Below are 70711 nucleotides of genomic sequence, written 5' to 3'. Positions count from 1 at the left end.
AACCAGCGTATAGAAAGGCATGACTCAAAGTGGGAAAAAACTATTAAAGTTGAGATCCCCAATTTCAACGGAAATCTCATCTCAAATGAATTTGTTGATATATAAAAGAGGAGGGGGAAAGGAAGAGATCGTGCAATGGGGAGTAGGTTTGACTATGGATGATTTTGTATTAATGTTTTTTAATTTTATATTTTATTTTTAATTTAATAAATTTTTAATAGATTTTAGTGTTAAAAATGTTTATTTGAATGGTTAATGAATATCTATGGACGAAACGATAAAGGTTGGCAGTGAATGTGAACTTTAGGGATGAAAATCACAAAAATAAACATCTAAAGACCAAATGACAATTAATTCAAACTTAAATGGTGTAATTTTGAACTACTTCTTGATTATTCTGTCATCACTAACATTTTGAAACATTTTTTTAGCACTTAGTACCAAGTGTTTTGAATTAAAAGGTCATGATATCCATAAGATTTGAGTTCAAAACCTCTTGCCAATATTTTGGGCTCATCCTAAAGGGATTAGTCCTTGTAATAACCTATTTTGTGTAGGACAGAGACTATACATACCCGAGAAAATAGTCTGATACTTAAAGAGGTTTGAATATCGTCATTTGTCCCAAAAAAAAATGTTGTTATAAAGACAAGAGTTTAACTAAACTATTTGAAGGAAAGGATTTCTCTTCAAACTAATTTGGAGATAAACCTTTCAAATTCCTTCTATATATTTGTATTAGATATGAATTTTGAAAATCTATCATGTATATTCTTATTATGACAAAATTTAGCTACAAAATTAGTTATAGTCTTAGGCTACAACCTTACTCAATATCTTTTTATTGAAGTTAATTTTGACAAATCCACCATTGGATTACATCTTTTTCTTATATCCTCCATGCTTGCAAAATTTCTAGAAAATTAAAGATCAATAGTTATGTCATTAATAAATTGTTTAAATTGCAAATTTTTGTATTATAAAATTATGCGTAAAATATAAGCTTTTAGATCATATAGTAAACTAGTCGCTAACCCGTGCGATACACGGGAAAGATATTGAAAAATAGATTTAATATTTCTTTTATTCTATTATATGTCATGTATATGTAAGTGTGTTTAGGTCTATTGATAGAGAGCAATCATTGTGTAGCATACTCCATAAATTAATATTATACTAAAATTAAAAAATAAAAAGAAGAAAAGAGATAACACCCTCTTCTTGAATTATCAAATTATTAAAAAAAAATTAACCCTCTTCTTCACTTTTTACTCAAACTTGTTTTCATGGCTCATATTTAAACAATCGTAGTAGAAAATTTTCTGTTAATAGTAACATTTGTGTATACACAAATTACAGTTTCATGTAAAGTGTACATACACATGCTCTATACCTCTAAGGAAGGAAACATCACAAACCCTTTACATATGTGAGTTAGATTTAAAACAAACTACATATATTCCAAGTCTGATAAGCCAACTCAATGGTGGAAAAATGTTCTTTATAAAATTAGATAGTAACATATTTTACAAAAGGAGGCAATTCTTTGTAACTCTATCTTGCTGCCCATATTCTGCAATATACAACAAAGTGATTTATCTATCTAGGTGCAATGGGCAATAGCATTGGCTGTTCTCAAGCACAATTCAATACAGACAAATGAGATAGAAAAGGGGAAAAAAAAGTGACATAACAAATACAAAAAGTATCACTGTTCCAGCCCTCCAAAACTCCATAAACAAAACCTTTTCCTAGCCCAAAAATACAAAAAGTTCCCTCCTTTCCCACAAATCCAAGAGGGCTGGGACCACCAACAGCTCCCTACACCAGTTAGACAAACCTCTCAAAGAAACCTAAACGCTATTTAGGAATTCTATCAAACTCTTGTGAGAAGCCAATAACAAATCCAGAAATAAATATATAAATTCCAATAAAAAGTTAAAATTTTATAAAACAAACATGAATTCTAATATCAAACTCCAAATAAATTATATAACATGCAACAAAGAAACCCAAAAAAGAAAAGCAAAGAAACTATAGTAGCTAAATATACAAATAAAATAGTAATTAAAAGACATTGACAAGTAGAAATTAATATCTAAAACTAAAGAAGCATACCTTGCTCAAAAACTTTTTTATTTTGATAAGATCAAACCTGGCTCAAAAAACTTTAAATTAAAAGAACACAATTTAAATAGATTAGTAAACCCAATGACCAAATAAAGAAAACAGGTAAGAGGGAAAATCATAAAATTATATTAAAAACATCACTAACCATTTTAAAAACTCCAAGCGACGAAAAATGGCAACCCCCCAACTCAACAATATCTTTGCCAAAGAATGTGTACTATGACACATCTCCAAACCTACAATTAAAAAAAAAAAATAACCTCCATATATAAGAAAGACATTTAATGAAATTAATTATTCCCAATGAGAAAAATACACACACAGCCTTGCATGCTTATATACATACAGGGCAGGACAATAGCTAATCATAGCCTCACTCTCAAGCCATTTTTGAATTCAAACATGTTCCAATTTTCTATAACAAATTTAAAAATATTTTGCTAAAATCCACATCATAAAACACAAATAAGTCATTCTATCCACTACAGTGACAATTCATGAATGCAATATTATACAAAATATGAATGGTTTTGATTCATGGGCAACTAAGCAGGCCTAAGAGATGTGCCTAATGAGGGAAACATGCAAAGAAGAATCCATTATCAGGTCTAATGTTATTTGCCTTAGTCAAATAGTTTGATAGTCAATAAATTCATAATTTCTCTACAACTAAAAGTAATGGCTTATAGGTATTTATCATGAACAACTCTAGAACATGACAAAGACTAATTTTACAACAAAAGGCTTGCATTTCTTCTCAGTGTCAAAACAAAGGTTATTGTTTCAAATTTGTTGTTAATTAATATAACACCATCGTATCATCCAAACTCACTCAAGCCCCTAAAAGGTGGATTTCATACAAGTTAGGAGAAGTGTTCAGTTGGTGAATGGTTTATATGTAGGCTCTATAAAGTTAGAGGAAGCACTAAACATCATATACCTGTATTCATAAAAAGCAAGGATTTCACATAGCGTGAAAATACCAGAATTGTTTTTTTCAAGAGAAATACTTGTTGGGGAATGAGTCGTGGGCAACTCATTCCCTTCGTGGCCTAAACAAAACCTGAAAACTCCTGAATAACAATAAAAAATTAAGCTAAAATCAAATCAAGTAATACAACTTTGACTAAAACAATCAAATCAGGGAGGAGTAAAATAAAAATCAGATAATGATTCATAGATATAAAACCCAAATCGCCTAGATTATAAACCAACGAATCAAATCTTCATTAATTTTGACCCCTTTTTTCAAGTAGAGAAACCCCCTGATAGGATTAAAATCAAAAGCACATTAAATTATCAAGTAGATTTTAAAGTTACTAAAAAAAACAAAAACCCCTTAGTAACAATCGGAAATTAAGCGAAAATTGAAATTAGTTAATATATCTTTGACTAAAAAAATCAAAACAGGACGGAGGAAAACAAAAATCAGATAATAAGTCATAGATTAAAACCCAAATTGCCCAACAAAAACAACGAAATTTCCCATTTTTTAATCAAATGAAAGCAAACCTAGATTATAAATCAATCAGGACTGCCCAAATTTTGATCGCATAAACACAATAAACCTAAAAACCCTAGAATATGAAACTAAGATCAAAAACCGAAAAATAAAAGGCAAATAATAGAAAGATTCAGAGAGAGAGAGTAGAAACATTGTGGATTTGAAATATCTTTTCCCTTCGTGGCCTATGTTTGCTCCACTACGTTCTTGTCTAATAACCCAAATATCAAGTCAAATAAATAAAAACAAAAAACAAAATAAAATAGAACAGAATATGAAACTGAAACTTACCGACAACTGTGTGGAACCAAAAGATGGAGGGAGATCGGTTTAATAGTAGTGAAGAGGCCTCCCTCTGGTTTCTCTCTCTAACACTCTCTGCATCTTATCAGATTTCTATCTCTGTGTTTCATGGTCACAAATGCTCTCTATTCTTTTATATATATCTCTCTCTCTAGTCGTTTTTTATTTAATACAGAGAAGCAGAGCACGGGCTTAGCGTTTAGGGTTTAGAAAAGTTTTTTTTTATTATTATTTTTTAATATAGGGAAGCAGAGCATCAGGTTTAGGGTTTAGAAAAGTTTTATTATTATTATTATTATTTAATATTGTGCTGACGTGGAAAATTGTAGACACTTCAAAAGCTTCGGTTTTATATAGATATATAGATAACATCCAATTGACACAAAATTTGACAAGTGTAGTAAAAGCATAAAGAATATGCAATTGAACGGTTAGATTTTCAAAAATATGTAGTAATATTTATTTTATTGAATAAAGTTGTAACCTATAGCCAACCGAACAACTAAACCACCACTTGGTCCAGCCTCAACCATTGGTCAAGGAAGTATCACCCAAATACAAAAACCCCAAAACTAAAATTAACAATAACCCATTATAGAACCAAGCAATACCTAGATGAAATCAAAACCTAGATTAAATCAAATGAGGACCATGGCAGTACGACATCAAGTGGGAAGGAATCAAAGGTGCCAGTAATGGGTTGCTGCTGGAGGCGGTGAGGTAGTGTCAAGTTTGAGATGCTACTGTCTTTCTTGTAAACTTGTGTTTGGTTTAATTGTAGTTTTGATTTGTGTTATTTTGCGGGGTAATTTATAGAAGAAGGATAAGAAGAAGATGATGATGATGTGGTTTTGGTTTGGGATACGAGAAGAAGAAGAAGAAGAAGATGAAGTAGCAACAACAACGGCGATAAAGAGCAGCAACGATGGTTGAGAGGGAGGTTTGGGAGGAGAGAGAGGTGACAGGATGAGTGTGGTCTAGAGAAGTGAGAGTTATCTTTAGAGAGAGTGAAATAATAATAATGAATAAAATGATTATTTAAATAAAATAGAGTGTATGATAGATAATCTGATTTGAGTGTTTTGAAAAAGTAATTGTGTAAAAAAAAAAAAGTTGAATTCTTATGCTAAAATAAACAACAAATTTTGTAAAGACTAATGCAAATGCTCTAAACCTGGCAAAATTTGCCAAATAGTAGATTTTTAGAAAAAATTTTGATACATAGCATGTAGATGAAACATTTTAGTTAATTGGACTGTTTTTGAAAATCAAGTTTAACAAACTCGAGTTCCAACCCATTCCCTCTTTAAATGAAGTTTGACATGGACCAAAAAATAAAAAATAAAATGGGTGGAACTCGAGTTTCTGAGTCTAAGAAACTCGAGTTCCATTTATACAGAACTCAAGTTTCGTGTGAAAAAACTTGGAACTCGAGTTCCATTTAAAAAAAAAAAAAAACAGTCTAACTAACTAATTAGTTTCCTCCACATACTTTTTTGCTAATATTTTTCCAAAAATATGCTTTTCTCCAAATTTTTCCCTCTAAACCTTCTCCTTAGTCTTTTCATTTTTGTACAATCGTACGCATCATCGGATTCAATTGTATCCGTTTGCACCCGATTCTCTCTCTCAATTTAAATAAAATTTACAGTTTTTTAAAACCGGGGAAGGAACTTTTTAAACTCGCGCTCTCTCTCACACTCTGCAAAGTGCAAACCCTTTTTCCCCCAAAATCCCAACAAACCAAACGTAAAAAACCAATGAAATCCCAAACCCAAACCCAAATCGAAGCGCCGAATAAGAAGCAATGGTCCTTGCAAGACTTCGAGATCGGCAAACCACTCGGCAAAGGAAAGTTCGGTCGAGTCTATCTCGCCAGAGAAGCCAAAGTGAACTTACATTTCACACTTCCTTTTCGATTTCTAAAGCAATGAAATGAGAGAGAGCATTTCTCAATTTGACTCACTTTTTTTTTTTTTTTTTGGAATTTTTGTTCAGAGCAAATACATAGTGGCGTTGAAGGTGATATTCAAGGAGCAAATAGAGAAGTACAAAATTCAACACCAGTTGAAAAGGGAGATGGAGATTCAAACCAGTCTTCGCCACCCAAATATACTTCGACTCTATGGTTGGTTCCATGATTCGGAACGCATTTTCTTGATTCTCGAATATGCTCATGGCGGCGAGCTCTATGGAGAGCTCAGAAAACGCGGCTTTCTCTCCGAGAACAAAGCTGCCACGGTATTTCCTCTCTCTATTTGGTTACTGAGAAAATTCAGGAAAGAATAGAAGAAATTTGAAAAAAAAAATTGGATATTATTATTATTATTTTTTTTTTTTTTGAGGACCCAATAATGGGAACTTTCAAAATTTGCTTATTTTTCAAAAGGACCCATGTGTGCCAAGAGGCGAGAGCCTTGTAGCTCAACTGACATCTCCTCATGTTTCTAATGGATAAATTCAGAATTCAAAACTTCAAATCCCTCATTTCCCATTGTAACTATTGAATTTATCAAAAAAAAAGAAGAAGACCCATATGTTGGGGATGGGGTTATTGGAGTAATTATTTAATATTCTAGGAGTATTGCTTCTTCATGAGTCTTATTAATTAAATTCATAGTGGGACTTACTGTTTATGAGTGTGTAGTGAGTATTGTTAATGGAGTATGAATAATTTTCTGGTTCATTGAGGTTTGCTTCAGTTCAACTATATGTGGTATACTTTTTGGGCATGATTGCTATGTATTTCTTTATATTGCTGTATTTAGTTATACAGGTTTTTCTTTTCTTTTGTTTAATTCTTTATTGCTTGTGAGATTTAGCACACCGTACCCATATTTCAGAGAGATCCTTATCTATGGTGTATCCCTCTTGTGAATTTTAGTACATTATGAGTCTCGCACAAGCATTGGCGTATTGTCATGAGAAGCATGTGATTCATAGGGACATCAAGCCAGAAAATCTGTTGCTTGATCATGAGGTATGCTTAAACAATCCTTATGACTTTTCTTTTTGTCCTTTTAATTTTACTTAGGAACCTGTTATTCATTTTTCTGGCTTAATACTTGACAACTTTAGCCAAAATTCTAAGAAGTCAATTTCGGATTTTTATCTGTATGTTATTGCATGCCAAAATATTCTGGGTTTTTGGTTCAAAAAAATCACCCAAATTTTGTGATGCTACTTTTCTTTTAATAAAATGGCCATGACTATATCTTTTTGAACTTCAATTATACTTGGGAATATCTATGGTATACCGATATGGTACTTATTTACACAGTAAGTAGAGCTATCAAGGGACTATTTGGATGTAACTTTGTTTTGTACAGTGTTAAAGCAGAAATTGCAATTTGCAACTGAGGCCAGGCACAGTTGAACAAAACTATGTTTTTGACTCCTCTCAGCTTAATACTTCTATCGATATGAGTACACCTACAATGTTTTTATTTATTTTTTGGCGGCAGAAATTGCAACTGAGGTTGAACACTTGAGCTTATGAACAGTACAATGTCTCTCCATCCCTCTTTCTTTCCTTTTTTTCTTGTTGGTTTCTTTTTTGTATTTGAACAAAAGTTTCTTTAGAATCCTCAGGTGGTAGTGCTCAACTTCATGATGCATTCTGTTTGTTATTGATTAACATCCACTAAAAAATTTATTTTTACGAATCTCCAAACAGAGACATATTCCACTTTTTCTTCTTCTATTGTTACATATATTTAATAGATATTTGTCAATGATTAGTTGATAAAATTCAATGATATTGTCCCTTAACTTGGACTGATATTAAATATTATTACTGAGGAAGTGCAAAAGAAATTACTGATTTTTTGTTTAACTTAGTTATAACTATATATGTAGGGTCGACTGAAAATTGCGGACTTTGGATGGTCTGTACAATCAAGAAGCAAGAGACTCACAATGTGTGGAACTTTGGATTATTTAGCGCCAGAAATGGTGGAGAACAAGGCTCACGACTACGCAGTTGATAATTGGACTTTGGGTATCCTTTGCTATGAGTTCCTTTATGGTGTGCCTCCATTTGAGGCTGAGAGTCAAAGTGATACATTTAGGAGGTAGGGTAGAGATAATAGTTTTAGAATTTTAGTGTGATTACTTTGGAAGAAAATTATACCATAAGTTGTGTTATTTTTAGTTTGATAAGTTGTATTTGGATGTACTAGGATAATGAAGGTTGACCTGAGCTTCCCTTCCACCCATTGTGTTTCTACAGAAGCCAAAGATCTCATTCTTCGGGTATGTTTGGTCATGGCTGTTTTCATATTTATATCTGGGTGTAAAGTAGTGCTATCATTTGATAGGTATAATTGCATTCTTGAAACTGTAATCTGAAAATATGTGCAGCTTCTGGTGAAGGACTCCTCAAAAAGGCTCTCTCTTCAGAAGATAACAGAGCATCCTTGGATAATCAAGAATGCAGATCCTACAGGTATCTGTAATAAGTAGTTAAACTTCAGAGGTGATTCTGCCATGGTTTTGAGGAATCAACATTGTTGAATTCTGCATCTAATGGTGTCCCCCCTTTCTCTCTCTCAATGCATCCTCCATTATCCCTTCATATTGTACACTGCTCTGAGAAGTGAGAAGCGTTGATTTGCAAACCCAAGCATTGAGGTTCATGCATTATACCGTTTATATATGATAATTCGATGTTCTTTCTATTGCTCATGGTAGGTTTGCAACTATGGATTTATATCTAGAGATTAGATCACAGGATCGGCTACATACGTTGTTGCATTTAATTAATCTATATTGTTATTGGGTCTAATTAATCTATCATTCCAAGTGTAATGACAAATTGCCCATGCCGGTTTATTTTAATATTTGTAATGGTTCAGCTTTTCAATGGTTTGTGGTCTACAGCCTAGTTGCAATGTCCTATGAACTGCAAACTTTTGATTATTGCTCAGGTGGGAGGTGGAATATAATTGCAACCACTGTTTTTTATCAACTATACTAGCACCTATTTAGCATATTATTCAAGAAGCCAATCATTGCATGATATGACTCTGCCTATTGACTATCTTAAGTAGATGTGCTGCCTTTCCTTCCATATACAAGCTTGAACTATACGATTTTGGGCAAGTCTTAGTTCTGAATATATCCAAAATAAAATAATAATAAAATCCAAATTGATGTTTCTACAGTTCTTCAAAGATTCCCAAAAATGTTTGAAGAGGATCTCTAGTCATCCTAGAGATAGGTTCAATAATTTTGGAACAGGAACAAAATGACCTATACTGTTGTGATATCAGTTTTCTTAGGGTTTATGTGGAACACATTCTAGGACTAAACTGAGTAATAAAGCCGTGTTTTGCATCTCTATTGAGAATTCATTTCATAGCTTTCTATGCATAAAATGCATTTAAAAAAAACGATGGGTTGTTTTTAAGGAAATCTCTATTGATGTGTGTGATTAATGAATGATTCTTATATGGGTTTTGTATGCTTTGGGGGAACTATTGGTTTATAAATTAATGGCTAGAAAATTGTTTTCATTCCTTGAAAAAGTCCATTTACTTGTTCCTAAGTTATTGAAAGGGTTACACTTTTGTCCTTAAACTTTAAGAAATTAAGAAAGATCTTATTTCATTCCTAAACCATTGAAAAAAAAAATTTGGCCCTAAACTATTCAAAAAAACTCTTTAGAAAGTTTAGAAATGAAAATTCAACTTTTTAAAGTTTAGGGACAAAAAAAGAAATTCATACAAATTTTAGGGACAAACAGGATTTTTTACTTTATAAATTAGAGTGTTTGTTTTCTATTTATTTTCTTATTGCATATTCAATGGTGCTTGTGGAATGTCTGATGGAGGATGATTAATTGTGAGAGACCGCGCCCCGGCCTATTTTTATAGGAATGTTGGGTCAAATCCACGTGAATGGGTGGAGTCGTGTTATTGTCTCTCAAATGGAGGTTTGACTAGTTATATTTTTTCCTTTAGATTAAGGGTTTTACAATGGAGTCGCCACTTATTTAATTATTGGAAAAATAAGAAAACTATAATTGAAAAATTCATCATTTTATTGATTTGAAATTGAATTTACATTGATCATAGGAAAATTACATTGCTTTGGTCCTAAATACAATTTAAGATAAAGTACATGGTTTTGTTTTCTAGTTACAATCTAAAAATCGAAAATTACATGGATAAACATTTGATCTACTAACCTTTGATCTAAGCTTGGAGGTTATGTTACAAGGTGGGAAGTTGTTAGGCACCCACCTTACCTGGTGAAATCGGTCTTCTAGACTATGATGACCAACATTCATATCACATCATCCAATATGTTATCAATTAATTTGCATGTTGAATTTAAAGTGTGTGCATGTGATAAACCTTAATTCAATTTATTAAGCATTTCATTTGGATTGAAAAATAAATTCTAGTGAATGCGTGTGGATGGTGATAACCTAAATTCAAAGATTTGAAAGAATTATTAAACAAACATGTTTTTCATATTTTTTATGTGGATTTAAGATTAAATCTAGTGATATGCATGAACATGTGATGAACAACCAATAACATGTGAAGAAAACATAAAAACAATTAAGAACATTCAAACATATTCAAGGGAATTATCATGCTTTAATATTAAATTCTCATCATAGCAACACAAAAAACAAGTTAAGGAAATGGATTATACCTTCATGCAAGATTCATATAGTGGAGGAGACTCTTGGTAAAGGTCCTAAGGGTGGAGGAAAAGAAGAGTTAGGAGAGTAAGAATGAGTCTCACTCAATACCTTAAGTCTTAGGAAGACCAAGATATGACAAGACTACTCAACTTCATTAGAACTTAATAAAGGGGAAGAGAGGGGGGTTTTTGTTTTGGACTGAAGGAGATGGGGGGTTTATATAGTAGTGGTGGAGGAAATATGAATGAAAGGTCATTTAATGAGGGTTGATAAAAAATCATGAACCTAGACCTCATTTTAGCTTTTGGGGAAATCTGGTGCATTAAATGTGGAGATTAATGAAAATGAGGAACAAGCAAAGTTTGGTTTTCTCGTAGCTGCTATAACAGCCTGTAGAGTTAATTTCGAAAAATCATATCTGACTCAATTATGATCGAAATTGTCTCATTCTTGTGCTCAAATTGAAGCCCCGGATGTCTAGTTTCTGGGAAAATTAACCTCATTCACAGATTCAAAATATCATGAGAGATATCGATGAAATGGTGAGCAGAGGTCATTTGTTAGAAAATGGTTTCAACACAATTAACATTAATAGGTCCCAAATTAGCTCCCAATTAATATTAAATGGCTCCAATCACTCCCATTTCAGACTTAATTGATTCCAAATTTACTCTAATTAAAAGACAATTGCACAAATTACTCATTAAATAATTAATGTTTAACTATTTAGTTAATTAGGTGTGTGCAACCCTACCATAAAATGTAGTCCTAACCAATCAAATTATGATACATCATCAATCTCAAATTGATTATACTTAGAGCAATTACATCAGTTGGTGGAAAAGATTCCGTCTATTTTACACAAAAAAACCTACTTTTTCTATTTTACACCATCACTTTTACAAAACACCTACATCAGTTTATCTATTTTACAAGATATTTCAATAAAATATTCATTCTTTATCAATTTTTTATTATTTTCTATAATGGTCATACTTTTTTAATTTAAACTTATATTTTAAGTAAACAACCAACACCAGTGGCTCGGCCAATGGAGCCGCTTGTGGTGGAGGTCAAAAGGCCAAACCGCCGAAATAGTGGCTTCGGCGAACACCGCCGAAATTTTTTTTTTTTTGGCCCAACGGTCATCATTTTTAAATTTATATCCACCAGTCATAATTTTGAAATTCAAACAGTAAATTCAAACCTAACTGTCATTTTTTTTAACTTTAAACCCAATGGTAAATTCAAACCTAAAGGTCATATTTTTTATACTTTAAACCCAACGGTAAATTCAAACTTAAATGTCATTTTTTTTAACTTTAAACCCAATGGTAAATTCAAACCTAATGGTCAAATTTTTGAAATTTAAACCCATTGGTAAATTCAAACCTAAATGTCATATTTTTTAACTTTAAACCCAATGGTAAATTCAAACCTAAAGGTCATATTTTTTATACTTTAAACCCAATGATAAATTCAAACTTAAATGTCAAAATTTTGAAATTCAAACTCAAGTCACATTCTTGCTCTATAAATATGACCATTTTCTCTCTAATTTCCATACACTTTTACAAAATTATCTCTTCCATTCGGTTTTTGTTCTCTCTTAATGGATTCCCATTATGACATTGATTTTATTTTTCCAAATGATGAGCCTCCATTTGACTCATCTTCTAATGATGATGAGGTGGAACTTACTCTAGCTATTGCCATAGAAGAATTAAACAATGAAGGAGCATCAACATCACGTCGTCATTCTGTTCAACCTCGTAGGTTTATCTAGCGTAATCCTTTGCAAGGTCATGACAGGCTTTTCCATGATTATTTTGTTGAAACACCAGTGTATCCTCCTAATGTATTTCGAAGGAGGTTTCGAATGAGTCGTTCTCTTTTTCTACGTATTCATTCAAGAGTTGAAGCTACTGAACCATACTTTGTTCAAAAAAGAAATGAGGCTAACACACTCGGGTTGTCTTCCCTTCAGAAGATGACCGCCGCAATTAGAATGCTTGCTTATGGAGTGTCGGCTGATTTCATGGATGAATACTTGAGGATTGGAGTCACCACTGCAATAAAAAGCTTTAAAATTTTTTGTCAAAACGGTAATTTCAATCTTTTCTGAAGAGTACTTGAGGTCACCAAATGACAATGACATTGCAAGGTTGTTAGCGGTTGGCCAACACCGTGGATTTCCAAGAATGCTGGGGAGCATCGACTGCATGCATTGGAAATGGAAGAATTGTCCAAGTAAGTGGAAAGGTCAATATATTGGTTATACCCGTGATCCAATGATAATTTTGGAAATTGTGTCATCATATGACCTTTGGATATGGCATGCATTTTTTGGGTTACCAGGGTCTCACAATGACATCAATGTCCTAGAGTGGTCTTCTGTATTTTCTGAGCTTGCTGAAGGGCGTGCTCCTCCGGTTAATTACTCGATAAATGGTAATGACTATTCGATGGGGTACTATCTTGCAGATGGTATATATACATCATGGGCAACATTTGTCAAAACAATTCCAGCACCACAAGACCGTAAAAGACAACATTTTGCTTCCGCACAAGAGGCAGCAAGAAAGGATGTCGAATGTGCATTTGGAGTACTTCAAGCGCAATTTGCAATTGTGCGTGGGCCTGCACGTTTTTTCCACCTTGAAACGCTTAAGGACATTATGATGGCATGTATAATATTGCATAATATGATCGTTGAAGATGAGCGACATACTTACCTTGGAGCAAATGACTTTGATTATGATCAAATCGATAATAGTGGACCCAAACCGGTGTCATATAATCCCACTTGTAACCTTATGCAGTTCATTGAACGCCATAATTCCATTAGAGATAGAGGAATTCATTCTCAAGTTCAAACGGATCTCATCGAGCATCTATAGCAACTACAAGGCCAGTCGTAGGAATTTGGAATTCTAATTTTCTAAGTATTACTACTTGTATTTAATGTGAACCTTCATTGGACTTTGAAATTTACTGAGTTTAATATTAGAATAAAATTTGCAAATTGCATTCCTTTGATGTTCTATGAGATTATTTATTTGAATTAGTGAAATGAAGGAATGCGTCACAACTTCAAAAGGCTTGTGATGTGTGTATTTGCTTTCCTGTAATGCCAAGAAAGATTGGAAGTTTGTGGATTATAAATGGAGACTACTGGAGGCCACAATAACGTGGCTCTAATACCATGGAGAAACAAAAGAGACAAGAAAGTACAAAATAAAGTTCTAGATAGAATCTCTGTACAACATAAAACGTGCTATATATATGCTGACAATGAGAGGGGAAAAAAAAGAGTTAAAAAGATATCAAGAAAATAAACCACTTATCCAAAACAGAGACATTGTTTCACCCACTTATCAAGAAAATAAACCACTTATCCAAAACAGATAGAATCTCAAACAGCTCTTTGCTTACACTTCCAAAACAGAGACATTGCTTCACCCAAAACAGAATGACAAGAACAGAATCACAAATTAAATTGATTAATCAAGTACTATTGTTCGTGCACAATACAAAATTTACAACATTACATCTATTTCCTTGCACAAGCGAAGACTACAAAAATATATCTAACATGATTAGAGATTGAATAATCATGTTCCTTGCACAAGTAATACTACAAAAGAGATGTCTAACATCAAATCATCTATGTCAACTATGTGCTAGTATCTTTGCATTATACAAAAAATTATTTAATTAGATATTGTCAATAATAATATTCAAATTATGATGATGATGGAAATTTAGACCTTAACCTCTCCAAGATTTCCAAACGACGCAGGCGAATGTATTCTTTTTGCTCAGGATCCATGGTTCTTGTATCTTTCATCATAATTTCATCTTCCACTTTCCTCTTTTCTAGTTTATTCTTATCTTCCTTGATACGAATCAACTCTCTTCCTTCTTCGGATGCAATGTGCATGAGAGTTCTTCTAATGCAATGCGCATACTTTCATTTTTCTCCTCATGCATTCTCCTCTTTTCTTCCTTGATTTCATTCAATTGGGAGGAAAGTATTGAGACCACGTCATCACAATTCTTTCTTTTCTTTAATTTCTCCTTCTCGGCCTTCTTGCCTATGGGTCTCTCCAAGGTTTCGCCGGAGTTCATCTCATCATTATCTTCATCTAGATTTATTGAGTTTGCAAAAGTATGACAAGATTGTGTGGTTGGCTGTCTAGTGCAGACCTTCAAATTATCTCTTTGAATCAACCACTTAGCTTCATTCCTCAAAATTCTCCCACAATGTTCCAATTGAAATGCATTTTTGCTATTTTCTTTATACATAGTTTTTGCATCTTCAATCTACAAAAGTAAAAAAATTTAAAATAATGAGAATCATAAAACTAAAAGTGCATTGATATACAATACATATTAGATGTTGAGTCGAAATACCTTGTCATGCTCAATTTTACCACTTTCATTCTGGTTCTCAATTTGAGCCAAGTATCCACAAAACTTGTTGGTCTCCCTTTGAATTGTTGACCACCGACTACATAAAGAATCATTGAAACGGTTAAATTTCTTGTCATTGTGGAAGGTGGACCAAATTCTATCTCAAAATGTTGTGTGTTTTTGGTCCATCGATGTCACGGCATTTAAGCTAACATTGAGCCACACCGATACTAGCTTAATGTTTTCATCTACTGTGAAGTTGTTTCCCCGTTGACTTCTCTTAGTAGTTGATTTTTTTGCAATGGGGGGTGTAGATTGTCCCATTTCAACTTCGGGTGGAGATTGATGGACATTCACGTCTAAATGCGGAGTAGACATCAAAATACTACTATCAAAAGATTCAAAACCTTGTTCCTTGTCTTGTAAAATGTCAAGGAAGAAGGGATTTTGTGAGTCCATCACCTAACAAACACCAAAGTAATTTAGAAGCAACACTAATAAGCAACACCAAAGTAATTATCAAGTACCAAAAAAATCCACATGTGCAAAAAGTATATGTCACCGGTTGATCTAATTATCACACTTTATAATTAACAACAAGTAATGATACCTGTTCTGACTAGCAAAAAGTATATCCCTGTTCTGACTAACAAGTAATGATACCAAAAAGGGAAAAAGCAACCCAACCGATTACACAACAGCTGGATTAAACCAGCTATAGTTCAGAGGCATTTGACATGCCAAGTTAGCAATTGACCAAACAGAATTAACAACAAGCTTAGGCCACTTTTTAACCGGGGTAGTACAACCTATATTGGCAGTAACTAATATGATCTCCAAGCATTTTATAATTCATGATCAGAGATGTTCCAAATCAGCAACATGTATACAATATGACCAATTTGAATGAGAACAAGAATTTCCATAAGAAACTAAAACCTAAATTGCAAACCCTGTTCTGACTAACAAGTAATGATACCAAAAAGGGAGAAAGCAACCCAACCGATTACACAACCCAACCGATTACACAACAGCTGGATTAAACCAGCTATAGTTTAGAGGCATTTGACATGCCAAGTTAGCAATTAACCAAACAGAATTAACAACAAGCTTAGGCACTAAGTACACATCACAACAAAGTCCATTTTGGTTCAAAAAATCTAAATTAGCTAGCCTGGTCTGTTGCAGCCAGTTTAAGGTCTTCCTGTGCTGAAATAGATGGACTAATTTTAATAGTTAACACTAGTACCTGGCAACAACATTAAGAAACAAATTACTTAGGATTGCCTGTATAGATCCTAAAATTGGCCAATAAGCTAGCGAAAGCATCAATATAAAAAAATTTTCAATACAACAAAATTAAAGCTTTTAGTAAACAAATGAGCAAAGATTCCCATATATAATTGGACATACACTCATACATAATGCGTAAGTTCCAGTGACAGGCTACTGATTAAAAAAAAATCTTGCAAATTTAATTAGCAATTTATTAATAAAACCAAAAAAAAAAAAAAAAAAAAAAAAACCAAACCTGTTGGCGATGTTCATGAAAATTGGAAGAACTAGAATGTTGCATATTAACTCTGAAAAACTGAAAACCAACAACGATCTATCATAGAAAAAAAATTCCTCAATGCACAAACCCACCATGAAATAATGCATAAAAAAATTATACCCACTTCTAAGTTTCCTCAAGAACGTACATACCCTGTTCAAGCAGTCCGAAACAGGGGAGAAATAGGAATTCGGGTGTGTCCGAAGAATCCCCTAAAACCAAAAAAAAATTAGAAACAAGAAACCCTAAAAAAAAAAAAAAATTAGTTTAGAGAAACTCCTAAGAATATTGCTTGAAACCGAAAAACAAAAAAAAACCCTAAAATCTCAATGAGAAAAACTCATACCTTCTTAGAGAAAATTGCCCAAAGCCTGATAGAGATACCTCCAGATTGATTCACCATCCTCATGGTGCTGCAAAAACCCCAAATCGATCACATAATTTCCCGTGATGATGACAATGAGCAAGAGTTGAAAAGAACCAGAGGAAGAGAGAAGATGAGAGGATTAACTTAGGAATGAAACAGGGAGAAACAAGCTGCTCGGCGTGGGTGCTGCTCAGTGAGAGGAGAGAGAAAAAGTGTGAAAAAGGTGGTTTTTACACTATGCAAATATAACATTAAAATAATAAATAGGAGCGCTACAGTAATCGTGCATATATACACGGTTACTGTAGCAATTGTGCAAAAATGCACAATTTTGCACCCACTGATGTGGGTCTTTTTTGGGCCAAATTGTGTAAAAGGACTACCTTTTTCCATTTTGCACATTTATACATGATCTGATGTAATTGCTCTTATAACCAATTGAAATCAATTGTTCATAATCACATATAGTCGGACTCAATTTGTGATAATGCATCTCAGCCATTAAAACTTGATTTGATGATAACTTTCAATTTGATGATAACTTTCAATTTGATGGTCCGATTAGGGCTCATGATCAGTCGATTTGATCGTTACAACATCATGTGGAGTAACTATTTAAGACACATATTTCCATTAAGACAGTATTAGTTTCTTCATCATGTCGGAAAATGTGTCAAAAATTTTGATATGCCAAAAAGAGAGCTTGATATGCCAAAAATTTTGGTTTCTAGCCGGTATAATTTTCACTAACATATGAAAATAGAAATGGATAAGTGAGATAGTGACATGGATTTTCTCCATTATTTTCAATTTTTGTTGTCTCTATGATATGAAATGGATATGAAAGTGTTTTTATATATGATATCTTTCTCTTTTTATTCATATCAGAATGTGGTATAGGAGCATACCAATTATAATTTTGTATAAATGAAGACATTTTGGCTTCCTCTTTACACGAGCACATCAATTGTAATTGCCTAATTCTCACACACACAGTTATATATAAAGGGGGAAACTGGGATAGAGATGGGGCCTAGGTACAATGGTGATGTTTTGTTGTAATTTGCTAGGGAGTATGTTAGCTTGCCCTATGTGCAAGGGACAGTCCCTCATGTTGTTTCAGTTGTCATGTGTTGATTTAGAATGAGGTTTTAGGTTAGTGACCTTTGTGATGAGGGTGTGTTTTCCTTGCTACTTGTTTCTATTGAGTAAAACTTTGTGTATATAATATTAAAGACATGTGAATACTTTGGAAAGTAGGTGTAGAGTTTATTTGAGGTTGACACTAATGATCTAGTTGATGTAAAGCACCTCGTCTCACTCACCCCATTAGAGTCGCAACCTGAGAAAGTAGGTGTAGAGTTTTGATGATGACAATCATGATGTCAATAGGTGTAGACGTAGGAGTACTAGCTCAGTTAGTGGTCCACATTGTAGACGTTGTGATGGGGGCCAAAATGGGAAATTAACCCTGATTTTCAAACATTATAATTAGTATGCCACATTTTCAAACTATATTTTTTACTAGCATCTCGAGTTTAAGAGGCTCGATTTAGGGCCTATAAATCGAGTCTTAAAGACTCGATTTTCATGGGTTGATCATGTCTAATGTGGCATTTTTTCCACGTAGCGACCACCTAGAAATCGAGTCTGTAAGACTCGATTTGTATAATGTTTCAGCACGTGTTTGATGGGTTCCATTCCTTATTATTATCTTCATCATCTCACATTTTCTTACCCAGCAAAACATTTCCTGGTGCTATTATCAGAGCAGGAGCCGCCTTCCAAGAACATCAAGCCTTGGACGACGAGGTCGCAGCAGCGCGACCCAGGTCGCAGCAGTGCGACCCAGGTTGTAGCCGCGAGACCCAGGTCACAACACGAGACCCAGGTCACAACACGCGACCCAGGTCGCAGCGCGCGACCTCTTTCTCTCTCTGATCTGATGGCTGGTTGTTGGGGTAGATTTGGTTGGATGTTTTGTACTGGCTGATCTTTGATCTGTGTTTGTGTTTTGTACTTGCTGAAATTTCATGAAATTTCATCTTTTTAGTTTGAATGATTTAAAGAAAAATTGAGTCTTTGAGCGTCAATATATAAATCGAGTTTCTAAGACTCGATTTCCAGGTGGACAAATTGCCATCTCGAACCCGATCAGAACATAAAAACCGACCCTCAAAGACTTGATTTATAGTCCAAAATCGAGCCTCTTAGCCTCAAGATGCTAGTAAAAAATATAGTTTGAAAACGTGGCTTACTAATTATAATGTTTGAAAATCAGGGTTAATTTCCATTTTTCTCCTTGTGATGGGAAAGAGACTATTATAGGTAAGATTGATAAAACAACTGGCAAACTTTGTGATGCTCTTTTAGCTAAAATTGTTGGGGACATGGCTCAGTCCTATATAATTTGTCATTGTATCTTAGAGCACAAGTTGGATGAAGTAACGAAAGGTTCAACAGAATACATGAGTGCATTGTTGTTGTTCCCAGATCCCATTAACCGAGAGGTACGGATGACTTTGCAAGGCTCGATCTCTTATCTTAGAGTCAGTTGGAGTTCATGCGAACCACGACATCCTCCTAGCCTCCTACTCCAGAATTTCCCACAAATTTCCCAACAAGCTCTGGAATTTACCATCCAAACTATGTATTGCCCAACACACAACTCCATCATTATGATAGTGGTGCTCAACAAAGACAACCGAGTGCTCATACATTTCATAATTAACATCACTCATCCTCTGACTTAGATAATTTTTGAAATTTGTATCTGAGTGATTCTCATTTTGGTGCTAACATTTCTGTATTGATGGTTACGTTGGTATGCATAGTAGTAGTTGAGATATTCTTTTTATGATATTGCATAATTATGTTAAATGCCAATAGGTATGGCTGAGGCACTTATTTGCCTGTAGAGCTGGCCCCATGGTATTGTACATGGATAGGAGTAGAAAACAATGGTAGATGGTTTTATAGATGTCCAATGTATATGGTATTCTACATTTTGAAGCCACTATTATGAATCATCAATAATTTGTATACATTGTGAAATTGGGGAAAGTGTTTTGCTTGCTTCATTGTACAATATCACAATAATAGTTTAATTTGGATCATAGAACTAACGGTCATTTCAGGACACGTACATCACATTGGTCACACGTACACATGATGCAAGTAAATCATATTAAATTTCTCGTAAGGGAAAATAAAGGTGGAATACTTGTTATTCAGCAACAAAAAAAGAGGTGGATATTGCTTCTTGTGCATTACTAATTTCACTAACATTATGTATTTTTGTTGTTATTATTTTTGTTATAAATGGTGATTTTATTTTAAGTAAATATTATCAACTTTATGCATCATATAACATTTTTATTTCTTGGATTTTATATAATGGATGAAAATTTAAAATGCATGTCCATTTTTATGTGTCAAATCTAGGATTTTTTTGATTGGGCTAACTACTACTTTTTCAATTGTCTTCGTTGAGATAGGATCATGCAAGTTTTATTACTTAAGATAGAATTCTGAGTAAGATTTTTATAAGTTCTCGAATGAAAATAATTCTATCTAGTTAAATAAACTAGGGGTAATTACATTCTTTTCCCTTGAGATTTGAAAAAATGACATTTCACCCTAAATTTGAAGGAAAATACACTTTCCCACCTTGACATTTGATTAATGAATTTATAATTCAATGGAAATTTTTATTGAATACAAATACTAAAAAAAAAATAGAGTAAGGTTCTATTAGTAATAGAAAAAAATTTAATGATATTTGATATATATATATATACCAAATTTTATTAAATTAATATGCTTAGGCAAGTATCTAAATTTCTAACTATTACAAATTGCGATTTGACTATTTCGTCATAAAACATCTTCTGCATTTTCTTTTATTGGTTTGGACAGCAAAAACACAAGTTAACTAAGGTAAGTGTGCATTTGCCTAGGAATGAACGCGTGTTTTGCCTTTTTTTGCCTGGTCCCATGACACTATTTATATACCAACCAACCCCCATAAAACACAGCAACAATGTTTTATGGTTTAAAAATTATTTTTCTACAATGTTTTCAATAATAAATTTTCAGTTTTCGGCAAAATAAACAATATTCAAACAAACCCTAAAATTAACATAACATGGGGGACAATGTTTTCCACCTTTTCAAAGTGGAAAAAAAAAGTGAGACATTTTCCGAAATGTTCATACTAAAGTATAAAAAAGAAAGAATGAAAATGATATGACATTTAAGAGAATGAAATTGAAATAATGGAGTATAAAAAATGGTTTTCCATTAGCATTTTTATTTTCCTTTTAGTGAGCTTAGCATATAGGATTTAAAATAAAATCACAAAAAAAAAAAAAATTAAAGACAAACTTTGGTTTCTTTTACAAAATCGTCCAAAATTAAAAAAGAAAAAGAGTGTTGATTTGGGTCCAAGAGTTTTGCTTCGGCGGTACCGCCCCACTGTGACATCGGTGGGGCTCACCCAATCTACGAACTACGTTCAAAATCTTAAATCCCATCTCTACTGTACCATTCAAACGCCGCCGTACCAGGTCCACTAATGAATAAAAAATGTAGGGCCCTTCTCGACATAAATAAAACGCTGCTGCATGATCTTGCCACGTGGCCACAGCGTCAAATCTAAAATATCTGGGAAAATTTTTGAATTAAGAGAAAGTCAAGCTCAAGCGCGCAACGCCATGAAACATTAAAAAGAGAGAGTAATAATAAATCACGATTTTATACTACAAATCGAGGGTAGTGGTGATGGTGGTGGTCCCCACCATGTGGGACGGTGGTTGATGAACCATAGAAGGAACAAAGTTAACATGCTCACCGGACCCATCCCCAAGCCTACGTCCTTTTCTTCTCCTTCAACACTATTTATAGTTACAAAAAAAATCTAGCACCAACTTCACACAATTTTGACTTATAAATTGCAAGTATTGGAGGGAAAACTAGTGACAAGTAGCCAGGGAAAAATGGTTGCTATTTTTTTTTTTTTTTTTTTTCAATTTTTGAAAGCTCAATAAAGATTAATTCTAGCGTCCAGTTGTACTGGATACATTTTGATAATGCCACATGTCCACAGTTGGACTAGTATCGTTTCAACGAGTCTAGTGTAATTGGACACGACTCAATTCAAGTCCTTAATTTTAAACACCACATTTCAAATATTAGTAGTAATTTTCAAATAATCCTAATAACCAACTTTCTATTATGAGTATTTTTTAAAAAAAATTGGTAAACTAATTTATTAATAAACTATAATTTAGTTTTATCGAATTTTTATTATATATTTATTTAATCGTTAAAACTAAATATTAATTTCCATTTTTATTAATATACTCTCGATATTTTTAATTAGATAGATTTTTATAAAAAAGTAAGTAAAACTCATCAAATCTGCTACATAATGGTTCAAATCAATATTCATGTTTTCATTTATACACGCCAATGATTTTTTTATATAAGAATAACAAATTTCATTTATTTATAATTTTTAAAAAATTAAGAAACATATTTTAAATTATTAAGTTAACTTTGTAAAAAGTTTTGGAAATCCTTGTGATTGGACATAATAACCTTTTATATAAATGTGTTATATCTAGCTAGTTTTTTATTTTTATTTTTATTTGATAATAGTGTTGGATTTGAAGTTAAATATTTTTGTTGAAAACAATAAATGATATCAATTTTTAGCTACAAAACTCTTAGCGTATCTAGCTAATTTATGATAGCACAATCCCCTTCTCTTACATATTTCACCATTTACACAATTTCAAACCTCTTAAATGGTTCTTAAACTTAGGGAAAAATAGGTATTTGTCCATAATTTACAAACTATTCAGCAAAATGTCATTGTTTTGAAACTATTTGACAAAATGTCCTCATTTTTTATGTGTAAAACTCGATATTCTCAAAATCGATTTCTATGTATATTTTTAAGTGGAACTCCGCATTAGCAATGTCGAGTTCTATTTAAATTTTCAATAAAATTTAAGTGACAAAATATGCATAGAACTTAATGTCAAGTTTCAAAAACAGGGACATTTTGCTAAATAGTTTCAAAACATAAAAATTTTATTGCATAATTTATAAATTAAGAGCTAATGCCTATTTTTCCCCCACCCTCACAGACTTATCAATAATACGTCCAATTGTAAATGAGTTTAGGTTCCCAAAATTGCAGTCCTAAGAGCATTCATATTCGGTATTTTCAGACTATTCTATTTTATTATCTCAAAAAACTACTTTATCAATTATCTCATATCATTTTACAAAATATTTAATATCTCAACTTTTATTTTCCTATTCTACTCATTAAAATAATATAATGTTGCTACAGTACCATCATATATTTTTTAAAAGTAACTACAATACTACAATACCATTAAAATAATAATTTGTGATATAGAAAGTTGCTACAGTGCCATCCTATATTTGCGATGGCACTGTAGCACTATGCCAAAAAAATTTGACATATCCCATGTTTACCAATCTAGCTATGGGCTGCTTTTGGGTTGAATTGTAAATTAGAGTTTACATTTGACATATCCAAGTACCAGTGCGAATGCTCTAACAGCGAAAAAAATTGTGAATCACAACTTCCAAGATAAAATTTGAACGGTAAAAAGTGTATTAGCTCAATTGATTTTTTTTAGGTGTGTTTTTAATGAAAATATACTAATTCAAATCATTTTAATTTTCAACCCTAATATCAAGTACCTGTTTGATAAAAGATTTTTAATAACGTTGTTTAAGTTTTATAGAAATATATGTGAAAAAAAAAAGTGTGAAAATAAATATTAGAGGAGAAATCAAAAGAAAAGAATGATTACTTGAACGGTTAGAAAGAAAACTGTTCAAAACTCTGACCTTATTTGTTTTTTTTTTTTGTAATATATCTTGAAAACTTTTTTTTTTTTCCTTAAATAAGGGAATGAGTAATGAAAGATTTAAATTTTAAATTACAAAATTTCACACGTGTAAAGCCTCTCCCACACGTATCACGCTTGTCCCCCATTGTCCCACCTCACTGAGTCTCAGTCATTTCTTCAAAAATTCAAAAGTTCTCTCTCTCTCTCTCTCTCTGCGCTATATTCTTGGCATTTACTCTTCCTCACACACCAGCCTCCATTTCAGTTCTCACGTTAACTTCTTACAAAACACAACAAACAAACCTCACACAACCCTTCTTCTTCTCTCTCTCCTTTATCTCAGTAACAAAACATTGATTTTTTTCACACACACAAACACAAACACAAGCACTGACAGAGACAGTTTTTTAGAGAGAGAGAGAAAGTAAAGCTCCGATTCAAACTACGATCGGAGGTCTATTATAGTCAAAAGGGTCATCCCAGAAGTTCAAATCGGAGTTGGGATCGGAGAGATGAACGGAGTTGGGAGACAAGGGCAGAGATCTGGTGCGGCAGGGGTACACCATCAGCGTCAGTACTCAGATAACTTTCTTGAAAGCTCCTCCAATGGCCGCTGGCTCCAATCCACTGGTCTTCAACACCTCTACTCTTCTTCTTCTTCTTCCTCCACCAACCCTTCTCTCCCTCCTCTTCAGGTTCTTCAACTTTTTACTTTTTTTACTTTAAAGTTTTGGGATTTGTGTCTTGGATTTGATGCCTTTAACTTTAGATCTCAGCCCTTTGATTGTTTGTGATGAAAAGCAGGACTATGGATTCTATGGTGGCGGTGGTGGAGGTGGGCAAGGGTCTAGGATGTATAGGAATGCGCAGAGGGGATTCAATGGTGGGAATGAGTTTTTGTTGGAGCCTTCTACGCCGCCTGGGCCGGGTAATTCTCGGTCCAGGAAGAACAATGGCGGCGGCGGTGGTGGTGGCGAAGATTCGCCCGGTGGCGACTTCAGTCCTGGACTTTTGGATCTGCATTCTTTCGATACCGAGCTTCTGCCTGAGGTGTGGGGTCTCTTGACATTTCCACAATCTGCATTTTGATGAATTCGTGTTGTGATTATAGTATGGAATTTGTTAACTTGACTTGGGTGTTGACCCTTTGCAAGTGCTTCCTTGTTTGGGTTCTTTCCAAATTTCAATTATAATAGTTTGTTCATCTGAGAAGAGAAAGAGGGTTCTCATTGATAACTTGAATTAGAGCTTAAATCTTGTATGAATCTTTGGCTGAGTTGGGTTTGTATTCCAATTGACTGTTAAATATTTTTAGGTTGATTCGATCTATGGAATAATGAGAATATAGTAGTGGATATGGAAAAGTTAATGTACTGCTTGTTTTTGCTTAACTCGTGCCATTTGAAGTTGATCATATATGCCATTTGAATTTGGGACCTCATTGTAGAATAAGGAGAGTAGCTTGTGTTTTGAACAAGAATTGAAATTATCTTTGTATGCTTAATTTGGCTGACGCTGTTGTCTATCTCATTGGTAGATGCCAGTCTCTGGTCTGTATGATGGTGCTTCTCTGTATCGTCCTGTTCGTGGCAGAAGCTTTGATGATTCGGAGCCTTACATTAACAACAAACAAACCGGCAGAACTCGTGGCTTGCCGGAAAACAACCTCTTGAAAAGTTTTGCTGCAGATAAAGAGAAATCGAGTTCTGTAGCAAAGATAAAAGTCGTGGTATGTTCTTTTCATTCTCTTTATCTCTTATATGGATTTTTTTAATGCTAGCTGAGAATTCCATTGTTTTCTCCAATGAAATGTGATGCCCAAACAATGAGATACTGCTCTGTGGACTCTGTCACATTATTGAAGTAGCTTGCTTTGCACAAAGGGTTATCCTTTCCTTTCAAGATTTGGCATGCTTAACTAACATGGCTTGAATATCTAGCTTTTATTCTAAGACTTGCTTCCAATGTCTTCATGCAGGTACGCAAGAGACCACTTAATAAGAAGGAATTAGCAAAGAATGAGGAAGATATTATAGATACACATTCTAATTCTGTTACAGTTCATGAGACCAAACTTAAGGTAAGTCAAGATCTGCCTAGTAAAGACTTGATGCATCATACTTCCACACAACACACTCGTCCAATCAAATCCACACAATCTGTGTTATCACAATCTTCCCCACTTATCACAAATGTCCTCTATAGGGCATGCGTTCTTGTGATGCAGTGCCACATGATGTTACAAAGTTGGCTCTAGCACCATTCATCAAAACCCGAGGAAAGCACTAGCCACATATGCACTATACTTGAAAATGACTAATCAAGTTATGCATTGTGGAATCACTTATATAATCAAGATCTACATTGTAAACACCCAATGTGGGTTTTAGCACACCCTCACAATACACAATCATACAATCCAATCCAATCCAATTAAATCTACACAATCTGAGGAGGTACCACAAATGCAGGCCTTTTTATGTTAAAAAGGTTCCATGATGTATATTAAAAGAATAAGAATGAGAAAAATATGTATAAAAAATAAATCTTCTGATTTTCTGGTGTTTGGAACTTCTAATTATTTTAATATGTTTGTCATTTTTTTTTTTTGCTTATGTTGCTGTATATTCCTAAAATCTTCTGAATGTTCTGTAGGTTGACCTCACAGAATATGTAGAGAAGCATGAATTTTTTTTTGATGCAGTTCTGAATGAAGAGGTCTCAAATGATGAGGTTAGTGTATTACAATAAAATTGATAGAACAAAAACTAACTGCAGAACATAGACAAAGCAAGTAATTGAGCATGCAGAAGAAAAATATACAAACATGGCTTCTGATGATTCAATCTGTGATTTTCATTTCATTTCTCTAGGTGTATCGTGAGACTGTTGAGCCCATAGTTCCCATCATTTTTCAACGCACAAAAGCAACTTGCTTTGCATATGGGCAAACAGGTGAATAGCTGTCTACCAAATCTCACTAGATGCTATTACAAAAATTTTGGACAACTCAGTCTCAGAATTATTCTTTGTTTATTTGATTAGTGAAAGCTAACTCTCTCAATAGAATAAATCATTCAATTGTTTTGAAGTTGTTTTGTAATTGTTTTTTCCATTATCAAGTAAGTTGTTCATGAGGATACACATGCTTTATACCTCACCTTGAACAACTTTGCACCTTCTCGTGATTAACTGAATGTTAGTGCAAGATCATATTGTAGCCTCCATGATTGAGGCCATTTTAAAACATAAACCAGTTTGCTTTGTCAAACAAGATGTACTTTCTAATTGTGTTTTTATTTCAGTCATGTGGTGACTAGTGAGTCACTATCTGCTTGTTTCACATCAAATTAAAAGGTCTTAAATTCTGTAAAGTCAAAGGAAACTCATTTCTTTATGCCCATAGAATGAGGATTTGATGCCCTCATGTTGGCTTGACCCATTTAAAATAAAAATGCTCTAAATAAGCTTATGCTTCTTGTTTCTCTGCTTTTTCAGGGAGTGGAAAAACTTATACAATGAAGCCATTGCCCCTTAAGGCATCACGTGATATCTTGAGGTTGATGCACCATACTTATAGGAATCAAGGGTTTCAGTTGTTTGTCAGCTTCTTTGAAATTTATGGAGGAAAACTTTTTGATCTCCTCAATGATCGGAAGTAAGTTATAGCCTCCCCCATTTGGTTAAAGTTTGCCATCTCAAAATTTGTTCCAAAACTATAGCTATGATATTGCAGAAAACTTTGCATGAGAGAGGATGGGAAGCAGCAAGTTTGCATAGTCGGTTTGCAAGAGTACAAAGTATCAGATGTGGAAACCATTAAGGAACTCATTGAGAAAGGAAGTGCCACAAGAAGTACTGGAACAACGGGTGCAAATGAAGAATCCTCCCGTTCACATGCCATACTTCAGCTTGCTATCAAGAGGTCTGTTGATGGCAATGAATCAAAGCCACCTCGTGGTGTTGGAAAGCTCTCCTTTATAGATCTTGCTGGAAGTGAACGTGGTGCAGACACTACAGATAATGATAAACAGACAAGGTATGGTAATGCTTTGCTTCATTTTTAATCCATGAAGAAAGCTAACCTATCTGCTTTGTAGTTAATAACATTTCTCACAGTAGGAAAAATATATGATGTGTATTAAGTTCATTGAGTCACTATTGGGCAGGTTAAACCTAGGATATCTTTCTAATTGTACTTTTCCATTGTCTTACTCATTGAGTCACTGCTGCACTCATAAGGGTTTAAAAAATGAATGGGCAAACTTATTTGCATCAAAATAAAATAATTCAGTGGAAAATAATAATGTGAGTAGACTTATTAAAATTTTATAACCCAAAAAATGTTTCTAACTATACTACTCTAGGCCCATTATATTGTACATTCTGATTGTTTATATTGACATAGGGAGATATGCTTGCCAAAGGAGGTTTCAATGCTCATATTTGACCATTAGGTTTATAGTAGCTAAAGTTAACATCTCTCCATGTTTCTCTCTCTAGCGTTTCTTGTATGATAGTGATGGTACTAATAAAGTAATTTTAAGTGATGAATGGTAAAATATGCTATTTATGTAATTTTTGCTCTTTCTTTTCTTGATTTGCTTGTTAATTAGCTGTTTCAAAATATTTTATGCAGAATGGAAGGTGCTGAGATCAATAAGAGCTTACTTGCATTAAAGGAATGCATTAGAGCTCTTGACAATGACCAGGGTCATATTCCTTTCAGAGGCAGCAAATTAACCGAAGTTTTGAGGGATTCATTTGTTGGTGACTCACGCACTGTTATGATATCATGCATATCTCCCAGCTCGGGATCATGTGAACATACTCTGAACACATTAAGATATGCTGACAGGTGAAAATAAGTATTTTTATCAAAATAAATTTTCTAGTCTTGATTGTACTCATTTTTAAACAATCCCTGCCCCTTTCCAATAGAATATCCTAATATAAAAAGAAAAATTACATTTCAGAGTGAAGAGCCTTTCGAAAGGAAACAATCCTAAAAAGGATATATTATCATCAACCTTCAACCTTAAGGAATCAACAACTGTACCATTGTCTTCAGTGCCTGCATCCAACTTTGAGGATGACATAATTGATTCATGGCCTGAACAAACTGAAAGAGATGATTTTGATGCAACTGAGGAGTCATATGAGCAAGGGAAACCTTTATGGAAGAAGAATGGGAAGCTAGAGCCATTCAATCTCTCTACTTCCGAAGACAAAATAAGGAAACCCAATGGTCAGACTAAATGGGGGGACCTGCCAAAAGTTGAACCCAAGAAGTCCCATTCAGATGATGATCTGAGTGCCCTCTTACAGGTAAAAACACTCAACAAATGATACATTGAATTTATGCATAAACCAACATTATTTGACAAGTAAAGCTATTGTTGCTTGTTTTCAGGAGGAGGAAGATCTTGTAAATGCTCATCGGAAACAAGTGGAGGATACTATGAATATTGTTAAAGAGGTGTGTGATTTGATGAATTCTTCCTTAGAGTTTGTTATTTAGTATCTTTACTGACCATTAAGGCTTAACTTTGGAATGTAATCATATGCATGGTCTCTGCCAGAGGGGATAAAATGATATTCATGGCAATGTTTAGTATGCTGTATCCTACACCACGAGAGAGTTCCTTGGGGACTCTCAAATCAGAAATTCATCTAGCTTCTATTTATTGTGTAAACTTGATGTGAGGACTTCAATTGATGACTAGTTTGCATCCATTTTTACATGTTTCATTTGCATTTGCAGGAGATGAACCTACTGGTTGATGCTGACCAACCTGGGAATCAACTGGATGATTATGTTTCTAGATTGAATACCATTCTATCTCAGAAGGCTGCAGGAATCATGCAACTACAAAATCGTTTGGCTCATTTCCAGAGGCGTTTGAAGGAGCATAATGTTTTAGTATCTGCTTCTGGTTACTGATTTCATTTGGAAGGGCAAATGCTAGTAAAATTCTACTGGGTAATGCTTTAAGAATATAATTGCAAGGTTAGTGGCTTGGTGATGGGTTATGCATTTTTCAAATTCAATTGGAGCATGATTTGATATGGCATCCCAAGTGGCAGTGCTGGATTTTTCAATAGCCAATCTGTATCGTTTGTAATCTTTACTGGGTTTGAGGGGTTGGAGATTTCCTTTGCGCAAGGTCCAGTTTCTCTTTCACAGTATATCATTGCTATAATTTTTTTCCCCATAAGCAATTTATAGACAAAGTATTGGATTCATGTGCCAACTGGGCATGCCTACTGTAAAGCTTGAAAGCATTGTAATTTGATTAATTGATTGAATATTCCTGTTGGATTCATTTACCGCTTGTTTTCTTGTGGTCGATTCTATAAGACAAACACTCCTTTATGCCCCTTGTGCAGGTTACTCATATTTATGAAGCCACAAGCCATATGGCATTCTTCAGCAGTGTGATATCAGAAATTTTAACTCTAGATGAAAGTCATAAAGGACGTCTTTGTCATCGCATTGAAGGAGACAGCTAAACAATGGCCACCCATAATGTGAAAATATATGTGAAATTAATAAGCCTGATAATGAGGGGACATTGATCCGTGAAAAAATGGTAATGAATCTTATCCAACGTAACCTGTCCAAAGCCAAAATCCGTGAACAGGATTGATTGATTGTATTCAGTTTGTAATGAATGTGATACATTATGGAGCATGTGGTACAGCTAAATGTAATGGACCATGGATCTGTTTTTTCCACCTACGCCAAAATTTAACACTTGAGAATCTACCCTCTCTCTCTCTCTTTTATTTTTAGCAGAAATACAATTTTCATCCCTATATTTTGGCCTCATTTTCATTTTGGTCATTACTTTTTTATTTTAGCGCTTTTAGTCTAAAGTGTTCTATTTTTGTTCTTAACGTCATGTCACTAGTGGAAATTGTCTATGTGGTAGACGAAATGCATTGTTAGCACATTAAATGCTAACGTGATCATTAAAATAAGAGAAGTACTACATCTATGATATTTTCACAACAAATCATGGGTGATGTAAAATTAAGGGCTCAAATTATATATTGGTCCTTGGGCCTTTAGCCAAGAGCGTGAGTGGTCCGAGGAGGAATGAATGGTAATGAACGGTTTAGGCTCAAGATTTAATAAACAAGATACAAATAGAAAGATTGTCTGAGGAGGAATATCTCCTCGAAAACGATAAGTACAACTCAAATATGTTTTATAATGATCAGAGTGACCTTTCATGAAACTCTAGTGATAGAGACGTGCATCATGAACATACGAGGAGGGGAACCCAAAAATAGAACAAAAAAGTGTTTTATTTTTGTTCTTAACGTCATGTCACTAGTGGAAATTGTCTATGTGGTAGACGAAATGCATTGTTAGCACATTAAATGCTAACGTGATTATTAAAATAAGAGAAGTACTACATCTATAATATTTTCACAACAAATCATGGGTGGTGTAAAATTAAGGGCTCAAATTATATATTGGTCCTTGGGCCTTTAGCCAAGAGCGTGAGTGGTCCGAGGAGGAATGAATGGTAATGAACGGTTTAGGCTCAAGATTTAATAAACAAGATACAAATAGAAAGATTGTTTGAGGAGGAATATCTCCTCAAAAACGATAAGTACAGCTCAAATATGTTTTATAATGATCAGAGTGACCTTTCATGAAACTCTAGTGATAGAGACGTGCATCATGAACATACGAGGAGGGGAACCCAAAAATATCTAAGGAAAAGCTGCTATCACCGCATTGAATGCACTGCAACTACTTTTCTGGCCACATTTATGTGGAGAAGACCTCTGAACAGTGTTGCCTTGACTACCACAGCTCACAGAAAACCAAAAAGGATATCTGACGGAACAGGTACTCAAATAAGGGCTCAGATGACCAATAAGTGTAGGATCAAGATGGTTTAAAAAGAGCTATATAATGTAAAAGACCCTCCTTGAGGAAGGGATTAGAAGAATAGAGAAAGAATACTGTAGCAATCAAAATTGTATTTGTACTCAACCGTTATTGATCTATATATAAAACTTCCCTCCTCGGATAGGGAATTCATTCAGTTTTATATTCCTTATTTTTGCTTGATCATTCTCTAAACTCATACTAGCCGTTGTTAAATTCATTAGGGTCTAGTTCTTTAACTCACTCTCTACAAATTTATTGTACTGGGCTTACTAGGCCAATATCCCATACATCTTGGGCTTGGGCTGCAAAACGTGCCATACAGGTGGTTAGTTATTAATGGTTCAAATTTGAACCTATCATTAAAATTACTTTTTTGCCCTAACAATAACAACAAGTAATAACCTGTCATTTAAGATTTATTGTGAAAATGTTGTGCACATAAATTTTTTTTTTTTTTTTTTTTAGAGAGAGTTTCAACTTATGGCGTCCGCTCTTGATAATAGCTTTTTATTATCAGACCAAGACACCAATCAGTTTTGGTGTAGGCGGGGATTGAACCCCAAATCTCTTATACAACCATCAAAGACTTTACCAGTTGAGCTAACTGGAACTCACATAAAATTTTTCCTTTTAAATGGTCACATTACCATTTAGTGTGCCAACAGTGCACTCCGTTTGCCATGTAGATAATTTCCATTAGTGAGATGACGATAGAAACTAAAATAGAATGCATTTTTCATTTTAGGGACTAAAAGTGATAAAATAAAAAAGTAGAGACCAAAATGAAAATGAGGCCAAAATGTAGGGATCAAAATAGTATTTCTAACTTTATTTATTTATTTATTTATTTTTGTGTAAAATGGGGTTAGATGAACATACTTGGACTTGTAGTTGGGACTTGGAGTCATGGGCTCATGGCTACATGGGCTTTATTCAAAACTGTTTTTGGTCCTATTTCTGTGTACTCTTCCTTTTAATTGTCTTTATATTATTTTGACCATATTTGCATATGGTACTATGTGCCCCAAATGGCAATGATCAATTTAGACCATTACCCATATTCATATAAGGCCCACCAAACAGCAGTGACTCATGTCCATCAACGGCCATGATCAATCTCAATTTCAAGGACAACACAATCAACTACATTTTCAACTAACTTAACAACTTTTAAGCTAAAGGGGCACTCCGTCATTTCACACAACCTTTCCCGCCACCATCATCTTTAAAACAAGTCCATGAAACCAAGTACACAACACAAAATCAAATGCTAATTCCAATCTTTGACATAGAGCTAATGAGAAAATTAAGCCTTCTTATATTTTTACTATGCGTTTGGATCTCTCTCAAGAACCAAAATGCTGAACCCAAGAAGGGTATTACCACTGCTAGATGGTCTTCTTCAGTGAATTCATCTTTGGTTTTCTCGGCTTCGCCATTGCCTCAGCTCATGGTTTTGTCTTCAAAGAAAGATGTTCTTGAGTTCAATGATTCAGGGTCACTTGAGTACAATTTCTACCGCAATTCGTGTCCGCAAGCCGAGCAAATTGTTCGAGCCGTTGTCCAGCGTCTGCATGAAGCTCGGCCTGACGTGGTTCCTGCCCTCCTGCGGCTTGTCTTCCATGACTGCTTCATTGAGGTGAGTTTTTCTTGTGCTTTCTTCCTGTTTTTTTATACGTGTTGCTTTAAAACATTGCTGATGGTAATTCTGGGTTCTTTGTGTTCTTTCTTATTTGTACAAGTTTGAACAGTATTTATGTGAAAGCTTGTTCTTTCTTGTAGAAGTTATCGTGGGATTTGTTCAGGCTTTGTGAAATCTATTTGGAATTCGGGTTTCAAAATGATTTATCAATGTTGCTTGTTTTTACTTTTTCACATTTGATGTGGATATTGTTAGAACTTCCAGATATTGATCCATTCCTTGTAATAATTGTTCCTAGTTTGTGTAGGTAGTTTTCTTGTTCCTTGTTTTTTATTGAATTTGACAGTGGTGCAGGGATGTGACGCTTCTGTTCTGTTGGATGCTGCTGAAGGAATTGATTCTGAGAAAGAGTCTCCTCCTAATGAAACGTTAAAAGGTTTTGATGTAATTGGCATTATCAAGTCAGAGCTCGAAGAAGCATGCCCTGGAGTTGTTTCTTGTGCTGACATTCTTGTTTTGGCAGCCAGAGATAGTGTTGCTTTGGTAAATGCACCTCTCTCTCTCTCTCTCTCTCTCTCTCTCATAAAAGTATACTAAAATTGTGAATTGCAGGCTGGTGGTCCATTCTATCCTCTGTGTACTGGTAGGAGAGACAGCTCTAATTCTTTCTCAGACCTTGCAACAAATGAGCTTCCTTCACCCTTTCATGATCTATCCCAAACCCTTGCATCTTTTGCATCAAGGGGATTTGATGAAAGAGAAGCTGTCAGTCTCTTAGGTATAAGTTCTCATCAATCTTTTCCTGTGTCTTCTTTTCTTAGTTTAATTCTCTGGTTGAGTTCTGTAGATTGAATTAACCTGTTGATTGATAGTCCTGTAGATCGGCCAGTAGCTCAAAGACATGTTAATGTTCTTTGTATATATAAACCTATGTTATTTAAACCATCATCCCTTTGGATGCTAAGTATAAGTACCAAATTTATGTTCTAAAACTAAGACCAATTTGTTAATATTACATGATTCAGTAATTAGGACCCGAGGAAACATTAACTCAACTGAGGGCAGTAAATTGTGTGGCTTAGTCGAGCTAAGTTGTTCCCGCTTTTCTTGAATGAAAATACAACATAATACACATCAGAATTGCACTCTCTTTTCCTCAGTTTTCTCAGCATCTGATAAAGATAATGACAGTTTTCTAAGTAATCAAACTTGAGTGAGTTAATTTAATCACATATGTTGATTGACATTATGCTGGAATTGACTGAAGTTAACATGATTCATCTCCATCGAAAATGATAGAAAAATGCCTTTAATTAATCGCTTTCTATCTTAACTTACTCATTTGTACTTTGCGAGTTTGTGCCCATGAAACCCCTGGTCGGAGTGTTTGATTGATATGAATTTGTCTTTCATGTGTGCAATGTCCGGTTTCTTCTTTTTCTTTACTTTTGGTTGGATATAGAAATGATACCGTTCTTTCAAAAATATCTGTTATTTATAATGAATCAGAATCTGAGTGTTTCCTTACTCCCAGGTGCCCACAGCATCGGTGTGATCCACTGCAAATTCTTGCAAAACCGTCTCTACAACTTCAGCGGTACTGATGGGCCTGACCCATCTGTAGAAACAAGTTTCCTGAACCTCATGAGATCAAAATGCAATAACACCCACACATCTTCCTCTTCCTCTTCAGCAACAGCATATTCTTATGGCGGCTCACTGTCATCATATGGAGCACAACAATCACCTTCCCATGATGGCTCGCCATCTTCCTCACCTGAGGAGCCTGGAATGGCTATGGACTACGAGGGGCCTAGATCACCGTTTGGAACCCTGTACTACCATAGTCTTTTGCAAGGTAGAGGAATCCTTTATGTTGACCAGCAGCTAATGGCAGGGGAAGAGACTGGGAATTGGGTCAGCGCATATGCTTCACATACCTCCTTGTTCCGCCGAGACTTTGCCCTGGCAATGATGAAGCTCTCAAACCTCCAAGTCTTGACAGCACCAACGGGTCATATCCGCCTCAATTGTTCAAAAGTGGGGTGAGGAAGGTTTTCTTTCCCTTTTTTTTTTTTTTTTTTGGTGGGGGTGGGGGGGAGGGGTTGGAATGGGCTGTTATACTGGTTCAGGCAACTGTTACATATGCTATATGCATTCTATTTCACCTGCTACAGTTGCAGTCTCTAAAGTCTATAGTGGTTTGAAATGTTTAGATACTAAGATACATTAATGGATCTCTGCTGTTTCTGCCATAATTTCAGGACCCAGAAAACAGATAATTGCTTTTGGTTTTTCTTTATTCAACGAAAAAATGGTAGTGGATTTTCTGAAAAATTTTGTTGTATTCATTACTTTGTAGCATTAAATTGTTTCATTCCTCTCACAACAGGGTTTGTAGATGTATAGTTATTCTAATGGACATGCTTTTGCACCGACCGAGACCAAACGTGTGTCGGGGTGTGAAAAGGGAATACCCAATACACTCATGATGGTTGAAACTTGAAAGTAAGAATGATATTACTTTAGCTCAATGTACAGTAAACAAGTGTTGTATCCAAGCATCTCCACAGAGAAATTCATGTTAAAGAATGAATGCATAGACCCCAAGTAATGGGGGTGGAAATAATAACTCTTTTAACTTCATGAAGAATTTATTTTGTCTATTGGTAACAAGACAGACTCAGGAAAATATCAATTGGGAGACACTTAAGAATGGTCAATAAAGCTGGAAATGAAAATCAAACTCACAAAAACACAAACAAAAGAAAAGGAAATTAAAGAAAGGAAAACAAGATAAAGAAAAAGCAAATCCATATGCACAAAGAAAAACTCACTACTATGGCCATCTACACGCTAATCGAGTCAAGTCTCTTCGAATTGTTGATGCTGGCAGAGGCCTGCGGAGTAGAGAATTCTGTGTACATGTCTGTGAAAAATTTGTCGACAATGTCTAGGTAAACCGGGCTTGTAAGGCGAGAATAGTAGTGAAGAGCCTCTTCTATGTCCAACACTTGTTCCACATCACCTACACCCATCATTTCCAAATCCTTCTTCTTTTGCGCTAAACCTTGGCAAGCTCCATTCATTTTCTTAGAACATGACTCTTCTCCTTTCTCTATTTGGGGACTTTCTTTGTTCTTTTCTTTTACCACCCCTTCTTCTATGCTGTCCACAGGACTTTGCTTTGCAAACTTCATGAAGCTTCCACCACATGCATCTTCTTCCTTCTTGGGATCTTTTGAGGCCATTATACTATTATCGTAGCTCTCCTTCGCCTTACATAGATTGGCCTCCCATTCATCACAAAAATTAGTATAGAATTGATCTCTTTGATGATCTTTTCGCTTGCCACTGCGACGAGAGAAGGGACTGAAGGAAGCTGGTTTTGAAAGCTTCTGGTACCCTCCAAAGAAGATATACTGGAGGTTTTCAAGAGTTTTCTGAAAAAGGGTCTTGGTTTTATATATAGTTTTTCCAAGCAGCATTTTGTGGCTCTAGTGTATCGTAGGCTGCTTTACAGTCAGGGTCTACAACTACAAGAACAGACACAGCTCCTATCTGTTTTGCTGCTTCTTGTCTTCTCCTGGTGTTGCTTCCAATATACAGATAAGGAAGATAGACAATTCAAGTTTCTTAAAGTAACCTAAAGACAAAGGCAATGGAATCCAGAGGGAACATTTTCTTCTATTTTGGCTTCTTCATCTTTTTGTCCACGCCTTTCTATATTGTCGATGCTTTTTTTTATCTTTTTCTCTAATAATTATTTTATGCATCTTTCCTCTTACCATCTGTGAAGCCCCTAGTCATTTTAAACTCCCATATCGTAAGAGGGTGAATACATATATCAAATATATAAGATAACTTTTTTTTCTCTCTCTCTCTCTCTCTCAAACTTGATAATCCTTTGATTATACTACAAATCAGACGGCCAGAACATAGTACATCCAAACTAAAGTAAAAATAGGTACATTCTATATGTCCAGAAGATATTTTAAATTAGATTATGAGACTGAGAACTTTAGAATCCAAAGATTATGAATGTTTCCTTTTTTTGACTACTTGTTGTGAAAAGTGGTGCTGTGGCATTCATTAATATGCAAAGGTAAAGGCAGTGGCCAGTGGGTTGGTAAAGCTTTTGTAGTATTCCTTGTATTAAACTTAAACCGTCCAACCACTACGTGATTATCTTTATACATTTTTTAGACAATAGGGACCAAAACGGTCCCATACTAAAAGTAGTAGTTGAACTATATTTAAACCTCCTCAATCAAATGTTCAACTTTTTTTTATTAACAAATATTAATCCAAAATTATCATGCTCTTTTTCTCAAAAAAAAAAAAAAAAAAAGAGATCATCATACTTTTCAAGAGCCAATCAAGTTGGTGCATTGGATATTTAATTGATCACCCATTATTGACGCAGGATAACCAGAATAAAATTGAAACAACAACAAAATAAAGAGATATGACCTAGGAGTTAGTACTTATGACTTGCTAGGAGTCAGCACCAAGCGAGAAAACCACTAGGAGTCAGCACTTAAGGTAAACCTGGAGTTAGCACCAGACCAAAGAAAGACCAAACAACCATTTTTTTCATTCATCAAAATATCAACTATTTTCTTAAGGAGTACAATAGGTTGCTTATAAAGGATTGCTAAACCCTAGTTCTAATTGGCTAGGAAACCCTAATTGCCTTATTATAAAAAATAACCTTACTTCCAAATTAAAATATTAATAGCTCAATAAACTAATAAGACCTAAAACATAAAAATACAATTGACTTATAAATATAAATAATACTAAATAATAATCTTCTTGCATTTCGGCATCAATTATAGGTGTTGTCCGTGAAAATTCCTCACTGCATTTACAAAAAGCGCTTTATATTCTCCAATCTTTAATGAGGCTGGTATTAGAGCTCTTTGATTTCAGGATACGTCATTAAAGTGCATTTCGTTTCCTGTGCTGCAGTTAAGTCACCTTCTCAATGTTGCAACGTTAAAACTTAAAATCCTCCCATCAACCTCATACACTAAAGGAAAAAACAAATTTTGTTTCACTTGCATAGATTTGGCAAGTAACTGTTGAGTTAACTAAGTTCAATTATAGCCCTGCCTTCTAAGAGCTGCAAGCAAACTCAAACCCTGAAAAGAGTTCATTACATGACTGTTGTCAACTGTCATGGTGCTTGGGAAGGGAGCAAAACTTGGGTCCACGTGCATTGAACCTACTGTAATGGTGACACGTGCACTTTTGGCAATGTGTTGTCATGCACTAGACTCAAGCCAAGTCTTTTGATAAAGGTAAAGCTTGAGTCCAATGCTCTAGTATACTAGACCTGTTGCAATGATGACATATGTTCACTTTTGGTCATATGTTGCCATCGCAATGAGTTCAATGCACTAAAGCACTGGACCTAAGCCAAATTCATTGCAAAGGGTAAAAGCTTTGGTCCAATACTCTAGTGCGCTAGACCTGTTACGATGGTAACATATTAGATAATCTAAGTTTTATATGTAATAAATTATAGTAACAACCAAATAAACGTCTCTAGTGGTTCAAGAGAAGTGATTGGTGTAATCTGTGGATAAAATTGGAACTCCAGTAATCCGTACCAAATGCGGCCCAATACAGCTTAGTAATCTCTTTACAATGAAAACTAATTAGTGACCAGCACCTTTCGGTTCCAAGTTAGCTACTAGATAGTGAGCAGAGAAATGGAGAAAGAAAACCCAAAAGGAGAAGAAACACATAGACACACATGTCCAGACCCAGATTTAAGTGTTACAGAAAATGAGCATCTGACCCACTAATAATTCTCATAGCTTGGAAAACAATTTTGAAATTGAAAAATTATTCTGTATCAATTCAATTATTAAAATAAAATTGTCATAATTACAAATGAGGGACAAGAAATACAGATCTAAAGTACACTATGAAGTATAACCAAAAATCATCTTCTATAACAAGATTGGAATTCATCAATGCTAGTATACTATTTTCAATCATTCAGTTTAGCCAAGTGTCCATATCACGGCTGCTCAGCCACTTTATTTTGTGTCTGTCAGCTCTGTCCTACTTTCTTCCAAGAACTGCTCTGGACCCACCCAACTTAAGAGAACATACAGGTAAAAGTAGATGGATTGCTTTAAAAAAATTTGCCAACTTAAGTATAATGCAATGCATTCTCTCTCTCTCTCTCTCTCGTGATAAGTGCAATGCATTCTCTCTTCAGTCCTAGCAACTTAAATAATATTCTACTGACTTCCTCTCTTCTTGTTGAATCTGAAGAACTGATGCAACAGTCTATGAACTTCACCATAGCTATCAGTAGAAGAAACTAGACGATTTTTTATCCATTGTGGGAGCTTGTTAGTTGGGTGAGATAAGCTTCTATTTGATGGATCAGATGAATACCGAGCGTCAACCAACAAAATTGCTGCATAGTCATTTACATGCCGAATTGCTCTACCTGAAACAAAATATGTAAGGGTATCAAGGAAAATTCAACATAAAACCCTCTAGACATGCATACATGGGTGACCAAAAAATAAAAACCTTCAATGCACAATATGCACGCACAATACAGGAAAAAGTAAAAACTCAGAATTGATTCCTGACATCTGGACAGACTATCAAAGTATCACCATGGACCACGGATTATACACATTGCTAGTTCTATATAGAATCTAAAGACACTATGGAGAACCACATTTGGAAGTTCTACCATTGTGAACCATGGAACCTGGAGCTTGGTTACATCTCACTGGATTTTGGACATTACATAATGTCCCAGTGAACTAACAATATGATTTACCAGGCTTGCATAATAAGGTCTTTTAAAGATAGCATATGGTAGTTATCACGCACCAATTGATTGATTTACAGCTTTCATGCAAAGATTTTCATAGTATTCTTTTCCTCTGCGCCTGCAACTTCTTAGGATGTCAAACCCAGCCTTTACATCTCCATTGTAAGCTTCTTCAGTGACTGAAAATTTGGGAGGTTTCATGGGATTTGAAGTTCCCAGACCTTCAATATGCTTCACCCTCTCAATCAACTCAATATCAGATGGGCTAGGATAGGGCAGGCCAACCATAACCATACATCGACCCATTCCATCACTTAAGTTGATACCTTCTGATATCTTTCCACCAACAACAGCAAGGAGTATTGCACCACTCTGAGAGGCTGGATTTTCTTTTGAATCCCCAGTAGACAATGTATTAATCGTTTCCTTGTATTCCTTAAGAACAGATTCCACATCCATACTTTTTCTAGGCTCCCTAAATAAACGTTTCTTCTTCATAATCCTTTCCATGATGCCTGAAGCCTTCCATGCATCATGGACCTGTCCTTCATAATCAAACGAAGAGAAGAACACAACGATTCCTTCAGGAACCACTGTTACCAAATTGCAAAGCAAAAGCCCTAGCTCCTGGATCTGTAAATTCAAGCCCATTAACAAAGCATAGTCAATCATCATACACAGTAGTTTCTAGGGAAAATAAATGTAGAAGAAAATAATTAGTGTTTCTTTCAATTGACTTGAACCAAGCATTTAATTAAGGCTGAAAAAGAACGTTAAATATCTCAACACAAAAATATTCAATCCATGAACAGGACTGCACATTCTTCAAGTTAATAAGAAATAATCAATTAGATCACTAACAGTGATAGAAGACAGAAATTTCTATAAAGAATTATGAATGAATCTTTACACTCACCATGATTGACGAGCTTCTAGAGCTGTAGCTAAAATCAAAAGACTGACCAGAAGGGCCACGGGAAACTGCAACTGGCAAAATACTCTCAGGAGGGACAATGTGACTACATGTAAAGAAATGCAACTGATTTGGTGGTAGCCATGGGAAGAGTCGCTCCCTTGTTTCTTCTATAGGTTGCAGAGTTCCTCCTGCCAGTAGAACAGCATGTGCTTGGTCCACAATCTGCAGGAAGTTCAGATGAAATTATCAATATAGGGGCAATAAATCTAAGCAAAGCATAATCCATGCATGTCAAAATAAGCAATTTCTGGAGAACCTCAGAAAAGATCTTTTCACCAGTGAGCATAACATATTTTATGTATCCTCCTTTTTGTCCTGAGCATGTTGGTTGAGACCTTGAGACAATAATCCTTCCATCACCATTATTGTTTGTAAGTGATTGCAACATATCAGATAATGCCCGGAAACCTGACAGAGTGCTTTCCTCCTCACTAAATTCCCTAGTGTCATAGTTTGCTGAACATTTTTGCAAGCTAGCCATTTTATCCCCATAACTGCTGACCTGGCAAACAAAGAATATTTTTACCTCAAAAACAGGGAAAGAGCAAGCAAGAAAAAATTATATGGCACACTGTCACACACATAAATAGAAGAACTCACCTTGTGGATGATGTTGCTTTCCTTTATATACTGGACCAATTTCACCAAGTTGATGTTGTCTATACTGAGTGAAAATAGAAAATCATTAATGGCCATTGAAACATAGAAGACACCATTTGCTCCAGAAGTTTGAGGAAGATCTACACTTGTACCCTCAAGTAAACTTCGGAGGAAAGCCTGAGTAAGGACCATCAGGGTTTGGATATATCTACGATTACCAGGTCCCAAGAGATTGCGAAATCTCTCAAAGTACCTCCCTATGTGGGAATGTACATTCTCCAACTGTAGAAAATTAAACATTTCAATATACAATTAAAAAATTAATACCCACCATCTACAATACCATCATAAAAGCTTAAATTTTTAGCACAATAAAAGTTTCTAACCTCAAAGTACACTAAGTGAAGACTAGGAACTCTAAGGTTATCATCAGTCTCCTGTTCTTTTAATAGCTTTTGTAGGTAAGAACCACTTAGAACAGTATAGGATTGAACCCATGATATTCCACACTCGGCCCTTATCTACTGGTGGGAGGGGGTGGGGCTGATGCCATTTGGTAGGCATTTGTTTGCATCTTTCTGGCCTTCAAAATGTGATTTGAAGGTAGGGGCCTACCCATTTAAGTTGAAAGTGAGTGTGGGAAAACAATTGTAAAAGGCAATTGGTGCCATTTATTATGTGTCTATATATATATATATATATCATCTCTTGCAATTAGTACCATTTGATATTTTTTCCATACTTTCTGGGACCTAAAATCACTTTTCACTTTAGTGCCAACAAATGGACCCTTGGTCCAAATACATTAGCCAAAGATTGTCATTTGTCTATCATTGGTTCAACTGAATTTGTTCCCAAGGGAGTTCAGAACAGTGCTCAAAGAGCAGCTGAACCACATTCACAAATCCAAATACCAGCTTTTAAGAAGCACTAATAGTAGTAAGATAAAAATGTGGTAAATGACTTGTTTACCTGTAACAAACTAATTTTTGAGTCATACATGCTGATGAGTGAATCAGCTAGATTGTGAGCCTCATCTATTATAACAATATTATTCTTCAAATTTAAGCCAAGTGATTCGCGGGATGATTTTGATAGAAGAGATTGATAGGGTAGAATCACAAGATCAGCTGCAGGGACCATGCTTCGGGAGCCATAATATGGACAAGTTCCCATATTTCTTCCAAGGTTAACAAGATCTTCAATATCCAAGGCTCCTTGTTGAGATATCTCACCTCTGAATTGTCTTTGTAATTTAGGTTTTCTAAGCATTGGGCATCCAGAACAGGCCTTGGTCCTGCGTATTCTTCCTCCTGCACCTAAGTTCTGAAATCGATACTTCCATCAGTCAAGAGAAACACTCTTGGCTCACCAGCACATGTTAGCATCTATTCATTTAAACAGAATGAGGTAAAAATGCTTGTATATGGTCAACTAAGCACAGGGGCATCCCATGAATTGGTCAAGCTATTACCTCCATAATTACATGAATTGATGAAGTCTAACTACATTTTCCCATTTTACATGGAAACAAAATATGCAACTATTAGAATGCTGTGTCCTCCTATATGGTCAACTATCCCATGAAACAGATAAATTATTATAGATGTATGATAATGTCACCATGATCATATTTTAGTTAGCCATCTGTGCAGGATGGGTTCACATTCTCAACACAAAAAGTATACCCTGCACTGAAGAGCCAGATCCCAGATAAAAGAGGAAGAATGGTACAGTTAGATTTAATCATGGTAAAATTTTCCTTTGAAAATGGCATGGCATGCATATAAAATGTCAATGAGGAACTTGGCTGTTTTAAGGGAAGGAAGTAGTTCCTTACAAAAAAAAAAAGGAGAGACTTCAATTTTAATTGTGGAAGTACAGTGAAATAAGTGTGACATATAGAATCAGTAATACTCCACGAACCTATACTATGAGAGCGATTAACATGGAAAAATGATGGGTTCCATGGTATTCATTTCCTCTGGAATCCTTTGCTGTAACATCTGAAAAGTCTACTATTTATGAACATGCCTTAACAACTTAAACAGCTGAAACTGTGAAAGAGTTGCTCTTCAGAAATAACTAAATAAGTCACTGAAACAAGAGCTAAAAAGACGGCACAAGCATAGTTATAGAGAAAATGAGCCTCATATTATGCATATATAATATTTCAATCCTCACAATTAGAGAAGTTTCCAGGAAACCAAACCAAAAAATATTCATCAAATTTAAGTAATGGGAATGATATAAGAAATTTTGGTACCTTGATCTTGGAAACCTCTTTTTTGTTGTTCTTTTGAAGCTCCAAGCACCGCTCATTAATTCGATTGGAGTTTCCAAGTTTTAATACCTCTGAAATACATGTCGCATTAAAAAATTGTAATCTCTAACACAATTCCCCAAAAGAAACTCAATAAGAATTAACCTAACCTTTATTGATGCAGAAATTTTTCCTAGAACCCAAACACACAACCTGCATCTCATTAGCGAATTCTGTCTTTCTTAACTCCTTTATGAACTGTGAAAGCTGTGAATGTGTTCGACTACAAAAATAAACCTTCAACTTCTCCTCCTCTTCCTCATCAGAGTGATCTTCTTCCTCTTCTCCATCACTTGATAAACTAAGAGACCCCCCACCAGCCTTCCTCTTTGACTTCCCACCAGACCCTTCCTCATCACTTTCATAATCTTCCAACAAAAACTCCTCATCACTCAACTCCACTGCATCATTTTTCTTTTGCAAATTCTCTCCCTCTTTCTTTGTAACTAAATCTTCCCCCTCCATCCTCTGCGAGAACAAGTCCCTACAACTTTCCTGATTCCCTCTCTTATCGGGTTTTCCAAATCCAACACCATATTTCTTTGTCTTATTCTTCTTCTCCTGACCTTGGTCATCTTTGTTCACAACAAAGCCTTTTATCCAATCAGGCTCATCATCTGAGCCACACTCACCATCCCGATTCTTACCAGAATCACCTTCTTTTTCTGATTTCTGTTGTTGCCTTCGGTCAACCACCCATTGCAAAGCACTACAGATGATACTTAATGTTTTACCAGTCCCTATTGCAACAAAAATATTTCATACATAAGCCAACGAAAGAAATGATTCCTTTAGAATTCTATAATTCAAATTTAGCACAGCATACAAAATTAACACTTCACTCAACTAACCCAAATGCTACAGAACATCATAGTTTAGTTTTCAACTTCATGGACCAAAACAAAAATTGACAGAATAAAGCTTTTATTTTTTTAAAGTTTTTCAATAAATTATCAATGGGGTAGCATTATTTTATGTGATTATTAGTGGGGAGCACATAATTTCTTTGTGGGTAGCTAATTTCATATTCTCTACATTATGCTAACAAAAAAGTGAAAAACAACCTCAGAAAGATAAAGTAAACAAAACCCAAATCTTATTTTCATTTGTTTTACTCGGTTTTCTCAGCAAACAAACAGATAATACATGTTTTATTAATGCTAAGATATATAGGTTGAGAGAGAGAGAGAGAGACCAGTGGGGCTTTCGAGCATGGAGACGCCGCCTTTGTTGAGAGAATGGTAGAGGGAGTTCATGAAGTCGATCTGGATAGAGTACGGCTTGTATGGAAATGCTGGGAATTTTGATTCCCATTTTCCTTCTTCTTCTACTTGTTCCATTTCAGCATTTCTCACTATCTCTCTTACTGTGGATTTTGGTTTTTGGTGGAGTTGTGGGTTTTTTGGCTGCTAAGGCTTTGTTTGGGTATTGGTACTTTTTTTCTTTTTTCTTTTGAGAAGTGGGTATTGGTACTTAGTAAAACAAGATATTGCGCGCTTTGCTTTGCATTTTCAGAGAGAGATATAGAGTTCCCGCCGAGGGTCAGGGGCGGGAGAGCATTTATAAAAATACAATGCCAATGCCGGCTTATTTTTTAAGTTAACAAAATGAACTTTTTTTTTTTTTTTAATTACAGCAAAAAATATATATAAAAATTAAAATTAAGAAAAATATTATCTATCTATATATATATATATATATATATATAGGATTCATCTTTTTCAACTAAACTTTTATGTGGTTCAAAAATACTCTCATTAATAAATGGTAACTTTATTTAAAATTAGGGTCATAAATGTCATATAACAAATTTCATTTTGTATTAAAAAAGAGAATTCCTAAAATTTATAATTTTTTTCCTTTTACGTTCAAAAAAGAAATTACAATTACTACTTATCTCTAAAATTTATCATTTTTATTTGTTTAAAAAATATATATATATATATATATATTTCTAAATTATAATAAATGCAAATTATTAACTTTTATCAAAAAAATGGAAAGGCCCATGCGTGCTCAGAGGAAATAATATAATTATAATTAGTATTAGTACTAATAAAATATTATATAAAACTGAAAGAGGAAAATTTACTTCAACGTACGTGACCAAAGGCACATGGTGTAAGATTAAAATTTTATTAACCTTTTTTTTAAAAGAAAAATTTTATTAAACTTAAAAAATATATAATAACCCATTTAAATTTCTTTAAGATTTTATTAGTTTCCTTATGTTTGGATGGAAGGAGAGAGAGGGAAAGAAAAGAGTGGTTTAAGCAAATTTTCAAAATTTAGTAATAAAGTTTTAGTTAAATCAATTTATGTTAATAATTTTATTGTGACAAAATTTAAGGCACAACAAAATCTCACAACATTTTATGATACTCTTGTTTTGAATTGTGGTGGATCTAAGTATAATATTTTTATTTTATTTTATTTCATTTTTATATATGGCCTATGGTGGGTTGACACCACAACTTGTGAAAATGTAATAAGAATTTGATGTGTTGGTAGAAAAAGCCCAATGTCAACATACTTGTAGCTCATCAAACGATTTGTAGCATATATATCAATCCATGTGTGATTGATTCAGGGCTTCTGAGGCAACAATGAACAAGAAAGTTACGAAAATGGGTCTCATTGTCGAATTGAAATCAAGTGCAATATCTATGTGCAATTACTTCCATTTCACTCACAAATTTTTTTACTTCTTCACTTTTTTTTTTCAACTTTTTATTGATTTAATTAATGGCTGAAATTGGAAATTACTTTTTTAACTCTCAATCTCAATTATTAAAAGTAATTGCACATGGTGCAATACTTAGGATGTTGCGATCTCAATTCCTCTTTGTCTGAGACATCTTAATAGTTTAAATAAATTCCATTGGCCCTTTATTCACAAGGATGGAGAAGAGATTGTGGACATACACTGCCTAATCTAGATGATGAATGTAGCCTTAATTCCTAAACTTTCAAGCATAAATAACAATAATAAATTTCCATTCCAACTTATCAAAATCATTCTCCATCCATGCTTTTATTCCATTCTATTCAAATACTAAGCAATGTTGAATTTTTTTTAATGTGGAAATGATAATGCTATTTGTGTTTGATAAGTCAATGTAACAAGGTGTTTGAATTTATCGTAAGTATGTGTTCACATACTATTACATCGAAAATTTCACAATCAAGCTTTTATTTGTGTTGTGGTGGAACCTAGTAAGCAAAGTGTGTGAAAAAGTTAGCGAACTTTCTTGTGAAAAATTTGGTGTCTTTAGCAAGGTCATTAAATTTGATTATAAAATTGCTTTATATATATATATATATATATATATAGATGAGTTCAAGTTACACCAGGTGTAACTCCATAAAAGTTACACATTTTTTAAGCCGTAGATTTATAAGAAATCTAACGGATAAAAACAAAACACCATTATCAATTACAATATTAAATTCTTACCTTATTAATAGTCTCTTCATTAGCTCTCTCCTCATTTAATATTTCTTATGTCTCTTTTTCTCTCTCCTTATTAAGTCTTTCTTTCCATTTTTTTTTTTTTGCAATTTCTCCTCTACGTTTTTATTCAGGGATGAAGCAACTAAAATGAAGCAAGACATATAACCTATGTTTTGTTTTTAGAAAAATTGTGATGCTGATGCAATTCCCTTCTTCTGTCACAGGTCATTGTTTAAATCCCTATGTTTTTGCAGAAGATTCAATATAAATATTATATGCAATTATTGAATTTGAATGGACTTTTGCCAAATTCTTTTGATAGGTAATGTTTATTTACTTCAATTGCCTGTACATTTTAACCTATGTATCATGAAGACTGTGTTTGTGACACCAAATCACCATATTGCTTCAATAATATCTTTGTGTTTAGTGAAATATATGGAACCTATATTTTACTAAAACATATACATTTAATTATTACTAATTCTTTTCCATTTTTCCTTTTCCTTTTTTTATTTACATAATTGATCAAAAACAAAGGATTATGGTGGAGATGGCACTACGTACTGAGCATGTCCAGTAGCTATGACACAAGTATCTACCCTATGGAACCTACACAAGTATAGCTATGACACAAGTATAATTTCACTGTTATACTTAGAAAAGTTCTCAATTGTCAGATTAACTAATACTTTCTAGAAGAGGACAAGACCACCCCTCCTATACCTTCTCTAGGAACCACCCATTTGTGTTCAAAATCAATCTCTCTTTGTACTTTAGCAAACCTTGCTTCATTTATCCATGTTTCGGCTATAAACACGATAGGGGGGTCTTTTGCTCGAATGATATCTCCAAGCTCCTTCCATATATGTAGGTTCTCAAGCCCACGACTGTTTTGTGCTAAGCAATTCATTGTTCTTGGTAGGGTTGATCACTAGTTGCCACTAATTCAAAAGATGTTTCTTCATCACTCCTCAAAATCTATCGTTTCTTACTAGGTAATTCAGGGAGATCATCAACCTATACAAAACTCTGTTTACTACTGCCAGATTAATTATGGGTTATATGGATTTTCTCTGTACTTTTCTGGCCTACTCATACAAACCCACTTTTGGGTTTGTTTTTTCTCACTAGATTGAGGTATAACTAAAAGAATCCCCTACCCCTCACATGATCCAGTATCTTTAGTTGGTTATGTTGCATTAGGAATGTGGCCTGACTATTGAGGAATATGGGAACAGTCCTCTTTTGGGTCAAATTTTGTCAACTCAGAATTAATTATGCTAATAGGAGATATAAAAACCTCCTCTGAAAAGGCATTATCACGATCAATTGGATTTTGGCCTTCCGCAAAATCTGGTACCAATGTGTCCCATGTAGGAAAGGAAACACTTGAATTAAGCAGAAAAGTCGGGTTTACTTTATTCCCCACTTCTTTCCTTAATTGATCTCCAACCACCGAAGTTGGTTGCTCCAGTGTATTCTTCACCACCGATTGTGCCTGAGTGATGTTTTCATTCGGTTCCATTGCTCTGGGACAATTGACACCATTTGGGCTAGACTTGACTGGTGACAAAACTCTTTCACATTTAGATTTTAGAAACTAGGGACATTCACCACATTCTTTTGAGAGAGAATGAATGGTGGAGCTCTTACATACGATCCAAACTATTTCTAGTTGTTTAAGAGATTACCTTCATTTGCAATCCACATATCGCAATCCTCATCATCATGTTCTAAGCACCCACACTAGTAGCATGAGTTCAGTAGTCATTCATATTTGAAGTTTACCCAGATTTTCCATTAGTGAAGAATCAGTAAAGTGGTGGACCATGCCAAGAACTTCACAAATCTTTTCTACCGCTTGCACATTCATATACCTAATAGAGATGTCGTGGACTTGCACCCAAAATGTTGTTTTGTCAAACTTCAGATTAGATATATGAGTATTCTTCTCGTACGTTTCATGACCACCTAGTATTTATCAAAACTCCACAGCTCGCTCAAAAAGACCCTGTTAGCATCAAGTTTGTTATCAAACACAAAAAGAATTTTGTGATTGCCTAAGGATTTGTTGGGGAGTTTATAAGGGAATGGAATGGAATTGAATAATCATTAATAGAATAGAATGGAATGAAATAATCATTAAAGGAATGGAATGGATTTAGTAGGGAAAAGAATGGAATGGAATGGAATTTAAAAATCTTGTTTGGATGTTATAAAATAAAAGAATGGAATGGAATAAAATGTAAGTAATATTGTTTAGAAGTGACATTGGAAGGAATGGAATGAAATTATTTTATAATAACATTACTATCATACCTTTCATTTTAAAGAACATAAAAAATTATTCTAGTTTATGGAAAATGAAAAATTTATTGTAGCTAAAAATCAAGTTATGTATATTTCTATGTTGTAAAGTAATTCATGCATCGCATATTTATTTTCAACAAAATAAAATTTGTCTAAAAACGCAAACAAATATCTTTTAAAAAAACTCCTGTAATAAGTCTTGCCAAAACAAAACAAAATAACAAAATAAAGCAAATCTAAAGTTGGCCTAGAAATCCCAAACTTCTTAATTTTTAGGCCTAGACATTAGTGTCAATAGGACACATTTGCACTCATGATTTGGGAAACCAAAGAACATCTCCTTATATGTTGGATTTTCCATAAAAAATATGTAGGCTTCAGTCTTTGATATTGGATCCAAGTCCAATATGCCCAAAGTTGGGTAAATTTCGGCTCCATATGACTTTGAAAAATACTTTTCCATAACCTCAATTGCCCTATCAATTGCCATTGATATATTATCAAATGACTGGGAAATTACATTCCCAAGTTCATCATCTTCTGCCAATTTTATTTTCTTACTTTTAGAAGACATTGCATCTTGTGATGACACTCGAGAACGTACAACAGTAATTTCTGGTGACCTCTAATCGTCTTCAACTTCAAAATTCTCCAAAGAAACTTCATTTTGAGATATCAAATTATTAATCTCATCAATAGTGGTCGATGCAGCATACCTAGTACATTTCTCCTTTATAGTTTTAGCATGATTACCTCTTGCTCTATCTTTAGCCCAAAGTTGTGTCATCTTAAAGTAGTTAGGCATAGGTGTTGTTATCCACTTCTTGGCCATAGGTTTAGACTGTTACAAACCAAGGAAATGGTTATACAACAGATATAATTATGTAATACAAAATTAAACTCACAAAAAATGGTAATTTACCACTATGAGTTGCTCCCAAACTTCTGGTTCAACTATCCATATAGTTAAAGAATCATTTCATTCAAAACCACTCAATCCATCTTTAAATATGTCATAGCATTCATGAAAATTCTTCTTTAGTGTCTTTTGTCGATTTTTCACCTTATCCTTGTTAATCTCCATGTGAAATTTTTCAACCAACTTTTTCACCATGTCATCATATGCTCTAGAGGTAAAAGTTCCATTAACTCTATCACCTATGATTACTTGATGTAAAAAAGCATCCACTAAAGCATCATCTATAACACTACTCCATTGTACTTCTTTGCTTGGATCTTCACCATTCTTCTTTGATATCTTACCCATGCTATAATTAATTGGACAAAAAATTCATATAAAATATTGTGTAGATATTAATATTATTTATCAAAAGATAGAGAGCAATATCAAAATGAAAAGAGAATTTTGCATAATATTTAGGTTTAAGTAATTGAAACATAACATAATCTTGAACTACATGACAACAGTAAACCCAAAAACTATCACATTTGGACATAGTTTTGCCACATGGCTAATGCTATAAAATCTCTTATAATATCTCCTTGCCTAGCATCCTTACCATCTTCTCTTGGAGTAGGGGCTACATGTTCACGGTGAGAATGTAAAACCTCTTCATCAACTTTAGCAATAAAACTTTTATCAAGATTGACATCCATTAAATAATTATGAAGTATGCAACATGATAAAATGATTTTATTTTGTGTGTCAGCACAATAACTAGGTTCTGTAGTACCTGTTATGATAGGAAATCTCTTTTTCAGTATACCAAATGCTTTTTTAATAGCATTGTGCACTGACACATGTTGCAAATTAAACAATTTTTTAGCATTTTTAGGGAGACGAACATAGTACTTTCTTAAATGATAACACACTCCCCTAGAAGGTGCAACCAAATGACTTCTATTCATGTATCCCACATCAACAAAATAATATTTACTGAATAAACAATAACAATTGTTAATTATATATTATAAATTTTTTAATTATAAATAATATATCCTAATACGTATTTGAATTAAATTTCCTTTGTGGAATTTTCAAATTATCGTTTCTAGTTAAAGTACTCTTTATTATTCTCGAATTTGAAGCAGTTCCTTCCCAACCCAGTAATACGTACATGAATTTCAAATCAAATGAGCATGCTACCAACACATTTTGTGTTAACCCTTTCTACCCCGATATTTGGGTGCATCCTCATTAGACACTTTGACATGAACATATGTTCTATCAAGTGCCCCAATACAATCCTAAAATTAACAATATCTTTCAAAAACATTTACCTTAAAATATACTTATACTAAACTACTATCAAATATATAATATATACATGATATATTTACCTTAAAATATGGATTGAATCTATTTCTCTATAGTATTTCAACTGGCACTTGGGTTCCATTAGGTTGTCAAAGGAATTGATCCTTTAACATAATTATTGATCTTAACACATTATGAAAATGGCAATTAATGGTCTCACCAAAACGACAAACAAAGAAGGAAATTGTACGGTTCTTCACATTATGTGATAGAATATAAAGAAACGTGGCAACTTTCTCTTCAACTGTGGCATGTTGCGTGTCTTGAAGATCACTGTCTCTTTGTAAAATGTCACGCATACCTTGAAAAGCTTGTGGACCTATGCGTATTACATCATAGCATTTTTCACTAGTTCTAAGTCGATGCATTATTTCATCATGAACTAATTGTCTTTCTATGGTTGATTGTGTAGGAATGTGAGGAACACGTCTTTTCAATTGTTGCCTTTGATGAATAATGTAGCACAAAGAACGGCATGAAGCATGAACCAAGGCTAGTTTCTGCATAAAGTCTGAAAACATTATGGTCTTAAGTACCTCATCATTCAAATCCATCTTAGTAAAAAAAATAGTTATGTTATCAGTCGGAGTCCTAGTTAAAGAAATTATAGGCACATGTTCTATTCATTATAAAATTTGGACACTTCACAATATGCTTTGATAGCTTTTAAATTGTAAATTAACTCTTTTTTATATTTTAACATAAAATTAAATATATGAACAAGAAACTTTCACAAAAGGAAAAAAAATGTCAAATATTTTAATGGTAGCAGACAAAGTGGCATAAAGTGTATATCACGTAGTCTTATGCATATCATAGTAGCAGATAAAACAAGAAAGAAAACACTACACACAATGAAAGAAAAGACAAATAAAACTCATGGCAGAATAACCACTCTACCAATATAAAGACTACACACAAAGCAATATAAAAGACAATATATATCACTCTTCATGGTAGAATCCTCATGGCTAGAAATGACAAAGTAAGAGTTGAAAAACCCACCTAATATTTGTAGACAATATAAATGACTAGTAGACAAAGAAAAAGAAAAAGAAAGACTTGTGAGCAGTAACCAAAAATTGCAAAGAACAGCAGACAATAGGTGTCTTACTGAAAATTTGATGAACAGCAGCAGCTTCACTTTGCAAAGAATGGGCAATAACAACGTGAGCAGTAGGGTGTAAGAATGACAACCTTTTTTTATTATTTATTATTTATTATTTTATATATATATATATATATATATATATTTTTTTTTAACAACTGATTGAGAAAAAAAGTTGCCGTGATGTGTAAAAAGGTCTGATATTAAAGGGGTATTTTTGGAGTTTTCACAAAAATTTCATTAAATCTAAATTCATTCCCTCCCATTCCTCCCAATTTTGGGAGGAACAAAAATTTGATGTTTTAAGGGAAAAGGAAGGACAAAGTGCTCCCTCCTAATCATTCAATTCCATTCCCTTCCACTTAAACTCCCAAATAAGGGAATAGATCTTCCATTCTTTCTGTTAAAACTCCTACACCAGGGGAGGGAATAATATTCTAAAAATATTCCTTTTATTCCATTCCATTCCACTCCCTCCTCCCAAACAAAGCCTAAATCTCTCACCTTGAAACTGTTTTGAGACCACCATAGGTGATTAAAAATTCTTGTGAAGGCTTCCTTATTTAGGTTTCGCTTGGTAAAAAACTGTGCTGCAATAATTAATTCTTCAAAACTCAGATCTTTCTCAAGGTAGCACCATGAACCCTCCCTCTCAGAAAGCGTGAGCTGGTTCCAGTTGCTTATTAAATCATCCATAGATGAAAGCAAAAGGGAAAGAGAGAGAAAAAAGAAAGAAAAGGCTATGTTAAAAAAACACTCATGACTATTTCTCTGTAACCCTAAAAGAAAACCCAACACTTCAAGGAATAAACTTATTAAACCAAGGAAGACAGAAACTCCTTCAACAAAGAAGGGGCTCCAATTCCACTACCTAAGAAAAGTTAGAGCTTTCTTAGCGAAAGAGAAATCCTAATTCTTGCAATTGATAATTTATTATACCTTTTTAATATACCAATTCATATCACTTTTTGTTTCCAAGGATTTCAGGAACCTTTTTAACCAATAAGAAAATTAAGCTTGACTTGTTTTCTTTGCTATGGACCCCAGCCCAAACTTGAACATTTAGAACAAGCCATGCTTGCATTATCAATTTTTTGAATAGGCCTAAGTTTGCTTATAAACTCCGCTAACAATTTTTTTTTTTTTTTTTTAAGAAGAAAGCTCCACTGACTTGGTTAAGTATGTTAACTAAGGGAGAGGATTTGTTGCAACCTTGTCTGTAGCAATTACTGCATAAAGGATAAGGGCCATCATATATTTTCGTTTTTATGAATCTATTTCCCAATTAAATTAATTTATATCTCTATCATATATCTCCTTGTCTATAATTGATACTAATGTAATATCATAAGTACATAAACTTGAAAAAGTGAATGATTTGTTATATGGCCATCTTTTGCTTGGTATTTGCATGGTTAAAGGTCACCGAGCTTTACCTTCTCTTACTCTAGTAAAAATGCAACCTATAATTCTATTGTAATAATAATAAAAATTATTCATCATTGCAATAACTTGATACTAATTATTTTTGTAATTTATTGCAATGAAAAATTTGAAATGATAGGTTATTGCAACAAAGTTATCATTGCAATAACTTTATATAAATTATTACAATCTATTTCAATGATATATTAATTTATTGTAACGACAAACATGAAATAATTATTGTGGGGCCCGGCCCAAAAATGATGGGCTATTCCAAGCTCAGGCCCGTCCGAGGAGCGTCCTGTCCAAAGAAAAGTCTCATATGAAGCGCTATTCAACCCCAATAGCGCCAAGGAAACCTGTCCGAGGAGTAACTCCTCCTCGGACATCGCGAAGCCCAGACGAGGAACTTGCCCCAGCCATTTCAGCTCGTCTTCCCAACATATAAAACAAATTAAATTCAAAATATCTCACGGAAGGCTACCGCCACATTAATTGCGCCCCAACCACCCTCTTGGCCGCATTAATGAGGAAAAGACTCCTGAACAGTACCACCTTGGCCTCTGCAACTCACAAAGGGTCTGATGAGGGCGTCTGATGGGACAGGTGCTCAAGTGGATGCTTGGATGATTAACAGGTGTAAGGCTGAGATGAAAAGAAGAAAAATATATAATGTAGTGGAGTCCCTCAAAGAAGAAGACGGAGAACTGTATCAGGAACGAAAAAGAAATAAAATCAGACTTGAGAAAGATCCATTCTGGTGTTTTCTATTCACTTTTTGCAAACCATATTGTCCAGGCATTAGACCGAACAGGCTCACTGAGGCCAAGCTCTTTGACCCATTCTCTACAAATAATTATTGTGGGTTGCGCTTTGGGCCAAGGCCTAATCAACATAAGTTGGGCCAGGAAAATCGTGCAACCACAATTGGCGTCGTCTGTGGGAAGAGCTAAGGCATCAGCTAGTGCAATGGTCGAGCATGGAAGAACTAGATCCACACCAGGAGGATCCTCACCAAGCTAACTCCCACCGGACACAACCCGCCGAGTCCCAGAGGCAAAATAACCCAACCAACCCAGGCGGCAGGGGGAATCGTGAGGGGAGTGCGCATACCACCCGGACGAGTGAGAATCACACTCAGACAGGAAGTCATGTGTCTCAGAGGCGGAATAGTCACCAGGCCATGCAGCGAGAAATAGATGACTTAAAAAGGAAGTTACGACGTGTACAGCGAAGACGATCTCCCTCTCACTCAGGCGAGTCTTCTAACGCGGAGGACATGAGTTACAGACGAAGGTCAAGGACCCCCCCAAGTGAGACCTTTTCTTACGAAAAGGAACCACGCCCAGTGTGGAAGTATGAGAGCCCATCCAGCAAAGGTTCGGGGAGCGACGCCATGAAGAAGGCGTTGGATCAGGTCTCAAGGTCACCCTTCACGAGTAGAATCGAAGGGGCTAAGCTGCCAAGACGCTTCAACCAACTGGTATTCGCCATCTATACCGGCAGAACAGACCCGGTAGAGCACGTGAGTCAGTTCAATCAAAAAATGGCGATCTATTCGCAAAACGAGGCCCTAATGTGCAAGATCTTCCCATCCAGCTTGGGATCGATGGCAATGAGATGGTTCAACAGCCTGAAGTCAAACTCCGTAGGCTCCTACAAGCAGCTCACTCAAGCTTTTTGCTCCCGTTTTATTACAAACACCAGAGTCCCTCGACCTCTCAGTTCGCTACTGTCCTTGTCCATGCATGAAGGAGAAACTCTGAAAGCATACTCGGATAGGTATTGGGAGGTGTATAACGATTTGGACGACAACCATAATAATGTTGCGATCAGCACGTTCAAAAGCGGCCTCCCTACCTGGCATGGCTTGAGGAAATCCCTCATCGGAAAACCAGTTACTGACGTCCAACAACTAATGGATAGGATCAACAAATACAAAAGAGTGGAGGAGGATCAGCTGCAAGGGAAGGGAAAGGAGAAGGTTGTCCCCCTTAAAGCAAATGATTTCAGGACGGAACGTCACAATCCTGGTCAGCCGATGAGAGATTTTCCGCGACAGGCTGGGCAGAGCAACCCGCAAACAGTGAATGCTGTATTCAGAGAGCCGGTACAACAAGTACTGGAGAAAGTAAGGGATGAACCCTATTTCAGATGGCCGGGAAAGATGGCTGGAAACCCTGCCAATCGTAATCAGAACTTGTATTGCCAATATCATCAGGACCACGGGCATACTACTGAGGACTGCAGGAATTTGTGGAATCACCTGGATCAATTGGTCCGAGAAGGAAAGCTACGTCACCTGCTGCACCCATCGAGCGGCCATCCCGGCCACGCGACACAAGAACCTCGAAGGGACGTGTCTTTAAGACCCCCCACCGGGACGATACATGTCATCCTCGCTGCACCAGGAAGAACTGGGCCACCCATCCCCAGGGTATTAGCCGTGAACCACCTTCCCTCCGAGGGCAGGCAAAGGGAGCCCAAAAGGATAAAAAAGGGAAACTCTTTGATACTGGGATTCTCGGATGAGGATAAGAGAGGAACAATTCAACCTCACGATGACGCCTTGGTGGTCACCTTGCGGATTGGGGGTTTCGATGTGAAAAGGGTATTAGTAGACTCTGGAAGTGCGGTGGAGATAATGTACCCCGACCTATACAAGGGGCTGAATTTGAAGCCGGAAGATTTGACAGCTTATGACTCCCCCCTCCTCAGCTTCGAAGGGAAGCTCGTTACACCGAAGGGGCAAATCCGACTGCCCGTACAGACTGGGGAGGAAGTGGTGGAGGTGAATTTCATCATGGTCGACGCTTATTCACCCTACACCGCGATAGTTGCAAGGCCATGGATCCACAGCCTAGAGGCCGTGACCTCCACACTTCACCAGAAAGTGAAATACCCATCCAGAGGACGAGTGGAAGAGATCCAAGGAGATTAGGCCGTGGCCAGGAAGTGTGTGGTGGCCGCCATTTTACATCGGCCCTTGGTCGAGACCTCGGCCCCAAAGAGCTTATAGCAACCAGCCTCCTCGGCAAAGCAAGACGAGGGGCTAGCCGAGGAGATAAGGTGTGAAGGTTTAGATAAGGTTGCTGTCAGCAACGACCCGGAGAAGTTCTTTTAGGTCGGCTCTGAATTGCCCTCTCAGGAAAAGGAGGAACTGGTCAGATTTCTCAGAGAAAATGTCGATGTATTCGCTTGGGACGCCTACGATGCCCCTGGAGTTGATCCCAGCCTCATCTGCCACCACCTGAACGTTAACCCCTCTTCCACTCCAAGGAAGCAACCACCCCGGCGCCCTTCAAAAGAACACGCTAATGCCGTGAGAGACGAGGTGGCCAAGTTGAAAAGAGTAGGGGCTATCAAAGAGGTCTTTTATCCTGAATGGTTGGCGAACACAGTGGTGGTAAGGAAGAAGACGGGGAAGTGGAGGGTCTGCGTGGACTTCACGGACCTGAACAAGGCGTGCCCCAAGGACCCATTCCCTCTACCCAAAATCGATCGGTTGGTGGATGCAACCGTGGGACACCCTCGAATGAGCTTCCTGGACGCCTTCCAGGGCTATCATCAGATACCCCTTGCGCTAGAGGACCAAGAGAAAACGGCTTTCATGACGCCCATCGGAAATTACCATTATAAGGTGATGCCATTCGGGCTAAAGAACGCGGGCTCAACCTACCAAAGGATGATGACTCGGATGTTCGAGCCACAACTGGGCAAGATCATTGAGGTGTATATAGACGATATGGTTGTGAAGAGTAAAAGGGTGTCCGAGCACGTGCAGGACCTTGGGACAGTCTTCGCTATCTTAAGGGAGCACCGGTTGCAGCTGAATGCCTCCAAATGTTCATTCGGGGTCGGGTCTGGGAAATTCCTAGGGTACATGGTCACCCATAGAGGAATAGAAGTAAGTCCTGACCAAATCAAAGCCATTAACAGTCTACAGACTCCTCGGAACCCGAAGGAGGTGCAAAAGCTCACTGGCATGATTGCGGCATTAAGCCGGTTCATATCACGATCGGCAGATCGATGTCGGCCTTTTTACCTCCTGATAAACAAGTGGAAAGAGTTTAAGTGGTCGGAGGATTGCGTTCAGGCTTTCCAACAGCTTAAAGACTACCTATCACGACCACCCATCATGTCCAGTCCGGAGGCAGATGAGGTGCTGTCTGCCTACATCGCCGTAGCTCCCCACGCCGTAAGCCTGGTATTGATACGGGATGATAATGGGGTGCAGCGACCGGTGTACTATGTGAGCAAGTCACTACATGAGGCCGAGGTGCGATACCTACCCTTAGAGAAGGCAATTTTGGCGATAGTGCATGCAACCCGGAAGCTTCCTCATTACTTTCAGGCGCACAGGGTCATCGTCCTGACTCAGCTTCCACTTCGAGCCGTGCTTCGAAGCGCTGACTACACAGGAAGGATCGCCATGTGGAGTGCTCTTCTGGGGGCTTTTGATATTAAATATATGCCCAGACCCTCCGTCAAAGGACAGGTCCTCGCGGACTTGGTAGCAGAGTTTGCTGAGCCCTCTATAGAAATGATGACCTAGAAGAAAGACCTGGGCGGAAAACTAGTTGGCACAGTTTCAGCCGGGGAGACCATGCATTGGAAGGTCTACGTGGATGGCGCGGCCAACCAGAGAGGATCAGGAGTTGGGATAGTATTAATATCGCCGGACGGCGCTGTCGTTGAAAAATCATTAAGACTCGGTTTCTTGGCTACGAACAATGAAGCCGAATACGAAGCCTTACTTCAAGGAATGGCAATGGTTCAAAGATTGGGTGGAAGAGTAATAGAAGCCTTCTCGGACTCCAGATTAGTGGTTGGACAAGTGATGGGAAAGCTAGAAGCTCGAGATACTAGGATGCAAGAGTATCTGGGACAAGTCAAACGGCTATAGGCGAGCTTTGAATCCTTCAGTCTGATGCACGTCTCCAGGAGCGTAAACACTCACGCAGACTCGCTGGCCACTCTTGCCACGTCCTCGGCACGTAATTTGCCACGAACGATCCTAGTCGAAGATCTAGTCAAGGCCAGTCCCATCAGCGGAAACCCGACCTAGGTCCATCAGATTAGACAGAGCCCCAGTTGGATGGACCCCATAAGGAATTTTCTCCAAGACGATATCTTACCGGAAGAAAAACTAGAAGCCGAGAAGATACGTAGAAATGCTCCTCGTTTTTGGCTATCAGAGGATCGCAAACTTTATCGGCGCTCCTACTCTGGACCTTACTTGCTCTGCGTACATCCAGAAGAGTCCGAGTCTCTTCTTGAGGAGTTGCATGAGGGGGTATGTGGAAGTCACACCGGAGGAAGATCGCTGGCGCACAGGGCGCTCACCCAAGGATACTGGTGGCCGAACATGCAGAGACAGGCCCAGGAATACGCTAAGAAGTGCGATCAGTGCCAAAGATTCGCCCCAAATATCCACCAACCCGGAGGGGTTCTCAACCCACTCTCCAGTCCCTGGCCGTTCGCGCAATGGGGTCTTGATATTGTCGGGCCTTTCCCCAAGGCTGCGGGGAACAAGCGATACATAATAGTCGGAATTGATTACTTCACTAAATGGGTGGAGGCTGAACCTTTGGCCAACATCAGGGACGTGGACGCCCAGAAATTCATCTGGAAGAACATTATCACCCGCTTTGGAACTCCGAGAACACTCATTTCCGACAATGGTCTTCAGTTTGACAGCAAGAATTTTAGGGAGTATTGCCGTGAGTTTGGGATCATTAATCGATATTCCACCCCCGCATACCCCCAAGGAAATGGGCAAGTCGAGGCCGTAAACAAGGTCATAGTGAATGGATTGAAGAAAAGACTGGATGAGTCAAAGGGGAGATGGGTAGAAGAACTACCGCACGTCTTATGGACCTATCGGACAACGCCGCGGCGTTCAACCGGTGAAACCCCCTTCTCAATGACTTACGGGGCTGAGGCTGTGCTTCCGATCGAGAACAATTTCCCCACGTTGAGGTCTAGCTCGTTTACCCCAAGCGATAACGATGAGTTGCTAGGAAGAAGTCTGGACCTAGCCGAGGAAAGGAGGGAAAAGGCTACGATTCACATGGCCTATTATCACCAGAAGCTAAGACAAGGGTATGATGCTAACGTCAAATTGCGGCCTCTGGGTCCAGGTGATCTCGTGATGAGGAAGATTCTTGGCAGCGCAAAGAACCCCTCTTGGGGCAAGTTGGGGCCCAATTGGGAGGGTCCATACCGTGTCACATCTGTGGCCGGAATAGGCGCTTACTACCTAGAAGATTTGGATGAAAAAGCTGTACCTCGACCATGGAATGTAAATAACCTCAGGAGGTATTACTATTAATAAGAATGGTTTAGCGTACGTTTTGTTTTATGACTATTTGCCGCTTGCCAGTCTACATTACAATTATTTATAAGTTTTAAACAGAACCTAAGTCCTGTATGGCTCTTCGGACCACAGGCTTGGGGGAAATTAATACTTAAGCCAATTATTTATAAGTTTTAAACAGAACCTAAGTCCTGCATGGATCCTCGGACCACAGACTTTTGGGGAAATTATTACTCATGACAGTTCATAGTTTTAAACAGAACCTAAGTCCTGCATGGCTCCTCGGACCACAGACTTTGGGGAAATTATTACTCATGACAATTCATGGTTTTAAGCAGAACCTAAGTCCTGCCTGGCTCCTCGGACCACAGACTTTTGGGGAAATTATTACTTGTGATAGATTGGGAGATTATTACTTAAAGAAAATCATTTTTATGCGTGCGCAGTTTAGTACCATCGCAATCATCAAACGTGCAGCGCCAAAAACCTATTTCCGTTTTCACTAATAACTTGTGTCTACATTGTTGCAAATGTTTGAAAAAAAGCAATACTAGCGCACATCCGTAGTAAGCAAAGTGAACATTTCATATTAATATTTCGAGTACATTAGAAAGAGAGGTCCTTACAAAAAAGGGAAAAGTAGGATAACTCTCATTTAAAAAAAAAATATATACATAAAATATAGTAAAATAAAACAAAAAATAAAAACTATTTACAGAGATTGAAAGCCTAGAAGGCTAAGCTTGAGCAGGAGGATCTTCTTTCTGCTCGGGCTGAGGAGGAGGAACCTTGATGGTAGAGTCTGCGGCAGGATCCTTCGCCATATCAGGCACAAGGACGGCATCAGGCACCGCCAGGTCCTGCCCTGAAGCCACTTGGGCGTCTTCAGGATTCGCACGGATCTCCCGAGGATAGAAAATGCTCTCGGGCAGTCTTAGTGCCGAATCCGCAGGAACTCCTGCAGCGTCGAGAGCATGAGCCCACGAAATGTCGCAGTACTCCCTGCATACCTCAGGAATCTCCTCAGACAGCCTGGCCTCCGTCTCTTCGGCCCCGAGCTGGCGAGCAGCATTCTTCTCAGCCTCTGTGGCCTCTCTGATCAGCTGGGCCTCCTTCTTTACCAGCCTCAGCTCATCCTCTACCTTTTGCAGGGCAGTCCTGAGATCCCGCACTACCTGCCTCTCGGTGGTGAGGTCAAGCTGCGTCGTGTACAGCTCTTTGCGCTGGTCCTCCGCCTGGGTCTCAGCATTCTTTAAACCAGCCTCTGCACTTTTGCGCCGGTTCTCCGACACCTTGAACTCGTCCGTGAGTTGGAGGTGCTCGTGCTTGAGGGATCCCAAGGCTTTCTCCACCTCCGCCCGAGCCTGGGCCTCGGCCTCAACCCGACTACGGCTATCGCGGCAAAACTCATCAGCCACGAACACCTGCTGAGTAATCTGCGAACGAAACAAGGCTGCTTTGAAAAAGAAATATAACGGGGATAAATAAATTGATAAAACAGTAAAAGGATTACTTACCAACGCAAGATCCCTTTTTAGGGATAGGAAGAGCTCGGGCTGAGAGAATCGCCTATAGGCCTCCATGTCCCGAGGAAGGAGTAGGGGTTGCTCTAAGGCATCCGCCACGTGCCCTGCCCGGCCTCGGTTATACTCTCGGACCGAAGCATTGTAAGAGATGGGAACCCCATCCAGCTCCAGCTTGGGGTTCTATGCACGAGGGGAGGCGCGCACGTCAGCAAGGTTCTCCTCATCTCGGCTCTTCGAGGAGTTACCCCTTCTGCTCCTCGGCGCCCGCGTAGTCTTTTGCTGCTTGGTCGGCGGCCTCTTCTTCTTCAGGTCCGGATTAACCTTAAGGCCAGGGTCCGAGACGCCCTGGGGGACCACAGGGGGAAGGGTTTTGACCTTTGATGGACTTGGTCCCTTCGATGGCTGAACCTTTGATGACTGACCTTTCCCCCGAGAGGACATCAGCTCCTTTAGAGACTTTCCCTTTCCTGCCATGGGCTCTACCTCTTCGTCTGAAGTATCGTCCGAGCAGATAACGATTGAGGGAACACCAACCGCGGAATGTTGGTCCTGCTCTGCTTCGGGATTAGAAAGCTCCACCAAGGGGTTTTGCTGAATTTCCTCCTCGAAGTAAAACTTGTCTATTTCTTCCTCAAGGGAGAGACGAGATGATTCAGCTCCTTCTTCAACCAAAACAGCAGCACCAGGCTCGTTTACCGGAGGTAGCTGCTCTGCCAAGTAAGGATTTCTGACACCTGGCAACACCACTGGTGGCAAATCGTGGTCAGCTAGGAATCCGTCCTAGGACACGTCAATTCTAGCCAGCCTCGGACTGCCAGTCCTTATAGCGTGACCGACTGCCTGGAAAGCGCTGCTCAGAGGTTGATAGCCCAAAACCAGATGGGCCGCACGCAACTGTCCGTCCTCGGTAGTGTAAATCTCCGACCTGAGAAGATAGTTTAGCGCTGGCACGTTCACAAGTCTTATCCGAGGAGCAACGTGATTTTTGTCTGCAAACAAACCAAGAAAAGTGAGGTCAGACCATGAAATTTTCCAATTACAAAGAAAGCAAGAAAAAATAACCCCTCAACACTAAATCCTTTCCCCAAAAAGGATCAATCCTAAAAGCGCCGCACCTGGGTTTCCTGCCCGAGTTGGACAGTGAATACCGTCGAACCACTCCCCAGAAGCAATGAGGAAGTCATTCTTCACGGTCTTATTGGAAACTAGAAGACAAGAGATCAACCTAACGTCCTCGTTCCGGGATTTAAGATAATACCCATCATCCCCGAGGCGGTGACATTCGTACAGATAAGCCACATCGTGCCAAGTGAGGCCTAGATTCATCCGCTCGTTTAAGACATCTACACAGCCTAGTATCTTGAACATATTCGGGGCACACTGATACGGCGTCAACCTATGGTTGAACAGGTATTCCCTTGTGATCCTACGCATGGGAAGTGTCATCCCTCCCTCTATGAAAGCAATCATGGGGATAACGACTTCTCTCTCAACTCTATCTGTCAATATTCTTTCAAGAGGACAGTGCCGCAGCCCAACCCTCGGGGGAATGTGGTATTTCGCCCTAAAGGCTTCCATAGCGGCAGGAGTTTTTACTAATTTTTCGAATCTACTCATCTGAACTGAACTGGGGAAATGAAAGTAAAGACTGAAAAGAAAAGTAGAGTCCGAGGAGGGAATTGAAACGGAGAGAAAGGCGAAATGTACTGGTACCTTCACAAAACGCTCAAGGGGACGCCTGGGAATCTCTCTTGGACGAAGCGCTTCACAAGAATGGCTACGGCGGCGTAACGGACGCAAGTGTTCGTATATCTCTGGGATTCGATGGAGTTCTCTGGAGTCTTTTGAGGTTTGTGAAATGCAGATGAAAGAAGGAACTGAACCCCTCTGGCGTCTTATATAGCCGGGAGGAGAGAGAAAAGATCATCCCTGCCTAGAAATACGGGAAGAAACGATGGTCGTTCGATCCACGCCAAGCCGTTGGATGAAGGGAACATAACGCCTCCAGAAGTTAATGGCCACGCCTCATAAATTGTAGCGCGTCAAAAGTAACGGTCCGCACGCGCGCCCCACGATCTCCTTATTTCCCTCCGCTCACAAACATCAAAACCCCGCCTTTCCCCTCGGAGGGAGGTAAAAACCGGAGTTTTGAGGGGCTATTGTGGGGCCCGGCCCAAAAATGATGGGCTATTCCAAGCTCAGGCCCGTCCGAGGAGCGTCCTGTCCAAAGAAAAGCCTCATATGAAGCGCTATTCAACCCCAATAGCGCCAAGGAAACCTGTCCGAGGAGTAACTCCTCCTCGGACATTGCGAAGCCCAGACGAGGAACTTGCCCCAGCCATTTCAGCTCGTCTTCCCAACATATAAAACGAATTAAATTCAAAATATCTCACGGAAGGCTACCACCACATTAATTGCGCCCCAACCACCCTCTTGGCCGCATTAATGAGGAAAAGACTCCTGAACAGTACCGCCTTGGCCTCTGCAACTCACAAAGGGTCTGATGAGGGCGTCTGATGGGACAGGTGCTCAAGTGGATACTTGGATGATTAACAGGTGTAAGGCTGAGATGAAAAGAAGAAAAATATATAATGTAGTGGAGTCCCTCAAAGAAGAAGACGGAGAACTGTATCAGGAACGAAAAAGAAATAAAATCAGACTTGAGAAAGATCCATTCTGGTGTTTTCTATTCACTTTTTGCAAACCATATTGTCCAGGCATTAGACCGAACAGGCTCACTGAGGCCAAGCTCTTTGACCCATCCTCTACAAATAATTATTGTGGGTTGCGCTTTGGGCCAGGGCCTAATCAACATAAGTTGGGCCAGGAAAATCGTGCAACCACAATTATCTATTATAATAAATATATCGTTGCAAAAATTTGATCTAAAATATTTTTATCAATTATTAGTGCTAGTGTTGTAAGTCTTGTCTTCCCACTCCCTCCATTCCCATTCCCTAAGTTTTCTGTTTATATTATCTCAAAAAAGAAAAAAAGAAAAAAGAAAAAAGAAAAAAGAAAAGAAAAGTGGTCTAAAGTACCACATCAGTCAGTTAGTGAGTAAGTTTTCGGTTTATAAGTCTCATTAGTACTTACAAAGGTTAGACCATTTTATAAGTGCTAGTGCTGTAAGTTGTGTCTTCTCACTCCTTCCTTCCCCATTCCCTAAGTCTTTTGTCATGTCTATATTCTTTTACTAGTTCTAATGGTCTGTTTAATCTATGTTACTATATTAGTTGGTTGTGTAAATCAGATTACCCTGGCTATTTTTGTTTCGATTCATTTTTATGGCTGTTTTCTTCTTTTGATAGTAGTACAAATAGTTGGTTGTGTAAATCATATTACTTTGGCTTTTTTTTTTTTTGATTAATTTTTATGGTTGTTTTCTTCTTTTAATTGCAAGCAGAATTTCATTGTGGGGCCTAATAAGATTAAACATGAAAAAACTTTCAAGACATAATTCTCGATTATCAAGATATTCTTATATCAATTGTTGAAATCTATAATCACATTCTAAGGAAAAAAATATTCAAAATTTTAAGTTCATTTTGAACTCTTTTTAAAGGATTTAACGTCTAAAGTTTCAGGATTTGGGATAGAGGATTGAACAATGACCTTTAAAGGTTTAAAATACCCTTTCACTCTCAGTACGCATGACTAGCCGTGTATATGGTTCACTATTATAGATCTTATGGTTGTTGCTTGTTAAGCATTTTTGTGTTACAAGTTATATTTGTTTAACATGTATAATTGTGTATGGTTTATTGACATGGATTAGTTTTTAGTTTTGTATATATTTTTAGCACTTTTAGTTTATTGTCAATCTATCATAAATATTATTATTTTTTTGTCATATACATATTTGTATTACTTTTTTTTGTTACACAGGTTATATTAAAAAAAAAAAAAAAACTTACTGTCATATTTTAATGATTATTAATAGCAAAGTAATAATTGGTCATGACATCTTCAAAAATATATCAGCCCAAAATCGACCAAATTGCACATTTTATATTACACAGAACCGCACCGCACGTGTGGCCACAAATTGAGGTGTGGTGCAGTGATGGTTTTGGCTAAATTGCATTGCAAAGTGCGGTGCTAAAAATGGTCCAAAATCGTACCATGATCACCCTTAAAAGCAATCATTATAGATTAGATGCCATAAGTTTAAATTTTATGAGATCTATAAAAAAAAAATTCCCACTACACAAACGACACATCGTTTATATTGAAACGACTATGGGCTCATTCATCTAACTTCCAGGTTTTCAGAAAATCCCAATCAGGCCCTTCCACAATCTAGCCCATCTTCGTCCTCAACCAATCATCAAAAACCCAACCCAAAAGCCCAATAAAAACGAAGCACACCCAACCCAAGTACCAGATGAGAGCCCTCCTCATATTACATTCCGAAATTGCCCTAACAAACCCTAAAAGCAAAACCCCTCGTTCTCTTTCTAATATAAAACGTGAACTTCACCGCCGCGTTAACTCTTCTTTGTTTAGCCCTAAGAAGAACCACACCTCTTCTCTTCCTCCTCCTAGGGTTTTGCATCTGCATCTGCACCAATGGTAAACAAACACAGCATATCTCTCTCTCTCTGGATCTATTCTTCATCTCTATATGTATATGTGTCTGATGTTTTTATATCTCTCTGTCTGTGTTTTGAAAATGGGGTAATAGGGTAAGGGAACAGGGAGTTTCGGTAAGAGGAGGAACAAGACCCACACACTGTGTGTGAGGTGTGGCCGCCGCAGTTTCCATCTTCAGAAGAGTCGCTGCTCTGCCTGTGCCTACCCTGCTGCCCGCAAGAGGACTTGTATGCCTCCTCCTCTCTCTCTCTCTCTCTCTCTCTCTCTCTCTTGTATAAATATATATTTGTCTAGTGAATGTGTTAGTAGTGTTACTCGTTTGTGCTTCTGGGTTTGCTTCTGTTTCAATTTTTAGGAACTGGGTTGTTGTTATTGCTTGAGGATTTGCTTAAATCAAAGTTATTTTTTTAAAAATGTTTTTTTTTATTATATGAAATTGTGATGGGGATATTGGTGGATTGTTTTTGTGTTTTGTGGGAGTGATGATGTGTGTGTGTTGCTGATGTTTCCGGGCTGAAATGCTTTGTGGATTTGTTTGTGTGTGAATTTAAGGAAATGGTCCTTGCCCTTCATGGATGCGATTTTCGATTGTGTTTCTGGTTATTCTGTGAATGGCTGTTGTATTTTGGTAATTGATGTTATTGCCTGAATATTTACAATGGGTTTATTTGTATATGAATTTGAGGTATTGGGTTGTTGTTGGTTTTAGTTTTAACAAATGAAAACAATATTTTCTGATTTGATTTGATTGTGTTTACTGCAAGTAATCATATTTTTTGGGTTGTGCTTGGGGAAAATGAGGATTTATTTTATTATTCTTGGTTTTTAGATAACTGGAGTGTGAAGGCAATCAGAAGAAAGACCACCGGAACTGGAAGGATGAGGTATCTCCGCCACGTTCCTCGCAGATTCAAGAGTGGCTTCAGAGAGGGTATAATATTTTTACCCTTATTTGATTTATCTTGGTCGTAATTTTTAAACGAAATTGGTGTGTGTTATGTAGTCTTATCTTGATTTCTTGTTTGCTATTTTTGTTAGGTACTCAAGCTGCACCAAGGAAGAAGGGAGCAGCTGCTACTGCTTAAGGCATCATTGGAGAGCTGTTTTTGGTGTAATTTGGGACCCAAATTACAAGTTTAGATTGAGCTTAATATGTTGGAACTGGTTTTTGAATGTAATGTTTGATGGGTGTCATAACCTTATAATGATTTTAGTTATTTTTGATTTGTTTCAATATGTAGTTGCTTTAATTTTGGACAAGGATGAATGCGTCTACTATGTTTTCCCCGTTATGTTCCAAAATGAATTCTGAATTTTGTTTCTGGTTAACTTTTGTTGAGTACTGAGATAGTAGTGAAATTAACTCCACAATGTCAGATTAACAGGGGGGGATTATAGTTACTGTTTAGACTTTTTGGACATGCAATGGTTGAACTGCATTATAGTTTCTACAATTAATAATCAATATTAGCTCAATTAGCCTGAATTTGTTTCTGAAACTGGATTGGATGTATTTTCTGCCACTCATTTTAATAGAAAAGGAATGCTATAAGAGCTTTGAGTAAGTGGTGTTCAAGACACTTGATTGCATTGTTTTTACTATTGCTTTTACTGGGAAGAGAGAAATTCAGTCAATTTTTTTACAGACTATTGGTGAACGGGTCTGGAGGAGTTATTGATTGTGAAATAATGACATACATTGCGGTGCATGCATATAATCTGTATGTCAGAGTTATTGTTTTAAATTCAATTTCTGGGTCGTTGGGTTTTAGATCAAGAACGTTTCCAGTTAAAATTAATGCTTGAAAAATGAATGTAATCTATTCCCCATCTACAAGTTAGGGTTGGATGGTGAGTTAAAGATTTGAGGGTTTCAATTCTGCGAGCAGATAGGTGCCCTAGTTACTAACCTGGTATTTTATGGGCGTGCTTTCGAACCTTGTTTTGCAAAGGGACTTGGGCACTGAATTAATGGCTATGTTTTGATTACAATTTCATTTATTTTACAACCAAGGGATTGTGCCAAAAAAAAAAACCAAGGGATAAAACATGAATTCGAGCTAAGTGCATCTCGCATCAAGCTCGTTTCTACTTTGTATTGTAAATAAATTTCCTGTTTCCAAAGATGCAAGATTTGAGTGTGAAAATGAATGATACCCTTCCTCTGCACTCTAGTAACAAAATTTTATACCCGAGTGTACACTACAACGTCTTGTTTCATATTATGACCAATATGCAAGGATCATTTCAAAATCAGACGATTTATGCCTCAAATCTACTAAACCGAGCTAGATGTAGTTCCATTTAGCTTCAACTAGTCTGATATCTCGTAGAATATCAACCTTAAGCTTAAACAGTATTCCACTCTTAAGTTCTCATACCGAGGAATTATATTGTAGTCGAAGAGTCCGTATTGCCCATGTGCGCAACAACACCATCCATCTATTTGAATGGCTTGTGAAAATCCTTAACGGCCTTGGTTCATGATAGTGCTCTGTTTGTCCTTGCTAGCCTCTATGGACAATGCCACAGATTCAAATACGAATTCTTCTAGCACCATGAACTGTCCATTGTTCTAGAATAAAATCATTGAAAACAAGGATGGTTCACACGGAAGATAAATGGGAGAGGGCTTGCAGGACAGGGAAGGCTTTATTCTGCTTGTTGATTAAGATTATTGCAGCATCAATAATTATACAAAATTGGTTATAGTGGCAATCTAACGACAACTACATTTCTTGCACAATTGCAAAATATCTCATCAAATGTCAATATCTCCACAAATTTGTATAAAAGAAGAGCTTTATAGAAGGTATATATTTGCACTATTCTCATGATTTACATACAATTTCCTCAAAGATGCCAAGTCAAAAAAGCTAATTACAGAATTCAGATCTATGAATGAATTGATGAAGCAAAATCACAAGCCATTAACAAACGTGTGGTAAAATGTGGAGGGCAAATAGGCAAACATTATCAAGTGATAACCAAATTTCCACTAATTTTCCTTAAATTCGCCAAATTTATGCTTTTCTTCTTCAAACTGCTTAAACACATAATCTAGCTCTGGAAATGCTGACAAAACCACCAGCTCAAGAAGGTCAAAAGCCAGGAGCTTCAAACATACAGATGACTGCACAATAAAAAAGTCATTACTCTCTGCTAAAAAATATTCTGATCACAAATCAATATCTGTGGAAATAATATGGAGTTCCAAGAATGCTATCTTTAAAAAAAGAAAAAAAAGAAAAAACCAATTGTGAATAATGAATAGGTTTAACACAAGATTTTTTTTTTGATAGGTAATCAGGAAACAATTATTAATGAGAAAATAAGGAAAAGTACAAGTTGTTCATGATGATGAACAACAAGATAAAATAGAACAAGCAGCACAACAAAAAGAGTAATCAGGAAACTAAGCTGAGGGAAAGCATAAACTCAAAGAGAGAAGAACAATCAGTAAAATCCCAACAACGAGACCACTAGGTTTAACACAAGATTCATTGAAAGAAGAAGATACTTCAATTGTGGCCCTTTTATAGTGAAAGGATAGAGATTCTATTTTCCTATTATTCACATGCCCCAAGTAGTTTGTA

The 70711-nt window shown here is 36.4% G+C and overlaps 8 protein-coding genes across 11 annotated transcripts in view; 5 read left to right on the top strand and 3 right to left on the bottom strand.

The window, feature by feature from the left end:
• Positions 1-5505: 5505 nt before the first annotated feature.
• Positions 5506-8801, top strand: LOC126725474 (serine/threonine-protein kinase Aurora-3-like). Its single transcript, XM_050430235.1, has 6 exons — positions 5506-5826; positions 5936-6178; positions 6822-6917; positions 7796-8010; positions 8119-8191; positions 8300-8801. The coding sequence occupies exons 1-6, from the start codon at positions 5698-5700 to the stop codon at positions 8399-8401; spliced, it is 858 nt and encodes a 285-aa protein (XP_050286192.1). The 5' UTR covers positions 5506-5697; the 3' UTR covers positions 8402-8801.
• A 3406-nt stretch (positions 8802-12207) lies between these two features.
• LOC126727966 (uncharacterized) lies at positions 12208-13495 on the top strand. Its single transcript, XM_050433861.1, has 2 exons — positions 12208-12367; positions 12723-13495. Exons 1-2 carry the CDS (start codon positions 12208-12210, stop codon positions 13493-13495), a joined length of 933 nt encoding a protein of 310 aa, XP_050289818.1.
• Positions 13496-24018: 10523 nt separating this feature from the next.
• LOC126725473 (kinesin-like protein KIN-13B) lies at positions 24019-30598 on the top strand. Of its 3 annotated transcripts, XR_007655465.1 has the most exons (13): positions 24019-24524; positions 24631-24879; positions 25367-25558; positions 25808-25909; positions 26485-26562; positions 26703-26784; positions 27328-27487; positions 27566-27868; positions 28469-28687; positions 28806-29157; positions 29243-29308; positions 29594-29839; positions 30220-30598. XR_007655465.1 is itself a non-coding variant. In XM_050430233.1 (12 exons), exons 1-12 carry the CDS (start codon positions 24342-24344, stop codon positions 29771-29773), a joined length of 2166 nt encoding a protein of 721 aa, XP_050286190.1. In that variant the 5' UTR covers positions 24019-24341; the 3' UTR covers positions 29774-30155. The 3 variants fall into 3 exon arrangements, 2 of the variants coding, with proteins under 2 accessions (XP_050286190.1, XP_050286191.1); XM_050430233.1 differs by lacking the exon at positions 30220-30598 and having other exon boundaries at positions 29594-30155; XM_050430234.1 differs by lacking the exon at positions 30220-30598 and having other exon boundaries at positions 24020-24524; positions 24634-24879; positions 29594-30155.
• Positions 30599-33008: 2410 nt separating this feature from the next.
• On the top strand, positions 33009-35432 carry LOC126729031 (putative Peroxidase 48). The gene is made up of 4 exons (XM_050434788.1): positions 33009-33380; positions 33738-33926; positions 33996-34161; positions 34918-35432. The coding sequence occupies exons 1-4, from the start codon at positions 33009-33011 to the stop codon at positions 35430-35432; spliced, it is 1242 nt and encodes a 413-aa protein (XP_050290745.1).
• A 551-nt stretch (positions 35433-35983) lies between these two features.
• On the bottom strand, positions 35984-37164 carry LOC126725472 (uncharacterized). The gene has a single exon (XM_050430232.1). It carries the CDS (start codon positions 36869-36871, stop codon positions 36233-36235), a length of 639 nt encoding a protein of 212 aa, XP_050286189.1. The 5' UTR covers positions 36872-37164; the 3' UTR covers positions 35984-36232.
• Positions 37165-39170: 2006 nt separating this feature from the next.
• On the bottom strand, positions 39171-45630 carry LOC126725471 (uncharacterized). 2 transcript variants are annotated; one of them, XM_050430231.1, is made up of 10 exons: positions 45292-45630; positions 44207-44836; positions 44040-44128; positions 42746-43099; positions 41926-42055; positions 41774-41832; positions 41430-41675; positions 41114-41335; positions 40257-40830; positions 39171-39858 (listed from the first exon to the last, which is right to left on the bottom strand). In XM_050430231.1, exons 1-10 carry the CDS (start codon positions 45434-45436, stop codon positions 39644-39646), a joined length of 2664 nt encoding a protein of 887 aa, XP_050286188.1. In that variant the 5' UTR covers positions 45437-45630; the 3' UTR covers positions 39171-39643. The 2 variants fall into 2 exon arrangements, with proteins under 2 accessions (XP_050286188.1, XP_050286187.1); XM_050430230.1 differs by having other exon boundaries at positions 41774-42055; positions 45292-45629.
• A 21297-nt stretch (positions 45631-66927) lies between these two features.
• Positions 66928-68444, top strand: LOC126725470 (60S ribosomal protein L37-3). The gene is made up of 4 exons (XM_050430229.1): positions 66928-67094; positions 67207-67342; positions 67945-68046; positions 68154-68444. The coding sequence occupies exons 1-4, from the start codon at positions 67092-67094 to the stop codon at positions 68198-68200; spliced, it is 288 nt and encodes a 95-aa protein (XP_050286186.1). The 5' UTR covers positions 66928-67091; the 3' UTR covers positions 68201-68444.
• Positions 68445-69917: 1473 nt separating this feature from the next.
• LOC126725469 (uncharacterized) overlaps positions 69918-70711 on the bottom strand; it is a 12290-nt gene continuing 11496 nt past the window's right edge. Inside the window, exon 16 of the mRNA XM_050430228.1 lies at positions 69918-70248. Within this exon, the coding sequence (XP_050286185.1) occupies positions 70114-70248 (135 nt within the window). The 3' untranslated portion in view covers positions 69918-70113. The remainder of the gene's footprint in view (positions 70249-70711) is intronic.

This window comes from Quercus robur, chromosome 5 (assembly GCF_932294415.1).
Source record: "Quercus robur chromosome 5, dhQueRobu3.1, whole genome shotgun sequence".
In the NCBI taxonomy this organism is placed as follows: Eukaryota; Viridiplantae; Streptophyta; class Magnoliopsida; order Fagales; family Fagaceae; genus Quercus; species Quercus robur.
This window is presented reverse-complemented; position numbering and strand designations above follow the sequence as displayed.

Coding starts and splice junctions, on each gene's coding strand:
- LOC126725470 (XM_050430229.1), top strand. Junction 67,343..67,944: donor TGCTGCCCGCAAGAGGACTT/GTATGCCTCCTC, acceptor CTTGGTTTTTAG/ATAACTGGAGTGTGAAGGCA. Junction 68,047..68,153: donor CAAGAGTGGCTTCAGAGAGG/GTATAATATTTT, acceptor TATTTTTGTTAG/GTACTCAAGCTGCACCAAGG.
- LOC126725472 (XM_050430232.1), bottom strand. CDS start 36,871: ATGCTGCTTGGAAAAACTATATATAAAACCAAGACCCTTTTTCAGAAA.
- LOC126729031 (XM_050434788.1), top strand. CDS start 33,009: ATGCTAATTCCAATCTTTGACATAGAGCTAATGAGAAAATTAAGCCTT. Junction 33,381..33,737: donor TCCATGACTGCTTCATTGAG/GTGAGTTTTTCT, acceptor ACAGTGGTGCAG/GGATGTGACGCTTCTGTTCT. Junction 34,162..34,917: donor AGAAGCTGTCAGTCTCTTAG/GTATAAGTTCTC, acceptor CCTTACTCCCAG/GTGCCCACAGCATCGGTGTG.
- LOC126725471 (XM_050430230.1), bottom strand. CDS start 45,436: ATGGAACAAGTAGAAGAAGAAGGAAAATGGGAATCAAAATTCCCAGCA. Junction 44,129..44,206: donor AAATTTCTGCATCAATAAAG/GTTAGGTTAATT, acceptor CATGTATTTCAG/AGGTATTAAAACTTGGAAAC. Junction 43,100..44,039: donor AAGAGGTTTCCAAGATCAAG/GTACCAAAATTT, acceptor TATCGATTTCAG/AACTTAGGTGCAGGAGGAAG.
- LOC126727966 (XM_050433861.1), top strand. CDS start 12,208: ATGGATTCCCATTATGACATTGATTTTATTTTTCCAAATGATGAGCCT. Junction 12,368..12,722: donor TCGTCATTCTGTTCAACCTC/GTAGGTTTATCT, acceptor TCTTTTCTGAAG/AGTACTTGAGGTCACCAAAT.
- LOC126725474 (XM_050430235.1), top strand. CDS start 5,698: ATGAAATCCCAAACCCAAACCCAAATCGAAGCGCCGAATAAGAAGCAA. Junction 6,179..6,821: donor CCGAGAACAAAGCTGCCACG/GTATTTCCTCTC, acceptor TGTGAATTTTAG/TACATTATGAGTCTCGCACA. Junction 8,192..8,299: donor CCAAAGATCTCATTCTTCGG/GTATGTTTGGTC, acceptor AAATATGTGCAG/CTTCTGGTGAAGGACTCCTC.
- LOC126725473 (XM_050430233.1), top strand. CDS start 24,342: ATGAACGGAGTTGGGAGACAAGGGCAGAGATCTGGTGCGGCAGGGGTA. Junction 24,525..24,630: donor CTTCTCTCCCTCCTCTTCAG/GTTCTTCAACTT, acceptor TGTGATGAAAAG/CAGGACTATGGATTCTATGG. Junction 25,910..26,484: donor TTCATGAGACCAAACTTAAG/GTAAGTCAAGAT, acceptor AATGTTCTGTAG/GTTGACCTCACAGAATATGT.